General features: G+C 41.4%; 2 protein-coding genes and 1 pseudogene across 2 annotated transcripts; all 3 read left to right on the top strand.

The window, feature by feature from the left end:
- Positions 1 to 1,511: 1,511 nt before the first annotated feature.
- On the top strand, positions 1,512 to 2,862 carry LOC112061857 (interleukin-1 receptor-associated kinase 1-like; annotated as a pseudogene).
- A 22,222-nt stretch (positions 2,863 to 25,084) lies between these two features.
- On the top strand, positions 25,085 to 28,328 carry LOC112061852 (zinc finger protein 791-like). The gene is given in 7 exon segments (XM_028495200.1): positions 25,085 to 25,102; positions 26,000 to 26,111; positions 26,313 to 26,391; positions 26,776 to 27,256; positions 27,258 to 28,084; positions 28,086 to 28,183; positions 28,186 to 28,328. Coding segments are annotated over 7 exon segments (1,758 nt in total).
- Positions 28,329 to 35,599: 7,271 nt separating this feature from the next.
- Positions 35,600 to 48,078, top strand: LOC102986363 (zinc finger protein 709-like). Its single transcript, XM_055091642.1, has 4 exons — positions 35,600 to 35,696; positions 45,065 to 45,191; positions 45,396 to 45,456; positions 46,090 to 48,078. Exons 1-4 carry the CDS (start codon positions 35,694 to 35,696, stop codon positions 48,062 to 48,064), a joined length of 2,166 nt encoding a protein of 721 aa, XP_054947617.1. The 5' UTR covers positions 35,600 to 35,693; the 3' UTR covers positions 48,065 to 48,078.
- Positions 48,079 to 68,634: the final 20,556 nt, after the last annotated feature.

Here is a 68,634-nt window from a genome sequence, read left to right as displayed (position 1 = left end):
TTTTTTTGCGGTACGTGGGCCTCTCACTGCTGTGGCCTCTCCCGTTGTGGAGCACAGGCTCTGGACGCACAGGCTCAGTGGCCATGGCTCACGGGCCCAGCCGCTCCGTGGCATGTGGGATCTTCCCGGACCGGGGCACGAACCCGTGTCCCCTGCATTGGCAGGCAGGCTCTCAACCACTGTGCCACCAGGGAAGCCACCCTGTAGTTCTTAATAGAACAAAAACTGATCTTCCCTGAACCAGAAGTATTCTGCCACTAGACTGCGTTTGGACTTCAGCTACAATTCTTCCCTTAGGTTTCCAACGTGCCCTTAGGTTTCCAACGTGCCCATTTAGATTGAAATTTTTTTTTTTTTAGCTGTACCACATGGCTTGTGGGACCTTAGTTCCCTGACCAGTGTTTGAATCTGGGCCCTCAACAGTGAAAGCACAGAGTCCTAATCACTGGACTTCCAGGGAATTCCCTAGATTGCATATTTTTTATTTAGCCAATCTTCCATAAGAACATGAGCCACTTTCTAAAAGAGGAAAAAGAAGGAAAAGGAAAATTAATATATGTGTATAAACACTTACATGCATCATGATGGTTCTGTTTCTGTGAAGGATCATGACTAACATTGTATGTTAATTTTTATCTATTAGAAATCAAATTGTGCCTTATAATTGAGGAGTCATTTTTTCTGTGTAATCTCCTAAACAGTAAATTTTGTGAAGTGTTCAGTATCGTTTTGGAAATCATAAAAAATAAAATTTTGATCTCAATAAAATCTCAATTTTGATCACATATAAAATGACAAGTGATTTTAGATCTATCACTTTCCTTCTCTATTGACTGGAATGGGCTTCATACTAAATGTATTAGGATGTCCTTACAGTGTGAGGAGGTCTTCTGACTCACTCCCCAATAAAACTGCTGAAAATTATTTTAATAAACATTTCAAGCTGCCGGAAATAGTCTTAAAGGCAAACAGAATATGAAGAACATTTGTTCAAGGAAATCTAGGAAGAGTCATTAACCATGTAGTATCTTTGTAAGGTGGCATATTGTAACTAGATTTATCACAGTGATCATTTTGAAATGTATAGAAATATTGAGTCACTGTGCTGTGTAAGAGGAACTAACAGGGCTTCCCTGGTGGCGCAGTGGTTGAGGGTCCACCCGCCGATGCGGGGGACGCGGGTTCGTGCCCGGTCCGGGAGGATCCCACATGGCGCAGAGCGGCTGGGCCCGTGAGCCACGGCCTCTGAGCCTGCGCGTCTGGAGCCAGTGCTCCGCAACGGGAGAGGCCACAACAATGAGAGGCCCGCGTACCGAAAAAAAAAAAAAAAAAAAAAAAAAAGGAACTAACATAGTGTTGTAGGTCAATTATACTTCAAAAGCAAACAAAATCATAGGAATAGAGAGCAGATTTGTGGTTACCAGGGTGGGGGAGGAGAATTTGATAAATGCAGTCAAAAGGTCAAAACTTCAGTTCAAAGATAAATAAGTACTAGGGGTGTAATGTACAACATGGTAAATATAATTCACACTGCTGTATGTGGTATATGAAAGTAGCTGAGAGAGTAAATTCTAAGAGTTCTCACCACAAGAAAAAACTTTATTTTCTATTTCTTATTTTTGTATCTATAGGAGATGATGGATGCTCTTTAAACTTAGTGTGATAGTCATTGCATTGATGTATGTGCGTCAGATTATTACGTGGTACACCTTAAATGTATACAGTGATGTATGCAATTATATCTCAATAAAACTTGAAGAAGAGAAAAACTCATAAAGATTTGTATGAAATATGAGTCTGTGTTATTTGAACCAAGAGCACTCCCTGTCAATGAAAAATTAATCAGTCAATCTAAGAAAGAATTGGAAAATTTTATTTGAGCCAAATTTGAGGATTGTAACTCAGGAAGAGCATCTCAGAAAGCTCTGAGAACTGTTTTGCCAGTTAGAAGTCACGGCACAGGCCGGAGGGCTGTGAGGATGCACGGTGCCCAGACCAAGTATCTGAAAGACCTAGTTGAAGAGGAAGCCGAGGAGGCTGGGGTGGCCCTGAAAAGCACCCAGACCACACTCCAAGCAGGTCTGGTTGCAGATGCCTGGGCGGCCCCGATCTCCACCGAGATCTACAAGAAGCACCTGGACCCCAGGCCCGGGCCATGCCCACCAGAGCTGGGCCTGGCCCTGGGCCATCTGGCTTGCTGCTGCCTGCACCACTGGGCTGCTGCCTGCACCCCACGAGCCAGGTGTACCAGAGGCTGGAGAAGCTGCAGGCGGCAGTGGCAGGGCCGTCTCTGTAGCCAGAGGCCGCCAGCCGCCGCCCCCCTTCCCCGCAACTCCTACGTGTCCATCACCAGCATTGCCCTGAGCGGCGCCAGCCCCTGGCAGCGCCCTCGGGAGCCCTGGCCCAGGCTACAGAGCGGCTGCAGAAAGGTGCCAGCCAGCCCGTGGAGAGAGACAAGAGCATGTCCGGCCTATCTGCTGCTCTGCATTGCTGACCCCAAGCTGCCCCCTGGGCCCAGCCCAGCCAGGCAGCCCTGGCCTAGGGGCTGCCGTGTGTGCACCAGCACCCCTCAGGCAGGCTGGCTGTACTCAAGGGGGTGCCACCCGAGAGTCGAGCTTGGGGAGCGGCCCAGGGCTCCAGCCCACAGCTATGGAAGGACCACTCCTGGGCAGCTCGATGTCGTCACAGCCCCCGCAGATCGTCATCACGCCGGCGCAACAGAAGATGCTGCAGAAGCTGGTCTTGCACGAGGATGGGGTCCTAGACAGCCTGCAGCTGCTGACGTCCAGCTCCCTCCCAGGCTTGGGCCTGGAACACCAGAACAGGCAGGGGCCCGAAAAGAGTGATGAGTTTCAGAGCTGAACTGTCCACCTGGTCAATCCCTAAACCCGGAAGTCAAAATTCTCATGGTTGGAAGTTCTCACAGCTCGCGAACCCTCTGCAGTCTGTGGGCAGGGGGGTGACGGAGGAGGGCAGGTGGTGGCCCTGCTGCTCTTGGGGTGTGGGCACAGGCAGGGCTCAGAGCCCCCCGGGCTGGCTGCTGCTGGCTGTCAGTAGGGCAGGACTTCTCAACAGCCTGCCTTCAGGCCAGCATTCGCAGGAGAGGAAAGCCGATGTCGTTGGAGGGGCCAGTGGCGGGGAGGAGGGCAGGTCTGAAGGCCGCTGGCTACACAGGCCAAGGAGGAGAGGTGAGTGGTCCAGTGGGACTAGCGGGGTGCCAGCTCCCCTGAGAGTTGGGCAGGGTTTGTGCAGCCCAGGCCTACAGCAGCAGCCCTTAGCCCTTCTTTTTGGACTTTGCTGAAGCCCTGGGGAAAAGCAGCCACTCTGATGACAGAGCTGATGAGGCCAGGGGCCCTCCCAGCTGCTTGTAATTGGGAAAAGGAAAAGTGAGGTGTGGCTGTCCCGTGGCTCGGTCCACTAACTAGAAGTGGGGGTTCTGAGAGGCCCTAGGGAGTGCAGTAGCGCCTCCCATCAGGCCAGTGTCCGCAGGCTTCCGCAGGCTTCCCCAGGGAGCCGGGAGCTAGCCTAACAGGCCATGCCTTGGTGCTGCACACGGGCACCAAGCCAGGTTGGGCTCCAGAGGCCACAGGCTCAGCCTCAGGCCCGGGCACTGCTTGTGACAGAGGGGTCTCACTACCCCAGGTTTGGCTAGGCCCAAGCCTTGTTACCCAGACAGTGAGAAGTCCCAAGAAGGCAGGAAGTAGCGAGCAAGGCAGAGAGGAAGGAAAATGAAAATGGGACTCACATTTTTAGAAGCAAGTCACGGTTCGTGTAACTGAATGTCTTCAAAAGTAGCCCCGAGCTGTAGCACAGGCTTCAAATGATTTTGTGTCTGCAATCATGAGTCACACTACGTGCCCCACGAAGGTAGGCATTGGTGAAGTCCAAGTTGTGCTGGAGTAGTAAAAGCTTACACTTTGAAAAAAAAAAAAAAAGAAATCAAGGCGCACAGTTATATAAGTTTTTTGAGGTAGAGGGCTGTACATCAAATGACATATTATTGACAGTTTACATAATCCAGATCTAAGCAGGATCATGGTGGGTCATGTGATTAAAACCTTACACTTTGAAAAAAAAAAAAAAAAAAAAAAAAAAAGAAATCAAGGCGCACAGTTATATAAGTTTTTTGAGGTAGAGGGCTGTACATCAAATGACATATTATTGACAGTTTACATAATCCAGATCTAAGCAGGATCATGGTGGGTCATGTGATCCCTTACAAGATCAAGAAGAAATGTTATCTTTTAAGGAGTTGTCTTGTTGATGCTAGAAAAATGTTACTCTTTATGGTTGAGCAGACATTCCTGCTGATGGGGGAGGTCTAGTTGATGCATAATGCAGATACACAATGCACAGTGGGAGGAGAGAGGAAGCCAAAGGGCAGAGAAGAATTTATGTTTAAATTTTTCTTGACTTGCCATAAAATATGCATTTTATTTCACTCCCTCTCTAGCTCCTCTCAGCTTAGGTTGCTGAAGATTCCACTTTAGACTACTGTGACTGAGAAAACATGGCACACTGTTACCCCAGCTCCCACTCAAGAGGACTGTTTTCCTAAAAGAACAGACTTCAACTTTTCAAACCGGCCCCCACTGCCTGTTGCTGGGGGTTAATACTTGCTGGATGACTCTTCTTACAAACTTGGGACACGATTCTTCTATTCCCTACACATGGAACAGAGGTGATGCCTTTGTGTACACTGACAATACAGGGTGTTGACTGCCCTTTTTCCAGCAGGTGAGGTGGCTGTATCATAAGTCATTCCTGAGGTGCCTGAAGATACAATTAAGAGGACCACTGGCTGCTGTCTCCCCTCCATTGAGCACTCAGCTCTTAGGATGGGGTTGTCATTCAGAGAGGCTTCCTATTACCCCCAAACAGCTCCAGGATTGGCACAGAGGTTTTTTCCTGAGTACGGGGTGGTGGGGTGTAGGTGGGTGGGTGGGAAGCGAGCTCTGACTACCTTTCCAAAGCATTAAAGTGCCTGGCAAAAGATTTTGAAAAGTGGAAGTCAAAGGACCCTAGCAAAAAAGTGTAAAATGAGGTGAAAATCAGTTAGGAGTAGATTCTGTATTTAATGAAAGTAGCCTAACCTGTACACTGCCTAGTTTCTGGGTAGAATTGGGAACTTAGAATGCTGAGAGGAGGATTCCAAGGGTTAAACAAATATCACATACTGATTTTGGGAAATATTTCTACAAAGGAACCAGAATTGCATTGAATAAATTGGAGAGTAAATTATGCCCTTTCCTGCTCTCTTCCCCCTCCCTGCCCCGTGTCGGTGAAAACAGTCAAGCCATCAGCCACAGATTGATTTAATTTCACCACTGGGTGAGGTCCGTGAAAGAGCAAGAGAGCCTCACCAATGGTCCTGTCATCCCAGGATACGGCGGGTTTACCCAAAGCTGAGCCCAACCTGAGGACCTGTGTTAGAGGTTTCACTCTGCCTGGGGTGTGGCGAGAAAAACCACTTTTCGAAAAACTGCTTTTGTCTTTCCTAGTCACTGCCTAGGCATTTTACAGTATGATAACCCTGCTCACACCCAGAATCTGGACATTTAGATAAAGACTTGGGTTTAGGATTCCACTCTTAGTTCCTGCTAAGGTTTTCTCAGGACATTTATTAAAATAACCACTTAGAGGGACTTCCCTGGCGGTCCAGTGGCTGAGACTCCGCGCTTCCAATGCAGGGGGCGCAGGTTCCATCCCTGGTTGTGAAACTAAGATCCCACATGCTGCCAGGTGTGGCCAAAAACAAACAAACAACAACAAAAACAAACAAACAATAAAACCACTTAGAGTTATGCTTGTGAAAAGTTAGTGACCTCTGCACTGTGGATGAAGACTGTTAGCTGCTATATCAGTAAACAAAGGATGTTGGGGCCATCTAGCCAGCAAGCGCTGCTGCCACCCGCAGGGGTGCTCCCTGAGGGGATTCAGGATGGAGAAGAGCAGGATACTGGTCCTAGATAGTAGGGACCATCAAGGATAGTAAGTTAAGATACATATCAAAGGAACGATTTCAATGAGCCCAGACTATTGCATCTTCCTGTACTTGGAAAAGTGCTAAATTCATTAACCTGAGATATCTGGTTTTCTTTAATTAACCAGACTACCTGATTTTCATGTTCCAACTACCTGGTTTTTATTGTAAAAATTCCTATGTATTCTGTCTCCTCCCTAACCTCTTCAGAGCAGTCCCTCAGAGTTATCTGAGAGGCTGTCTCCAGGGCTTGAGTCCTCAGAAGTTCTGCCAAATAAAACATATTTCTCCAGCTTCCCTGGTGGCGCAGTGGTTAAAAGTCCGCCTGCCAATTCAGGGGACACAGGTTCGAGCCCTGGTCTGGGAAGATCCCACATGCCACGGAGTAACTAAGCCCGTTCGCCACAACTACCGAGCCTGCGCTCTAGAGCCCACAAGCCACAACTACTGATGCCTGCGTGCCTAGAGCCCATGCTCCACAACAAGAGAAGCCACCGCAATGAGAAGCCCACGCACTGCAACGAAGAGTAGCCCCCACTCGCCACAACTAGAGAAAGCCCGTGTGCAGCAACGAAGACCCAACGCAGCCAGAAATAAAATTAATTAATTAAAAAAACCATATTTGTCAGCTTTTAGGTTGTGCACTTTTTTTTTTACTTTTCAGCACCATCCGTCTTATAATTGATAGGTGCCTACCCTCTCTCCTGCTTGCTCCTGACCTGGGACTGAGGACTGCCCTTTTCCCAGGGTCATTGTAACCACCCCCCCACTCAGCCCCCAACTTCTGGGATGTGTAAGTAATAGATCTTCTGGCTGTACTTGCTTTCTCTGGGTTTATTGAAACTGCATCTTCAATCAAAACAACCCCATGGGTTTCACTTACCCAAAGTGGGAACTCATTTGCTGAGGGAGATACCTGCCCACCCCATGTGGATGGTTATGAGAATTTATAAAAGGGAACCTCACTAAAATGGAGTTGGGAGCCTATGATGGGGACCTGTAGCCCAGTACCTCTCCACATCAGTTGTAGGAGGAATTGTCATTTGCACACCTCAACAGTAGAATCTTCATCAGGAAAGAATCATCCTTTATAGGTCACAAAGAGAAGAATGTACATTGCATTTCCTACAAAAAAATTGAGTTGCCCAGCAGCTCAGCCAATGAGAAACTGTCATCACCCTGAACTCTCGCTTTTCTCCAGTGGACTTTCCATCAAAGCAACTTCTCCCGACTTCCCTGATGGTCCAGTGGTTAAGACTCTGTGCTTCCAATGCAGGGGGTGCAGGTTTGATCCCTGGTCAGGGAACTGGGATCCCACATGCTGTGCGGCACAGCCAAAAAAAAAAAAACAAAAGCTCCTCCCAACTTCCTCCTTTATCTCAATAAAACATTCCTCTCCTTTCTTTGTTGGTCTTGACTATGGCTTTTGTTATAGCTTGCTTGTCCAGAGTCGCAATCCTTTGCTGCTTCTGCATAAACTCATTTTTCCTGGTAAAATAACTTTTATTTTTAAGGTCAAGAACAGGCTGTGCCCGTTATTCAGCAGGTCATAATCTGCATATTCTTAATTCAATACATCAGCTCTGACTTCTCAGTACAGTGGGAACGGGCTTCATTAAAATAATCCAGGCAGTCACTGAACAAATAAATAAGCACATAACCTTAATAATCCCCAGAAGGAATGGGTCCAGAACCCAGAGTTGCTGCAATATATTACCTGAAATGTCTGGTTTACAACAAAATATGAGACATGCAAAGAAATAGGAAGGTAGGAACCAGGTGGTGGGAATAAAGAGCAATTGAAAAATGACCCAACTCTTACAAGGAGACCCCAGTAAAACCAGGTGATGTCTCAGCAAAAAACAGGGAGGCCAGAAGGCAGAGGGAAACATTCAAAGCGCACTAGGAAAAAAACCTGTCAACCAACAATCCTATATTCACCAAAACTGCCTTCTGAAAAAAATGAAGGCCGCCCTTCATTTTTCAGATCAACAGAAGCTAAAAGAATATATTGACAGTCAATTGCCCCACAGGAATTACTGGAGGAGTTCTTCAGGCTGTAAGCAAGGGACTCCAGAAGGTAATTCATATCAACATAAAGAAACAAAAACACTCATACAAGTAATTCTGTAAGTAGAAAAGGCAGAATCAATACATATTTTCTCTTTTCTTCTTTTAACTGATGTCAAAGGAACTGTATAAATCCTATGTATGTAATGTGTTACTAGACTGTGTGTAATAACACACAGTCTAGTAACTGTAACAGTAACAGTCTAATGCGTAACATAGAGCAAATATCTGTGTAGTGCATTTGCCATTAAAGAGCACAAAGGTGGGAATAAAGCTGTACTGGGCTAAGGAGATGACTATAGATGGTAGATAAGTGTAAGAAAATACTTTGGGGGTTATTTCATAAGTTGAAGTAATCTGTATAACAATAAAAACACAAAAATGGCAAAAGGGAATAGAGCTTTATATGAGTAACGTTTCCATGTATCACTGGAATTAAGCTAGTATAAATCTGAGTCTCATTTTAGTAATTTAATACATCTATGTTAAAAGGGCAACCTCTGAAATTTTTTAAAATATATAATGAAGAAGTCATTTGAAAATGAAAGTGTTACACTTGAAAATATTCACTTAATGCAAAAGACAATTGTAAAGGAGGACTAAGAACTAAAAACAACATAAGAATTGTAGAAAACAAAAAGTAAAATGGCAGGTATAATTGCAACTACGTCAAAAATACTAAATGTGAATGGATTACATGATCCAAACAGGAGGAAGAGATTGTCACCCCAGATTAAACAAACTATGATCTAAATTTATATTCTATGTAGAGGTGATCTCAGAGAGACAACAGCAAGTGGTCTTGAAGCTGGGTTTTAGTTCCCTGCCCAGGAATTGAACCTGGGTAGCCTGGATGAAAAACCAGGAATCCTAGCTGCTAGACCACCAGGCTAGAAGCAAAGTTCCCCTGGCTCTTGCCCCATTTGAAAAATGGATTTCTTAAAGAGGCAAAAACTGTAAAAACAGGTACAGAGTTTATTATCAGAGACACAGCATAACATGTGGGAGAGCACACAGAGAAACAGTTTGTTTAAGACAGAAGCAAGGCAGAAATATACACCCAGAGAGAAGGGGTGTGGGGTCCTCCCTAATGAGGAGCACAGTAAAGAGGTGGTTAAATCATTTATATAGGGCAGTTCTTCTGGATCTTTGTTTACGTTTGGCCAGTTATCTCATTTGTTTTCCACACTTGACCTGTCCTAGAGCTCTCCCCAATATGGGTGCGCAACTTTTTGCCAAAATGGATTCCAACACAGAGGACTTCAGGAGTATGTCTACACTTTTTATGGGGTGGTACCCCCTCCCTTTTGACCTCCAAGGAGCCTTCCTGCACATGTGCAGATAGGGAGGTTTCCTTGACCTCAGGATTGATAGATGTGGTCCTCTTATCTCATTACTCCAGCAGAGCTCAGCTCCTGCCATTAACTTTGTCCTTGGTGTGTCTAAGGAAAACAAAGCTCCAATCTACTCTGCTTGACACACTCCCAGCTACTCAGCCCAGGGACCCATCTACCTTCTACCTGAGAGGAAGCACACGTTAGATGCAAAGATACCAACAGATTGAAAGTAAAAGCGTATGATAGGGCTTCCCTGGTGGCGCAGTGGTTGAGAGTCCGCCTGCCGATGCAGGGGACACGGGTTCGTGCCCCGGTCCGGGAAGATCCCACACGCCGCGGAGCGGCTGGGCCCGTGAGCCATGGCCGCTGAGCCTGCGCGTCCGGAGCCTGTGCTCCGCAACGGGAGAGGCCACAACAGTGAGAGGCCCGCGTACCACAAAAAAAAAAAAAAGCGTATGATAGGTACATCTGTGAACAGCACCAACATGAAAACTGGAGAGATTATATAAATACCAGGCAAAATAGACTAGAAAACAAAGCATATTAGTAGAGAATTAGCAGATGCAAACTATTATATATAGAATGGATAAACAATAAGGTCCTAATGTATAGCACAGGGAACTAGATTCAATATCGTGTGATAAATCATAAAGGAAAGGAATATCAAAAAGAATGTATATGTATAACTGAATCACTTTGCTGTACAGCAGAAACTAACACAACAGTGTAAATCAGCTATATTTCAATAATAAGTTTAAAAAGTACATATTAGTAAAAAGAAAAAAATAATGGAAAAAGAAAAAAACCCAGAAAATCAGAATAGAACTATAAAAAGTGAAGTGGTTGAGTTAGTAAACAAAATCCACCCATAAAATAAACCTAGACTCTACCTTTGCACAGATGGCTTCTACACAAAGTTCTCCAAAATTTTTAAAGAAGATTTGTTACTGAATTAGACTGGAGACTCCCCTCCCGGGCCCCTAGCTGAACCAAAGACCCCCCTGGCTGGGTCAGGGAGTTATTTCCCACTCAGGTTTGAGCTGCCAATAAGGAAACTGAGTTTGGTGCAAGGACGACAGGCTTTTCTTCAGTGGCCAGAGAAAAGAAGGGGAGCTAATGCTCTAAAGACACCTCTCTGATTACAAGCAGGGATAAGCTTTTTATAGAAAATGGTGAAGGAGGTTACAGGGGACGAGTGTCTTTTGTCATCCTGACTCATGGAAATGGATGGAGGTTTCCTGGAATGCAATTCAGTTCTCTTTTCTGCTGCTGTGTGGTGGCCCTTCTGGGTCTGGGTCAGAAGCAGGTAGAACCAATATGGCAGGGGGGTGAGGGGTGGAGATTTTATTATTACGATGAGATGGTAATCAGCTGTAGGGTGACCTTTGTCCCAATTTTGAAGTTCAGTCAGATTATCCTGGATTCTTATGGTTAAGCCCTCTTTTTGCTGCCATGTAAACACAACTAGTAGATAGTTAGTTCTGGTTTTCTGCAAGTTTGCCGGGAGGGAGGTTTTTATTAGAATGGGGGGCGGGGCGGTTGGCTCCCTTGCCTCCTTGCCTAAGACAGGTGTACTTGTTTACAGAGACAATTTAGGCATGGTGTGCTAGGGACCGTTCGGTTGCTCCCCTGGGTGACAGGTTTATTACTGATTTTCACAAAGTCTTGTAAATAATAGAATGAAGACAATACTTCACACTCATTTTGTGAGGCCAGAACTACTCTAATACCAAAGCCAACACATGAAGTACCAAAAAGAGAAGACACACCTATTTCTTTTGTGAATATGGATGCAAAAAAACCCAACAAATACTAGCAAACCCAATACAGCCACAGATTAAAAGAATTATACATCATGACCAAGTGGGATTTGTTCCTGGGATGAAAGTTTAGATTAACATCTCAAAATCATTAATGTAATGAAGGAGGTCAATAGAGTAAAAAGCAAAAATGCAAGGTCTTCTAAATAGACTCAAAGAAATAATTGACAAAAGAAATAATACCCCTTCATGATTAAAACACTCACCAAAAATAGGAGGGCTTCCCTGGTGGCTCAGTGGTTAAGAGTCTGCCTGCCAATGCAGGGGACACAGGTTCGAGCCCTGGTCCGGGAAGATCCCACATGCCGTGGAGCAACTAAGCCCGTGCACCACAACTACTGAGCCTGTGCTCTACAGCCTGCGAGCCACAACTACTGAGCCCACATACCACAACTACTGAAGCCCGGGTGCCTAGAGCCTGTGCTCCACAACAAGAGAAGCCGCGGCAATGAGAAGCCTGTACACCGCAACGAAGAGTAGCCCCTGCTCACGGCAACTAGAGAAAGCCCTTGCGCAGCAATGAAGACCCAACGCGGCCAAAAATAAAAAAATAAAATAAAATAGAAGGAAATGTCCTAAGCTCATATTGAGCATCTATGGAAAACCCACAGCTAATATTATATTTAATGGTGAAAGAGTGAATGCTTACCCCCAGCCATAACTAACAAAAGATGTCTACTCTTGTCACTTCTGTTTGACAGTTTATTGGAGATTTTAGCCAAGTACCCATTAGGCAAGAAAAGGATTAAAATGCGTGCATATTGGTTAGGAAGATGTAAAACTTTCTCTACTTCCAGTCAGGTATCTTATATATAATAAACTCTAGGGTCTGCTAAAAAAAACTATAGGAACTAGTAATTGAATTTAACAAGGTTGTATGATACAAGATCAAAATAAAAACAACTGTATTTTTATACACTTGCAGTGAACATTCTGATAATGAAATTCAGAAAAGAAATGTATTTACAATAGAAGCAAAGGCAATAAAACAGGAATAAATATAACAAAAGAAGTATAAAACAAATACTCTGGGGTTTCCCTGGTGGCGCAGTGGTTGCGCGTCCTCCTGCCAATGCAGGGTATTTACAATAGAAGCAAAGGCAATAAAACAGGAATAAATATAACAAAAGAAGTATAAAACAAATACTCTGGGGTTTCCCTGGTGGCGCAGTGGTTGCGCGTCCGCCTGCCAATGCAGGGGAACCGAGTTCGCGCCCCAGTCCGGGAGGATCCCACATGCCGCGGAGCGGCTGGGCCCGTGAGCCATGGCCGCTGGGCCTGCGCGTCCGGAGCCTGTGCTCCGCAACGGGAGAGGCCACAACAGAGGAAGGCCCGCATACCACAAAAAAAAAAAAAAAACAAATACTCTGAAAACTACAAACACGTTTGAAAGAAATTAATTAATGTATAAACAAATGGGAAAACATCCCAGTTTCATGGATTGGAAGACTTAACGTTGTTGAAATGGCACTGCTCTGCAAAATGATCTAAGATTCAATAATCATAATCCGAACAGTAATTTGATTGGCAATCTGTTTCATAAATTTATAGGGAATTGTAAGGAAACCAGAATAGCCACACCATTCTTGAAAAAGAAAAAAAAATTGTAGGATTAACATTTCTTGATTTCAAAACTTTGTACTAAACAAAGGTAATCAAGATATTGTGGTAGTAAAAGAAGGATAGACAATTTTGTTAGTCAATGATACCTCAAGAAAGCTGTGGGGGAAGAGTTTCCAGATGAATCCCAAGTTTACAGGATGATTTATTGTTTTTCTTGTAACAGAGATAATAGGAATCAATTGCCTTAGGGATGTCATAGTCGTTTACATTTCAAAGTTCGCTAGGGTTTGAAACAAAAACTGATGTAAATTTCCTGTCAGTGTAAATGTAGACCTGAGAACTTAATGAACACATCTCACACCCTATGGTTAGACTGAGCAGAGTCCTTGCGCCCAGCTAGGACTGTGGGCTTCAAATTTCTCACCAGGGCCAAGTGTTCTGGGATTCTTTACCTTAAATACCAAAAGAGTGGGGGTGGGAAAGGGATGAGGGAAATCTCAGTGCTCGCTAAGATCAAAGACTAAAATAGACCAGCCTCTGTTACAGACGGTGAGGTCACACTTAAGTGTGTTTCTTGTGAAAAGAACTGTGTCAGGAATGAGTGAGATGTGACCAAAGGACCCCCATCTTTGCTTCCCGCGTTGGAATTTTGCTGAGCTCTCTAAATAAAATGGCTGAATAGTTGCTGAGTTGCCAAATAATGATGATGATGATGATAACTGGACTTATTCTGGACTAAAGAAAACATACCTTTCTCTAGTAACGGATGAGATGTGTTCCGTAACCCAATGGTATGTATAGACGAATTTTATCCTCCAATCCAAATTCTTGGTAAAGAAGTTTTGTAAGCCTGAATGAACAACCCCCCTTTTCCTAGAAAAACTTTTACCCATTTTCCTCGGGTGGGACACCATTCTGGGTCTCTCCAGAATCTGTGACCCCTGAATTGCAATTCTAAGATCCCTCAATAGACTGCCATTTTGCCTCTTTATAATTGGTGGTCCTTATGGTTGACATTCTAAACAAGGGTCATAGTTCCATGAGTGGTTCGCCGTAGCCTTACGCCAAGCTCTTGACCTGCAGAGGACAGATGGCCCATTTGTTACAAGCAGACCTGGCCTGGGCCATCCTCTTGCTCTGTATTTCTCCAACCCGAGACTGAATCGGGAATTCCCGGCGCACATCTGAGCCCACACTTTCACAAAAAGCTGGGTGAAAACATCATAGGCAGCCTCAGGCCAGAAAAACTTTCTGTTTAAATGCATATGGAGCTGGCTGGTCAGGTTACCACCTAGAGGCGAAGATGTTTGGGCGGAGCCCAGCCCTCCTGCTCTGCAGTCACTCAGGCACGAAGTGGCGGGACTTGCGAAATGTCCAATCAGGGGCGCCGCTGGTGGAGGTGGGCGGGGCGACGCACAGCACCCGCAAGAAAGTCGCCACGGACTCCGACGTCCCACGGAGGGTATCAGGCGTTCCCCCCCTTAATCGTCCCAGTCGTTTCTGCACTGGTCGTGGGAGGCGTAGGAGGGACTCGGGGAGACCCAGAAAAGCTGGATATGGTGAGTGTGCCTCCCCGGCGTGTGGAGACAGCGGAGAAATTGGTAGGAACCGGCGGGAACAGGCCGAGGCGGGACCCGGGCCTCCCCGCGTTCAACTCCGGAGTCTGCGGACCCGTGTCCACTTGGACAGCCACTGGGACCTCATTCCCTCCGGCTCGCAGCCTGGGGGCGGGGCCTGCAGTCGGGACCCCGGGCGCCCTGTCCCGTCACTGCGCGCCACGACTTCGGCCCCGGCCCCTCTGGGCAGCTCTGCGCCCGCAGCCCCTCATCTCCCCCAGCATGTGCGGTGACCACGAGGAGGGTCATCAGGGAACAATACTGACTCGGTCCCCGGGGTACCTGTGTATGAGGAGCTGTGTGGGGTCCCCAGTCCGTCCTTTCTCCCCAGGGCGGGACCCGTTTTCTCCGAGTTTTCCAAATGGTTGGGGAGCAGGGTCTCAAATCCACGACCCTGTCCCTCTAGCCTAGCTCTTCCTAGAGTGGCAATAAATGCCTCAATTTCCAGATTCCTTCCCGAATTCTAAAACTCCAGCTTCTCCTCTTCGATTCACAGCATCATTATCAACTATTTGTCTTCCGTGGTGCATTTCAAAAAGACCCAATTTTTTTTGTTTTAATTTTTTTTCCCCACAGAGTCATGGGTGACTCCTTTTTATAGATTTATATTCGTTGTGGATATTTGACATGAGAGGACAGCCATGAATAACTACGTGGAACTACCGTTTGAATCCTCATGCCTCTCCCTCAGGATCTTTTCAGGGCACAGACATCCTATCCGAAATCCTGCCAGGGGTGGTCCTCTTTGGAAGCTTTCCTGGTTGATCTGTCAGCCTTGCCCCTCTCTGGCTTTGTCATAGGACATTTTTCTTCATCCTTTTAACATTCATCTGTCTGTGTCTTTAGGTTTAAAGTGGATTTCTTGTGGACAACATACGATTAAGTGTGATTTTAAAAATCTGTCATTACTGTATTTGTCTTTCAGTTGTATTGGGACCATGATTAAAGTAATGGCTAATACAGTTGGATTAATACCTACCACACCTTTTATTGTTTTTATTTCTTACCCTTGTACTTTGTTTCATTTTGTCTTCCCACTTTTTCTGCCGTCTCTGGCTTTAGTTGAGCATTTTACCTGATTGTTTTTCTTAATCCTCTGTTAGTATGTGAATTACACATATTTTTTCACTTTTTTAGTGCTTGCCCTTGAGTTTTCAGTATACATTTACAGCTAAGCCACATCATTTGTCAAGTGCCACTGTACCACTTCATTGGGCATGCAGGTACCTCATAGGAAGTTATTCCTACTTCCCCCATCTCTGGTCCCTTGTCACATAGCTCTCATTTATTTCACTTATCCATAAGTTTATAATTGCCAAACACATTCTTGTTCATATTTGAAACAAAGTGGTTATCTGCCATATTAATTATAAGAATTACAGTAGATATTTTATCTTCATATATTGTTTTTCTAATCCTACATCTTCATTATTTACATTCTTTCTGATCAGTTTCTGAACGTTTCTTTCAAAGTAGGTCTATTAAGACAAAGTCTCAATTTTTTTCTGAGAAAGTCTTTATTCCTTTATTCTTGGAAGATAATTTCGCTTGACACAAAATTCTAGGAGAGTTGTTTTTTGTTTCAAAACGTGAAATATTTCACTCCACTCTTTTATTTTCTTGCGTGGTTTCTGAAAAGAAGTCTGATTTAATTATAATCTTTGTTTCTGTATAACTAAGGTGTTTTCCCCTCTGGCTTCTTTCCATATATATTCACGTTGTCTTTGGTTTTTGTCTAGTTTGAATACGAGCTACTAGGTTGTGCATTTTTATTGTTTATGTGTTTAGTGTCCTCTAAACTTCCTACAGTGTGTCGTGTATCATTAATTTTAGGAAAATCTCAATGATTGTTACTACACTAATTTCTTCTGTTCTTTTCTGTCTTTTCCTTTCGTAATCCCATGATGGTTATAAATCTTCTTTTTAAGACAGTTTATGTTAGGGTTCATGGATATTGTTCTGTCTTTTTTGTGTTTCCATTAAACTCTGATGAAATAGAATTTTTTGACAGGCCATGGTAAGAACAGAATATTTGGGGAATATTAATAATGTTGTATTTATTTTCTCTTTCCCAATTTTAAAGATCGTGGGTTGCCCCGTGACCTAAATGCTGCAAAGAATCTAAGAAGAGAAGTTTATTTCAAGTTATTTTGCTTTTTTCTTGGGAGGTTGGGAATGATAGCTTCTAAGTTATTAAATGCCAGAGCCGGAAGTAGAAGCTTCTGACTCCAATTTTTTGACAGTTGACTGTAGACAGCTTTAGAGCCTCATCCCTCCTTCTTCCCCTTGTGACCCACATGTATCCAAGGCAGTGAGAAAAGCTTTGCTCCTACCTTTGGCGCAGGAAAAGATTGAATCCACGCATGCTCTGCCCTTGTGTGTAAACTCTCACTGTATCCCACCACAAAACCAAAATTAAAAAGTCCACACACGTTTCCTTGCTCTCTCAAGCTATTTCACACCTGCTTGAGAGGCCTGCCTTACACTCGCCAGAAACCTCAATTATGGAGGAATATACCCTTTTATAGCCTACTGGCAGTGTGTGCTGTCTTCAGCTAAGGGATTCTTATGCTTAGGGGTTGAACTGCATGTTCTTTTTCTCCCTAGAGAACCTTGACAATGGCAGAGGAAGGAAGGACACCTCGACAGTGGCTGGTCACAGAGGACTTCCTTCTGATTAGAGGATGGTGATTTTATGTTCTTTGGGAGGAAAACACTGTGGACAGGTTTATTTATTTTATAATCATGGGAATATTCACCATGAAAACATCATGGACTTCAGTGAGCTCCCTTACAATCTGCAGCTCTTAAATTTTTTTTTTCAATTTATAAATTCCTTATACTATATGCAAATCCTTGTTGTTTATGTATTTAATATGTAGTAAACTGCATGTGTTAATCCCATACTCCCCATTTATCCCTTTCCCCCCTTCCCTTTTGGTAACCATAAGTTTGTTTTATATGTCTGTGAGCCTGTCTGTTTTGTAAATAAGTTCATTTGTACTCTTTTTTAGATTCCACATATAAGAGATATCATATATTTGTCTTTCAATGTCTGATTTACTTAGTCTAATAATCTCTAGGTCCATCCATGTTGCTGCAAATAGCATTATTTCCTTCTTTTTTATGGCCGAGTAATAATACATTGCATCTGTAAACCACATCTTTGGAATCCGTTCATTTGTTGATGGACACATAGGTTGTTTCTATGTCTTGGCTATTGTAAATTGTGCCGCTGTGTACATTGGGATGCATGTGTCTTTTCGAATTGGAGCTTTCCTCTTTTCCTGATACAAGCCCAGGAGTGGGATTGCTGGGTCATATGGTAACGCTTTTTAGTTTTTTAAGGAACCTGCATACTGCAGCAATTTACATTCCTACCAACAGTGTAGGAGGCTTCCCTTTTCTCCACATCTTCTCCAGCATTTATTATTTGTAGACTGATGATGCCCATTCTGACTGGTGTGAGGTGTTACCTCAATGTAGTTTTGATTTGTATTACACTAATAATTTGTGATGTTGAGCATCTTTTCTTGTGCCTATTGGTCATCTGTATGTCTTCTTTGGAGAAATGTCTATTAAGGTCCCTTTTTAAAAATTAATTAATTAATTAATTAATTTATGGCTGCGTTGGGTCTTTGTTGCTGTGCGTGGGCTTTTTTCTAGTTGCGGTGAGCGGGGGCTACTCTTCATTGCAGTGCATGGGCTTCTTATTGCGGTGGCTTCTCTTTGTTGCAGAGCACGGGCTCTACGTGCACGGGCTTCAGTAGTTGTGGCACATGGACTCAGTAATTGTGGCTCACCGGCTCTAGAGCTCAGGCTCAGTAGTTGTGGCCCATGGGCTTAATTGCTCCACGGCATGTGGGATCTTCCTGGACCAGGGCTCGAACCTGTGTCCCCTGCATTGTCAGGCGGATTCTTAACCACTGCACCACCAGGGAAGCCCTGTTTGTATATTTTAGAAATTAAGCCCTTGTCACTCACATCCTTTGCAAATATTTTCTCCTAGTCCATAGGTTGTCTTCTTGTTTTGTGTGTGGTTTCCTTTGCTGTGCAAAAGCTCATAAGTTTGATTAGGTCCCATTTGTTTATTTTTGCTTTTATTTCTGTTGCCTCAGTAGGTTGACCTGAGAAAACACTGCTACAATTTATGCAAAAGAATGTTTTGCCTATATTTTCTTCTAGGGGTTTTATGGTATTAGGTGTTATATTTAAATCTTTAAGCCATTTTGAGTTTATTTTTGTGTATGGTATGTGGGAATGTTCTAACTTCATTTATTTACATGCGGCTGTCCTGTTTTCCCAACACCACTTGCTGAGGAGAATATCTTTTCTCCATTGTTTATTCTTGCCTCCTTTGTCAAAGATTAATTGATCATAGGTGTGTGGGTTTATTTCTGGACTCTCTATTCTGTTGCATTGATCTCTATGTCTGTTTTTGTTCAGTACCACACTGTTTTAATTACTGTAGCTTTGTAGTATTGTCTGAAGGCTGGGAGGGTTATTCCTCCAACTTTGTTCTTTTTCCTCAGAATTGCTTTGACAATTCTGAGTCTTTTACGGTTCCATATAAATTTTAGGATTATTTGTTCTAGTTCCTTGAAAAATGTCATGAGTAATTTGATGGGGATTGCATTAAATCTGTAGATTGCTTTGGGTAGTGTGGCCATTTTAACAATATAATTCTTTCAATCCTAGAACATAGGATATCTTTCCATTTCCTTGAATCATCTTTGGTTTCCTTTATCAGTATTTTATAGTTTTCAGCATATAAGTCTTTCACCTCTTTGGTTAGGCATATTCCTAGGTATTTCATTTTTTTTTGATGTAATTTTATTTTATTTATTTATTTTTTAAATTTATTTATTTTTGGCTGCATTGGGTCTTTGTTGCTGTGCATGGGCTTTCTCTAGTTCCGGTGAGCGGGGGCTACTCTTTGTTATGGTGCGTGGGCTTCTCATTGCGGTGGCTTCTCATTGTGGAGCACAGGCTCTAGGCGAGTGGGCTTCAGTAGTTGTGGCATGCGGGCTCAGTAGTTGTGGCTCGCAGGCTCTAGAGTGCAGGCTTAGTAGTTGTGGCGCATGGGCTTAGTTGCTCTGTGGCATGTGAGGTCTTCCCGGGCCAGGGATCGAACCCATGTCCCCTGCGTTGGCAGGTGGATTCTTAACCACTGCACCACCAAGGAAGTCCTGATGTAATTTTTTAAAAAATAAATTTATTTATTTATTATTTATTTATTTTTGGCTGCGTTGGGTCTTCATTGCTGCGCAGGCTTTCTCTAGTTGTGGCAAGTGGGGGCTACTCTTCGTTGCAGTGGCTTCTCTTGTTGTGGAGCCCAGGCTCTAGGCACGTGGGCTTCAGTAGTTGTGGCATGTGGGCTCAGTAGTTGTGGCTTGCAGGCTCTAGAGTGCAGGCTCAGTAGTTGTGGCCCACAGGCTTAGTTGCCTTGCAGCATGTGGGATCTTCCCGGACCAGAGTTTGAACATGTGTGCCCTGCATTGGCAGATGGATTCTTAACCACTGCACCACCAGGGAAGTCCCTGATGTGATTTTAAATGGGATTTTTTTTTACTTTCTCTTTTTTATATTTCTTTTTTGGTGTAAAGAAATGCAACAGATTTCTGTATATTTATCTCATATTCTGCTGCCTTGCTGAATTCATTTGTCAGTTCTAGTAGTTTTTGTGTGGAGTCTTTAGGGTTTTTATATAGAATATCGATGTCATCTTCATATAATGACAATTTTACCTTTTCCCTTCTAATTTGGATTTCATTTCTTTTTCTTCTGTGATTGCTGTGTCTAGGACTTCCAATACTCTGTTGAGTAGAAGTGGTGGAAGTGGGCATCCTTGTCTCATTCCAGAATTTACTGGGAATGCTTTCAGCTTTTCACCATTGAGTGTTATGTTGGCTGTGGGTTTGCCAAAAATGGCTTTTATTATGTTGAGATATGTTCTTTCTATAACCACTTTGGTGAGAGTTTTTATCATGAATGCATGTTAAATTTTATCAGATACTTTGTCTTCACCTGTTGAGATGATCATGTGGTTTTTGTCTTTTCTTTTGTTGATGTCATGTATCACATTGATTGATTTGTGTGTGTTGAACCATCCTTGTGAGCCTGGGATGAATCCAACTTGATCATGTTGTATGATCCTTTTTGTGTATAGTTGGATTTGATTTGATCACATTTTGTTGAGGATATTTGCATCTGTATTCATCAAAGATATTGGCCAGTAATTTTCTTTTTTGTGTAGTGTCTTTGGTTTTGGCATCAGGGTGATGGTTGCTTCATAGAATGACTTTGGGAGTGTACCCGCCTCTTCAGTCTTTTGGAATAGTTTGATAAGGATCAGTATAAGTTCTTCTTTGTATGTTTGGTAGAATTCCCCAGGGAAGCTCTCTGGTACTGGACTTTTGTTTGCAGGGAGTTTTTTGTTTTTGTTTTTATATTGCAGCTTCAATTTTTTAAAATTAAATTAAATTTATTTATTTATTTTTGGCCTCACCACATGGCTTGCGGGATCTTAGTTCCCTGACCAGAGGTTGAACCCAGGCCACAGCAGTGAAAGTGTTGAGTCCTAACCACTGGACCACCAAGGGATTCCCACAGTTTCCATTTAACTTTTAGTACTTGGTCTGTTCAAATTATCTCTTTCTTCTTGACTCAATTTGGGTAGGCTGAATATTTCTAGCAACTTGTACATTTCTTCTAGGTTGTCCATTTTGTGGGCATATACTTGTTTATAGTATTCTCTTATGATTTTTTTGTATTGCTGTGGTATTGGTTGTTGTTTTTCCCCTTTCATTTCTCATTTTGTTTCTTTGGGTCCTCTCTCTTTTCTTTTTGGTGAGCTTGGCTAGAGGTTTGTTGATTTTTTTTTAATCTTTTCAAAAAACCAGGTCTCAGTTTTATTGGTCTTTTCTAATTTTTTTTTAATCTCTATTTACTTCCTCTCTGATCTTTATTATTTTCCTCTTTCTGTGACTTTAGGTTTTGTTTGTTCTTTTTCTAATCCTTTTAGTGGTAGGTTAGGTTATTCATTTGGGATTTGTTGTTTTTGTTTAAAGAAGCCCTGTATCACTATGAAATTCCCTCATAGAACTGCTTTTGCTGCATCTCATAGATTATGTATGGTTGTGTTTTCATTTTCATTTTTCTTGAGGTATTTTTTAATTTCCTCTTGGATTTCATTGTTGACCCATTGGTTTTTTTAGGGACATGTTGTTTTTAGTCTCCATGGAATCATTTTTTTCTCGTTTTTCTTTCTGTGGTTGATTTCTGGTTTCATGCTGTTGTGGTCAGAAAAGATGCTTGAAATAATTTGTTCTCTTAAATTTGTTGAGCCTTGTTTTTTGTTCTACTATGTGGTTTATCCTAGAGAATGTTCCATGTGCGCTTGAGAAGAATGTGTATTCTGGTTTCTTTGGATGTAGTGTCCTGTAAATAGCTATTAAGTCTAACTGTTCTATTGTGTCATTCAGAATCTCTGTTGCCTTACTGATTTTCTGTCTGGAAGATCTGTCCATTGATGCCACTGGGGTGTTAAACTCTCCTACTATTACTGTATTCCCAACAATTTCTCCTTTTATGTCTGCTCATATTTGTTTTATGTATTTAGATGCTCCTACATTGGGTGCATATATGTTAATGAGTGCAATATCCTCTTCTTGTGTTGATCCTTTTATTATTATCTAGTGTCCTTCTTTGTCTTTCTTTATTGCCTTTTTTTAAAGTCTATTTTGTCTGATATGAGTATTGCTACCCCTGCTTTCTTGTAATTTCCATTTGTATGAAATATATTTTTCCATTCCCTTACTTCCAATGTTTATGTTTCTTTTGCTGTAAATCAGGTCTCTTGTAGGCAGCATATTGAAAGTTCTTGTTTTATTATCCAATTTACCACTCTGTCTTTTGATCGGAGCATTTATTCCATTGACACATAAAGTAGTTATTAATAAGTATGTATTTATTGACATTTAAAACCTTGTTTTCCAGTTGATTTTATATTTCTTATTTGTTCCTTTCTTCTTCTTTTTGTTTTTCCCTTTGTAGTTTGACGGTTTTCTTGTATTATGCTTGAGTTTCTTTCATTTTGGGTTTTATGAACCTATTGTATGTTTTTGGTTTGTGGTTAGCCTGGTTTTCAAGTTTGTTAACCCGTAAATGTATGTACTTGCTTTAGACTGGTGGTTATATAAGCTCAAACACATTGTAAAAGATCTACATTCTTACTCCCCTCCCACACATTTTGTGATTTTGATGTCTTATTTTACATCTTCATGTTTATTACCCTTTTGCTGTTCTTTATAGTTATATTTGTTTTCACAGTATTCTTTTGATTCTTTTTTAATCTATGTACTGGTTTATTTAAGTGATCATCAGTCCTCTTATATATTTACCTTTACTATTTTGATTTTCCCATTCATACAGATTCTTGCTTTTTTTTTAGAGAGGACCTTTCTATATTTCTTGTTAGATAGGCTTAGTACTGCTGTATTCTTTTAGTCTTTGCTTTTCTGAGAAATTCTATATCTCTCCTTCTATTTTAAATGATAATCTTGCTGGGTGGAGTATCCTAGGTTGCAGGTTTTTCTCTTTCAGGACTTTCATTGTATCTTGCCACTCCTTCTGCCCTGCAAAGCTTCTGTAGAGAAATCAGCTGATAGCCTTATGTGGATTCCCTTGTGATTGACTCTTTGGTTTTCTCTTGTTGCCTTTAGAATCCTCTCTTTATCTTTACTTCTTACCGTTTTAATTATGATATAATTAAAGGTCTGTTTGGGTTCATCTTGTTTGGGACCCTCTGTGCTTCCTGTACCTGGATATCTGTTTCTTTCTTTAGGTTTGGAACGTTTTCAGCCATAATTTATTCAATACTTTTTCAACCCCCTTTTCTCTTTCTTCTCCTTCTTGGATTCTATTATGTGTAAATTGGCATGCTTTATATTGTTCCATACATCTCATATGTTGCTTTCATATTTTTCATTTGTTTTTCTGTCTGCTGTTCTGTTTGGGTGATTTCCATTATTCTTTCTTCCAGGTCACTTGTTCATTGTTCTGCATTATTAAGTTTGCTATTTATTGTGTTTAACTCAGTATTCATATTGGCAATGGAGTTGTCTAATGTTGATTGGCTCATCTTTATAGTTTCTAGTTCCTTGTTTCAGTGATCCACATTTTTATTGGTAGCCTTTCTTAATACCTTCAGCATTTTTATTACCTCCTTTTTGAACTTGGGGTCTGGTAGACTGGAGATGTCTGTTTCATTGTTTATTCTTTAAGGGGATTTTTCTTGTTCTTTTAATTGGGAGTAGTTCCTCTGCTTTTTCATTTTTCTTATATTTCTCTGACTGTCAGTTTAGGAGAAACACTTATCTACTGTGGTCTTACAGGGCTGATGTTTTGTGGGAGTGTCCCTGTGTAGACTCCTTGAGTCCAGTATTCATGGTGCAAGGGCTGTTTTTAGTACGTATACTTGCCATGTGTCTCATCAGGTTCTGCTGGCCCTTGTTGGTGTGTTTGGCTTTGTGGTGACCAGAGACTGCACTGGATGTTTGGTGGGGCCTCCTCTTTGCTCTGTGGTTGTCACAGGTCTGTTGGGGGCAGGGTCTGCTCTCTAGTTGTTGGAATAGAAGCTCCTAGATCCGGTTCTAAGATGTGGTGTGAGGTAGGTGACACTGGAGGCCTGCCAGTGGGAAAGGAGCTGCTTCATCTTCATCCCCAGGAGATGTCTGTGGTATGTGTGATTCTGTGATGCTACTTGCCACCTGGTGTGCGTACCCACAAAGATCACTGCTGCTGGCACTGCCCTTGATGGCCGCCTTCACTTGGGGGCTCTGGTAATCAGGTTAGAGATTCCTTAGGCATGTATGCACGTCCACAGGGCCACCAGTGTTTAAACACACAGAGTCATGTCCCCTGAGCAAGCAGATAATCGGCTCAGGTGGCTCTCAGGTAAGCACAAGCAGTCCCGGTCCCCAAATCTGCTGGAACGAGAACCTGCTGGAGCTGCATCCCAGCACCCGCAGTAGGACTGCCTGCAATTGGCTCAGATTTCAGCCCTGCCTCTGTGCAGGCCCACAAAGTTCAAAGAACCCACTGCAGCTAGATCCCTGCTATGAGCATGCTGACAGTGAGGCTACTATGGCAGACCTGTTCCCCTCCTGCCCGTGTTAACAATGGGGCTCCTATGGCAGACCCACTCTCCGTCCTGCTCATGCCCCCAGTTGCAACCCAGGCCACAGTCCAGACCCTGTGGGCTGTCTCTGTGCAGCCAAACTGAGTCCTTTCCCCGGATCTGTCCGTTGAAGCCACGTTTCTGCACCTAGTCATTGCACACACCAGCAGGCACATGTCTTGGGCTGAGAAGTGCGGACACGTTACCAGGACCGTCAGTTCTGATCTCTCTCTACCCTGCCAGGCTGCAGGCCAGCTGCCACACTCTCCTTTCCAGCCTTTGAAGCTCCCTATCTATCCTGGTGGACCTCCCAGCTGGTGAAGGAGGTTCCCTGGCTTAGGGGACCTTTCCTCTTTCACAGCTCCCTCCCAGGAGCACAGGTCCCATCTCAGTTCCTCTTCTCTCTTCTCCCTTCATCCTACCCAGTTGTGTGGGGATCTTTCTTGCAGCTTTGGTTATGTGAGATCTTCTGCAAGCTTTAAATAGGTATTCTAAAAAAATTGTTCCGCATGTAGATGTACTGGCAGGAGGAGGTGAGTTCCATGTCCCTCCACTCCACCATCTTGTTCTCCTCTCCTTAAATTGTTTTTTAATGTCAGCAGGGACAAGGATCGACTGTCATGATGTGCCACATGGGCTCTTCTGACATTATTATCTCAGTGTGTATGCCTGTGTGTTCCCAGAATGGCAGGAAGCTACCCTGAGGCACAGGAGTGTAGGGACTTTGTGGTCTAAGTTATCATGCCTTCTTTGTCATGTCTGAACTCTGTTCCAAATAACTTTCTAGTCCATTAAATTGGACAGAGAGACAAAGGAGGTACTGAGTCTGTAATACATATGACACAGGGCAAAAGCAGTGCTTCTCCCCAAGAATATTTTCATTCAGCCAGTTGCATCTTGTCACTTTTAATGTCCTGGAGGACTGTAGGATCTGTGACTAAGTGGACCTTGTTAAATGTTACATGCCAGAGGCCTCCTGGACTCTCATGCCTGGTAATGGGAAGAGAAGAAAAACCTTGTAGTTATTCACAGTGGTTTATGCATTGAAACCTCACACAGATTTGACCCCTTGTCTCTTGGAGTGCTGGAATTGGTGGGTAATAAGGAAGGAAAAGAAAGAATTTTTCTCATAAGGAATTGATGGTCTTAAAATGATAATATTGGTTTCATTTGTATAGCATTTCTGTCATTTCCCAGTATTCTCTGGGCCCTGCCATTAGAGAGAAATAAAATATAATGTGATCACAGTAAAAATGCGTAAATAATTTTCATGTCTTTATGGTACTGATAAATTAATGAGGAAGAAAGTGCGGACAGAGGGTGAGTAAATGTTTGGAAAGGACAGAATCATACATAACCTTCCCATAAATGGAATATAGGTGTCCAGTGCTGTCACTCATCCTACTGTACACATACTTGGGATGTTTTAGGACTCAGTGACCTGTGAGGATGTGGCTGTGAACTTCACCCTGGAGGATTGGGCTCTACTGAATCCTACACAGAAGAAACTCTACAGAGATATGATGCAGGAAACCTTTAGGACCCTGGCCTCAGTAGATAAGGATGGGGACTTTCCGTCAGTTACTCAGGTAGAGATCAAATGCTTCTTGCTCATTGTTGTTGTTCTAAGTTGTGTAATGTGAGAAGGGAGGATGTTGGTATATAAACCAGGCATGATCACAGCTAACAATGTACATAGAGTCAAATAATATTTCTTTAATTTCCAATCTTTGGAATCATTTTACTGGGTCTGCATTTTAGGAACAAAATGGGATGATGATGACATTGAAGAGCAGTACAAAAACCAGGGGGGAAAACCAAGGTAAGTCACACTGACAATAGAAAGCATTGACTCACGTGACAATCCTGGTATATTATGAAATTTTAAAAACATGCAAACAAAACAAATAGCCCTTTCTTCTAATTTAGTTATTCTTAGAAAGTTTCTTTCAAAAATATTTTCTTAAATGTTATGTAAATGTCCAGTATTTGCAAAATAATTCACTTGCAAGCAGTATTAATAAACCCTGTATTTGAATATCCCTTTTCAATAGAAAGGGTGCAGTCCATTGCAGAGCATTCAGTATATTCAATTCCTAACAATTCACACAAATTAGAAAACCACACTATTCCTATCAATTGTAATAAATGCAATACATATAAAATGATTAATAAATCATTAATAATGTGCTTCTCACATTTTCAGAAATCATATGGTAGTGAGATTCTCTGAGCGTAAAGACCATAGTCCATGTGGAGGAAACTTCAGCCTTATTCCACCTCTCAATCAGAACAAGAAAACTCCTGGATTAAAACCATGTGAATGCAGTGTATGTGGAAAAGTCTTCATGCATCATTCATCTCTTAATAGGCACATGAAATGTCACATTGAACACAGACCTCAAGATTTTAAAAAATATGATCAGGGACTGTATAATACATATAAATGTAAGGAATGTGGGAAAGTTTACAAATATTACAGTTCCTTTCAGAGGCACAAAAGAACTCACACTGGAGAGAAACTGTATGAATTCCAGCAATGTGGAAAAAGTTTCAGTAATCATCAAGGTTTCCAAACACATGAAAGAATTCACTCTGGAGAGAAGCCCTATGAATGTAAGCAATGGGGTAAAGGTTTACGTTCTCAAAAAGGTTTCCAAAAACATGAAAGAGATCACACTGGAGAAAAAAACCTGTGAATGTAAGGAATGTGAGGAAGCATTCATTAACCCCAGTTCTCTTCAAATACATGAAAGGAGTCACAGTGGAGAGAAACCACATGTGTGTAAAACATGTTGTAAATCATTTAGTATTCCCAGATCCCTTCGAGAACATGAAAGAACCCATACTGGAGAAAAACCCTATGAATGTAAAGTATGTGGGAAATCCTTCGCTTCCACTTATGTTCAAGTGCATGAAAGAGCTCACACTGGACAGAAACCCTATCAATGTCAGGAGTGTGGGAAAGCCTTCGTTTGTCCCTCAGGCATTCGAAGGCACATGAGACTGCACACTGGAGAGAAACCATATAAATGTGAAGAATGTGGGAAAGCATTCAATAATCCCAGTTCTCTTCACATACACAAAAGGACTCACACTAGAGAGAAACCGTATATGTGTAAAACATGTTCTAAAGCATTTAGTATTCCCAGATATCTTCGAAAACATGAGAAAACCCATACTGGAGAAAAACCCTATGAATGTAAAATATGTGGGAAAACCTTCAGTTCCACCTATGTTCAAGTGCATGAAAGAATTCACACTGGGGAGAGACCCTATAAATGTAAGGAATGTGGGAAAGCCTACATTTCTCTCTCAGGCATTCAAAGACACATGAGCCTGCACACTGGAGAGAAACCGTATAAATGTGTAGAATGTGGGAAAGCATTTATTATTCCCAGTTTTCTTCAAACACATGAAAGGACTCACACTGGCGAGAAACCGTGTGTGTGTAAAATATGTTCTAAAGCATTTCGTTTTTCCAGTTCTCTTCAAAAACATGAAAGAACTCATACTAGAAAAACCCTATGACTGTAAAATATGTGGGAAAACTTTTGCTTCCACTTATGTTCAAGTGCATGAAAGAACTCACCCTGGAGAGAAGCCTTATGAACTTAGGAATGTGGGAAAGCCTACATTTCTGTCTTAGGCATTCAGAGACACATGCATACTGCAGAGAAACCATGTAAATATGAAGAATGTGGGAAAACCTTTTCTGATCTCTCTACTTTGCAAAGCATGAAAGGGTTCACTAGATAATAAATATAATTCTTAAAGAGCCTAGGAAAGACTTCAGTGGGCCCACATACTTATATGTGAAAACTCCCATGAGAAACAAATATAAATGTCAGTAACATGAGGTAACTTGTTGGAAAGTAATCCAAGAATAATGTTTCAGAAAATCTTCAATATAAAAGACTTGTTATAAAAATTTATAAATATATGTGTTTACTAAGGATCTTTATGAAAGTGCCTTTCTTGACGTTGGATTGGTACTAGTTACCCTCAGAAATGAATATTTAGGTGAGGTAATTCTGGAAGTCATCTTTTAACAATAGTTCATAAGGTTACAAGGTAGTGATTGTTCCTTTAATCAGGTAATGATATTTTCTTTTTCCATTTTTAAGTCTGTTGGACCTATGGGTGATTAAAGTGTAGTTCTTTTTTTTTTTTAACATCTTTATTGGAGTATAATTGCTTTACAATGGTGTGTTAGTTTCTGCTTTATAACAAAGTGAATCAACTATACATATACATATACCCCAAAAAGTGTAGTTCTAATATGCAATTAGGCTTGGTATTCGTTGGGATTTTCCTACTGGCCTTGGGTGGCAGTTCTCGGATATCCTTAATCTATTATATATACTGTACCTTTATTACAGAAAGATCTTTTCTGGGTGGTGGTGAGTATAGGAGCCTTTTTCCATTTTCCATACTGTTAAACACTTGGAATAATTTTTGCTGTATGGCAAGGTTGTCAAAGGGTGTACATTCACGTAAATTATGTTTTTCCATTTGCTTCTTCATTCCTTCTGACTGGTATTTGGTGAATAGACTTTGAAGAAGAGAGACTTGTGATAGGACAAAAAATCTAGAGTTGGAGATATCCTGCCTGTGAGTAATATTAGGACCTAGATTTTTCACAATCTATCCCCTTTGTGGTTCAATGTTAGAATTCACCAATAGAGTCGCCTGTGTGCAATTTAAAGGCAGATGAGAAGAAGGCATACTTCAGATTTTGGAGCCACCATGCTGGGAGAGAGACAAATACCTAGGAGGTTTGAGGACACCACCTTTCATCCTATTTTCCAGATTCTGTGCCTTTGTATTCAAGAGTATCCTCAAAACCACCAACAACTGTTTGATTTCTATTATCAGAAGTGTAGTTTTCCTCTGATGTCTTCACAATTCTACGTCAAAATCTGTTAGAGTTTGAATTTTTCTGTGAAGCCTCCTGTGTCCACTTGGAAAATAATGCAGAATTTCGTGGTTGGGAGTATTGTTTGATTACCCTCTTCTGTAGATTATAGTTTCATCATGTCTAACTTGTGTAGGAAACACCTTATGCTGTTAACATTGCTAGTGAGTATGTTTTCCTGATTCACCATGACATTCACAATGGTGCAGCGATAAACAGTGACATGGGAGTTTGCTGCATTGTGCAGTGGCTGCCTTGACCCACTCCTTCTATGCGAGAATAAGCCCCTTCCTCATATCAAGAAAAGTATGGGTGCTTTCTGTTACTTGTAGCTGAATATAATCCCTCTTTGTTTTCAGTTATGTTTGATTGTACATGATTAAAAGTATGTTCATTTTTTGGTGAAAGAAATGATTCTGTAGTTGTTTCGGAGAGAGATTTTATCAACTCTTTCCTAAGCTTTCGTATGCTAACAAATACTGTGGTTTTTCTTTCCTCAGAATATATATTAAAATACCTATTATTATTATGGATATTCAGATAAATTTGCAGTTTTCTTCATTTAATCATTATATTTTTGCATTAGTATTATCATGTTCAAGTATTTTTTTCTCAGAGAAATTATACTTTTTTTATAGTTAAAATTTTTGATTTGAAATTCATTTCTCATTCACTCTTAATACCAAAAATGTAAAAATTTTTCAGTGCCCTCTGCCACTGACCCATAGCATCACACCTGTAGTCAAAGAGGGGAGTATAATGAATTTTAATAAGAATGAACACAGACCGCAAAGGACTGAAGTATAATAGCAACAGGATGCTGAAATGGACTTCTTATAGGATTTTGACTCTTGTTAGAGGATATGATTGCTATTTAAGCAAGCAAGATGTTTTTCTGTATTGAATGCTGTGAGGAGGTAAACTTTTCTCTCATTGGTGATCATAATTGTTGTTTTCTAGAAAGTAAAAATGAGAATTAGAGCCAAAGTTTTTTCATAAGACATTCCAGTCAGTCATATTAGTAAGAAAAGGAAAGTGCTGGTCATTTTTATGATTTGGAACTTTTATCTTTTACCATTTTTAGAGATAGTGTTACAAAATATCCATATAAATGTCTTGGTCCTTCATGGCCACTGAGTGCCTTGATGAAAGAGGTGTGTGACATTTTTCTTTTCAACAGGAAAAGTCTTGGCCTTACAAAGAATACAGGCCAGCTCCTGGTCCTTTGGAACAGCTTTTGCCTTTCCTACTTGTTATCTAAACACTGATGTATTTCCTGAGGTACCATGCAGTACCTCAGTTATAATATATAAATTTACTGTTTAGTATACTATGTAATATTTTTAATATCTCCTTTATGACTCAAGTGAGGTCTATAAGTTTAGGTAATTTGTGTCATTTCATGTAATATCATAATTGAGTATAAAAGGAGATATGGGAAATTTTTAATGTTTTTTCCTTTAAGCAGGATGCCTCTCGTTTTGATGATCCACAAAGCCCACAGCACATTTTGCTGTTCACAGGTTTCATTTCCATATGCTTAGACGTCCAGCACATTTTCTGGAAACCTGGAAAATAAAAGTAACAACTTCAATTTTTATTAAAAGCAGAAGAAATTAAATATTTTCCATGGTGTTTAGTGTTAAGTAAAAACCAGGGGAGAAATATACAAGGGCAGTTGTATGCAGTATAAGGAGTAGTAAAAGGGAAGGTTGTAGTGATATACACCTATGATATACACCATGATTAAAACACAGAATAACAGGAATAGAAAGAAATTTCTTAACCTCATAATGAACATCTGTGGAAAACCCAAAGCTAGTATTTTTTTTTTTTTTTTTTTTTTTTTTGTGGTATGCGGGCCTCCCTTTGCTGTGGCCTCTCCCGTTGCGGAGCACAGGCTCCGGACGCGCAAGCTCAGCAGCCATGGCTCACGGGCCCAGCCGCTCCGCGGCACGTGGGATCCTCCCAGACCGGGGCGCGAACCCGGTTCCCCCGCAGCGGCAGGCGGACGCGCAACCACTGCGCCACCAGGGAAGCCCTCAAAGCTAGTATTTTTAATGATGAAAGATTGGATGCTTTCATCTGAAGATATGGAACAAAACAAGGATATCTGGTCTTGCCACTTCTATTTGAGAATGTACTAGAGATTTTAGCCAAAACTATTATACAAGAAAAGGCAATAAAATGCTTAAAGATTGGTTAGGAAGATGAAAAACTATTTCCATTTCCAGATGAGATATCTTCTATTCAGAAAAAACTAAAGAATTTTTTAAAATATTAGAACTCATTATTGAGTTCAGCAGAGTGATAATATACAAGATCAAAATATAATAATTAGGGCTTCCCTGGTGGCGCAGTGGTTGAGAGTCCGCCTGCCGATGCAGGGGACACGGGTTCGTGCCCCGGTCCGGGAAGATCCCACGTGCTGCAGAGCGGCTGGGCCCGTGAGCCATGGCCGCTGAGCCTGCACGTCCTGAGCCTATGCTCCGCAACGGGAGAGGCCACAACAGTGAGAGGCCCGCGTACCACAAAAAAAATTATTATTATTATTATTTTTTTTAGTGTATTTCTATACACTTGCAATGATATAATGAAACTAAGACATGCACTTCTAATAAGATGAAAAGGAATAAAATAATTAGGAATAAATTTAGCAAGAGGAATACAAAATGAATACTCAGAAAACTACAAAGCATGGTCAACATAAATAAATGAATGTAAGATAAATGTGAAAACATCCTAATTTCTTGGATCAGAATATTTAACACTGTTGAAATGGCACTGTATGGTTTCATTGGTATGAGGTACCTAGAGTTGTTGAACTCCTAGAGACAAAAAGTAGAATAGTTTTTGCCAGGGGCTGGGCAATGGGAGAATGAGGACTTGTCTTACGGATGTAAAAAATTAATAAACAGAAACCTAAATTAAATAGGAGACCAGAAGGGAATCTGTCACACCCTATGAGGATAGCTGAGCCCAACAGAAAGGAGGACTTCGTCCTCTTGCCTCAAGATCTTGGCCAGTGAAACTGTCATAACTCAGCCAATGAAAAGCCACTGTACTTTTTTTTTTTTTTTGTGGTATGCTGGCCTCCCTCTGCTGTGGCCTCTCCCGTTGCGGAGGACAGGCTCCGGACGCGCAGGCTCAGCGGCCATGGCTCACGGGCCCAGCCGCTCCGCGGCATGTGGGATCCTCCCAGACCGGGGCGCGAACCCGGTCCCCCTGCATCGGCAGGCGGATGCGCAACCGCTGCGCCACCAGGGAAGCCCTGAAGACATTTTTAAAGAGATAATGAATGTCTTCTGTTATCCCATTTCATCAGTGTTCTTGATTAAGAAATCAAGATGCTATGGTAGGCTAAATAATGCCCCCCAAAAAGATACCCATGAATGTTATCTTTTTTTTCACAAAAAAAGGACTTTGCAGGGCTTCCCTGGTGGTGCAGTGGTTGAGAATCTGCCTGCTAATGCAGGGGACACAGGTTCGAGCCCTGGTCTGGGAAGATCCCACATGCCGCAGAGCAACTAGGCCTATGAGCCACAACTACTGAGCCTGCGCGTCTGGAGCCTGTGCTCCGCAACAAGAGAGCTCCGTACGCGCAGGCTCAGCGGCCATGGCTCGCGGGCCCAGCCGCTCCGCGGCACGTGGGATCCTCCCAGACCGGGGCGCGAACTCGGTTCCCCTGCATCAGCAGGCGGACGCGCAACCGCCGCGCCACCAGGGAAGCCCAGCCACTGTACTTTGAACCCTCAGTTGCTCAGATCATTCTTTGTTTACTATAGCCCTCCCAACATCCTTTTCCCTTCTTTAAAAGAGTCCTCTCCTTGCTCCAGGGATCTTGCATGACAAGGTTGCAGATCCCAAATTACAGTTCTTTGCTCGTCCTGGATAAACCCATACGTTGCTGGAGAAATAACTGGCAGTCTATTTGTTTATCTCAACATGTTTGTGGAAGATGAAAATTGTCTGGAGATCGGTTTCACAATGGCAATGTATTACATAGTACTGAACTATACACTTAAAAGTGAACATGTACATTTTATGGTATGTGTATATTACTACAATTATAAGTAAAATTTTTAGGGCAAGAGTGAAAACACAACCCACAGAAAGGAAGAAAATTTTGCCAATCTTATATCTGAAAAGGAACTTGTAATGAAAATATCTAGACATAACATAATTTATAAAAATCAAATAATTCAATTTAAATATGACAAAGGATCTGAATATACATTTTTCCAATTAAAATACACAAATGTTCAAGGGCATATGAAAAGATTCTGGATATCATTAGTCATCGAGGACATGCAAATCAAAACCACAGTGAGATTCCATTTGACAACAATTAGGATGGCTAAAATTAAAAAGTGAGGCAATAAGTTTTATGGATGATACATGGAGAAATTTGAACTCTCATATGGGGTGGAATGAAGATAAAATGGCGAAGCTGCTCTGGATAAAGGTCTGGGAGATCCTCAAATATTAAACCTAGAATTATCATATGACCCATCAATCCCACCTAGGTACATGCTCAGAAAATGAAAACACATGTTTGATCAAAGCTTATATATGAATTTTATAGTAATGATTCATAGTAAGCAAAAGGGAGAAACATCCAAATGTCTATTAACAGGTGAATAGATAAACACAATATGTTTTATCCAATCAGTAGAATATTATTCTTACACAAAACAAAGGAAATATTCAGGCATAGTTGTCTCTTGGAGAAATTATGCTGAGTGAATGAAGTCCTTCAAAAGGCCATATATAATTCTTTTAAAATGAAAGAGCAGAATATGGAAATAGAAAGTAGAGTAGTGGATTTTTAGGCTGGGGGATTGGAGGAGGAGGATAAGATTAGCAGTGATAGCCAAAGGGCGGAGGAGTTTCTTTTTCAAGTAACAAAAATCCTTAAAAATTGTGATAATTGTGTGTATCTGCAAATATACTGAAACCATTAAAATGTACACTTAATAGATGCCTTCTAAAGTATGTGCATTATATCTCCATAAAGCTGTTCAAATAATTCAATGCCTGAAGTATTTTGCAATGTAAAAGAGTTTTGCAGTTCAGTCTCTTGGGAATATAAGACTTTCCAGGTTAAACACATCCATCACCTCACTTAGTCACCTTTATTTTTGATTTCATGGTGAGTATGCTTAAGATCCACTCTCAGCAAATATCAATTATACAATACAGTGTAAGTATCAGAATCATCATGTTTTAATCTATAGATGCAAATTTATTATATTTCAATAAAGATGGGCAGGAAGAGTTTCTAGGTGCATTCCAATTTTAAGTACAATTTATAGTTTTTCTTCTGTCAGTGGAAATAGGAATACAGTTGCCTTATACATATATTATAGCTGTTGACATTTCAAGGTTTTCTAGGCACACAGGGAACACTGGTCTAAAATAAATTTCCTTCCACTGTAAAATGTACACCTGAGAAGTTAATGCACACACCTCACAGCCTGTGGTTTGACTGAGATTTGTCCTGATTCAGACCTCCTACCAGAGCCAAGTGCGCTGGGATTAGGTACCTTAAGTACTTAATGAGTGGGGATGGGGCAGGGATGGGTGGAAGGTTCAGCGCTGTCAAAGACCAAAGATGAAAAATGGAGCCGGCCCTTTACTACAGACGGTGAATTCACATTTAAGTGTCTGTGTTTCTTAACAAGCTCCCCTCCAAGAATGGCCATACACCCTTACACCAAGCCCTTGAGCCCTGGAGGACATAAAACCTTGTTCCAGGCAGGGCAGGCCTGAGCCATCCTCTTATCTGTACTTGCTCCGTCTTGAAACTGAATCAGGAATCCCAGTGCATGAGGAGCTGCGGAAGACAGCAGAGGAAATCCCGGGGCGGGAAAATTTTCTGTCACAAACCAAAAGCGCCAGGCGGGGACAGGTCCCATCCCAACCGCGGAAAGTGGTTCCGCAGACTCAGGCTTTCTCCCCCAGGCTGTCACTCAGGCATGAGGGGGTGGGGCACTGGGACCTGTCCAATCAGGAGGCCGGTGAGGCAGGTGGGCAGGGCGACGCGGCGCACCGGCGTGGGCGTCGGTTCTTCCCACCGCTTAGGGCTGGCGGCTTACCTACCCTTCAGGGCCCTTGGTAGCGCTTCCGTCTCTTCTGTTCTGCTTTGACCTGCTCTGGTCGTTGGAGTCGAGGGAAGGACGCAGGAAGACCTAGGAAACCTAGCAATGGTGAGTGTGCTGCCCCGGGGAGCGGAGACGGGGCGGAGGGACTGGTCGGAAAAGCCCGGAACCGGCCTCTTCGCGGTTAACTCCGGAGTCTGCGGACCCGAATCCACCGGCAGCGCCGCGCGGACCTCAGTCCCCTCCGATTTGCAGCATGGGGGCTGAGCCGGCAGCCGGGACCAGGTCCATGCGGGTGGCGTCTTCAGCCCGAACCCGGAGCCTCTCTGGGCAACTCTCCACCCGCAGCCCCGTGTCTCTTCCAGATTGTGCGTTGACCACGGGGAGGGTCGTTAAGGGACCATTCTGTTTACTATAGTAGAGGGACCAACTATAATGTCCCTTGTCCTTTTAATTTGAAAGGTTTTCATTTTTTATGGATTACAAGTTTATATCCATTACTGTTTAAAGGATCAGATCTTGCAGTAGTTTCCTTTGTAGAAAAGTGTAAACTCCTAAGGGAGGAAAGTATCTCAGGACTCCCTGACCGCATATCCTCCTCCACTCTTCCGCTGTTAACTCCAGCCACCCTCAGATAACTAGTTTTGATTACTACTTCATCATCCTTTTACTGTTTCTTTATACACAAACAATCCAGTGCGAATGCCTGCTTCTCTTACAGTTTTTGTTCTTGGAATGATTACTTGGGATCCGCATATTTGATGTTTGACTACTGAAAGTTAAGCCTCACCCCTCCCTTTTCCCCTAGTGCTTCTTACCTGGACGGGCTGATAAGAAAGCTGGAGGCTCCTGCCCTGTGAGCTGCTGTTTGCTGGGGTCTCCTCCTGTGCGCTGTGCTGCCCTGTATTGCATTGTTGACCCCACCAAGCCTGGGTTCGACCCCACCAAGCCTGGGTTGTATACACGGAGAACTCCGAGTTGGCAGTTTCTGTTAATCCCTTGTACTTTGGGAGCAAGAATATGAGAATGGGGCCCTCCTTCCAGTGGTCCTGGGTTGATGTCTGAGCTGGAACCTATCTGTGTTTAGAGTGAAGGTGTGACTGAAGCTGGGTTTGCCCAGACGTTAGTGTTGAGGGGAGGACTGGGGGAGTAGGAGGAGGATTATACCCTGTGAATGAGGTCAGCCCAAAAGATAGTCACTACTTAGAGAGCAGTTATTTCAGAGAAAGTGAAAGAGAAGAGACAGCGAAAGGCAGCCAGTAGGTGGTGAGATTCCAGAAGGCTCACCAAAACTTTTAAAATAAGTTTTAAGAGGCTGTTGCCCCTTCATCTATTACAACAAGGCTCCTTACCCTCTGGGTTATGATGGACAACACCCACTGTCTGAGTTCGGCACAGCAAAGAGATTAGTTCAGACCCAACATAAGTGAGTTCCTTAAATTCTATAAAGCAATCAGTGTCATGAGGAGGCCTCTAACCCTGCTGGCAGTGATGGGAGGCTCTCTGGAGGGGGCCTTAAGTTGTCCATAGGCTTCTGATGCAAGGCACTGCCCAGGTCCCATCTTAATATGCCATTAAAGCTGTAATTGTCTCCATGTACTGGGATCTCTTAAAAATAGAGGGCTCCACTGAGGTGCCTGTTATGGCTTTGGTACTGGAAAGAGCACCCCAGTCAGCTCAGACTGACTACTCACACCTACTTGTTATATGATGGAGCTAAACCTTGGCCCTCTGGCTTACGCCTCCCAGTGGAGAGATGACATATCTTTCTACAGTCCTTTGAAACATGCTGTGGTGGTGGAGGAGCCATTGTCTCCAACACCTTGTTTCCCTGGGTAGTTGCTTGGGATTAACTGAATGCACAGGTCTGGGGAAGTGCATAGACTAAGGATGACAATATACCCTGAGGTATTGTCAGGGTGTATTGGAACTCAGTGCAGAGTTGCTGCCCTTCATCCCTCAATCGGGACCGCCTTGGTAGATAAGCACACCCATGGTTCACCACACCTAAGGAAAAGTCAGGAAGTCCTCAGGGGTGAGCTGTACAGATCTGTCGTTGTCTTCTTCTTTTGGTGTAGACTTCAGCATTTTTAGATCAGTTTTAGGTTTAGAGAAGAATTGAACAGAAATTATAGAGAGTTCTCACATAACCCTTCTCCATCCATACAGTATTCACTGTTTTTTAAATCTTGTAGGGCTGCTACATTTGTTAGAATTGCTGAACCAATACTGATGCATTAAAAGTGCACAGGTTGTATTAGTGTGGACCTTTTGTATTGTGTTATGTAATGTATGGATTTGACAAATATACAATATGTGTCCATCATTTATGCACATGTAGTGTAATTTTACTTATGTAAAAATACTCTGTGCTCAACCTGTTGATTCATCTCTTTCTCTAACCCTCAAATCCTTTAAAACAAAAGCCAAAAATCTTCACAGCCAAAGATCTTTTTACGGTCTTATGCTTTTGTTTTTTCCAGAACCTCATATACTTGGCACCATACAGTATATAACCTTGTTAGATTGGCTTCTTTCACTTAGCAATATACTTTTAAGCTTCCTCCATGTATTTTCAAGGCCTGATACCTCATTTCTTTTTATCACCAAAGAGTATTTCATTGCACTGATCATTTATTTGTTAGATTCTTGAAGTATATCTTGCTTAACTCTAACTCTTGCCAGTTATGAACAAAGCCTCTACAGATTTTTGTGTACAGGTTTTCTGTGAACATAAGATTTCAATTCATTTGGACAAATAGCAAGGAGTGTAATTGCTGAATGTTACTATACATAATGAGTATATTTTTTGAAAGAAAGCTCCTGTCTTTCATTGTTAGGGTACCAATTTCCTTTCACCTCAGCAATGAATGAGGATTATCTTCCCACCTTCACCAATATTTGGCATTCTGAGTATTTTGAATTATAGCCATTTATAAGTGTGTTGTGATACCTCGTTGTTGTTTACTCAATTTCCCATTGACATTTGATGTGGAGTATGTTTTCATGTAGCATATTTCTTTTCAGTGTATCTTCTTTGGGGAGCTGTTTGTTCAGATCTTTTGCCCATTTTTAATTAGGTTGTTTTTCTTCTTACTGTTGAGCTTTAAGAGTTCTTTGCATCTGTTGGATACCAGTCATTTTTCAGTTAAATGTTTTGCAAAGATTTTCTCCTACTCTCTGACTTGTCTTTTCATTTTCTTAACACTTTTCTTTCTCAGAGCAGGAATGTTTTCATTTCAGTGAAGTGAAATTATACTTTTTTCTTTTATAGACCTTGCATTTGGTGTTATATTTCAAAATTCATCACTAAGCCCTGAGTCACCTACATATCCTTCTGTATTATTTTCTAGGAGTTTATTACTTTTGCATTTCACATTGAGATCTATGATGTGTTTTGAGTTATTTTTTGTGAAATGTGTAAGGCCTGTGTCTCCATTTATTGTTGTGTGTCTGTGTGTGTGCATGTGTTTTATGTGGATATCCGTTATTTCCAGTGCTATTTGTTTAAAAGGTTCCCTTTTCATTTGAATTTCCTTGCCATCTTTCTCCAAGTTCAGTTGAATACATTTGTGTGCGTCTATAGGAAAGCAACTGATTAACCTTCAATCTCAGTCTCTTATTGATTTCAGGAGCTATCTCTTTCATTGTGGATTCTTTCAGATGTTTCACAGGGATAATCATGTTATACAAACAAATGTTATAGATTTAGCTACAGGATTCATGAAGATGTTCATTCTCAGGAAGTGAAAGTTCCCTCTGTTAGTAGTTTGTTTTCATAAATGGATGTTGGATTTTATCGAATTCTTTTTCATTTTCATTTCGCCCTCTGTTCCTTTCTGATATTTGTACTTTTTGTCTTCCCTCTTTTCTTAGTTATCTTGACTAGATATTTATTAATGTTATTAATCTTGGTAAAGAACTAGAGTTAGGGACTTCCCTGGTGGTCCAGTGGTTAAGGCTTCTCACTCCCAATGCAGGGGGCCTGGGTTCCATCCCTGGTCAGGGAACTAGATCCCACATACATGCTGCAGCTAAGAGTCCGCATGCTGCAATGAAGATCCCATGAACCACAACTAAGACCTGGTGCAGCCAAATAAGTAAATAAATATTTTTTAAAAAAAGAACAAGAGGGGCTTCCCTGGTGGGGCAGTGGTTGAGAGTCCGCCTGCCGATGTGGGGGACATGGGTTCGTGCCCTGGTCCGGGAAGATCCCACATGCCGCGGAGCGGCTGGGCCCGTGAGCCATGGCCACTGAGCCTGCGCGTCCGGAGCCTGTGCTCCTCAACGGGAGAGGCCACAACAGTGAGAGGCCCGCGTACCGCAAAAAAAAAAAAAAAAAAAGAACAAGAGTTAAAAATTTATTTTCTCCATCTATATCCCACAGTTACCTTACTTTTTTTCTAATTTTTATTATTTCTTTTATTCTGTTTACTTTGCGTTTCATATGCTCTTCTTTTTATCGTTTCCTAAGGTACATGCTTTTACGTTATTGTTTACACATCTTGGTGTTTTTCCAGTGTATTTGTTTTATGGCATAAATTTCCCTCTAGGCACTGCTTCTGCTGCATCCCACATCCTTTGACACATTATGTTTTCATTTCATTTAGTTCAAAATAAATTTTATATTTCTTGAGACTTCTTTGATCTTCTGTATTATTTCAAAGGGTGTTGTTGAATCTCCAGGTATTGAGAGGTTTTCCAACTCTTGCTGTTATTGATATCTAGATTAATTGCCTTTGAGGTCTAAGAGCATAGTTTGTATGATTTTTCTTCTTTCAGATTTGTTAAGGTATGTTACATATCCCCGAATGTGTTCTGTCTTAGTGAATGTTCCATGTAAAGTTGAAAAGAATGTGTATTCTGCCCTTGTTGCATAAAGCATTCCATAGGTTACAGTTAAGTTGAGTTGTTTCATAGTGCTTGTTCAGTTCAACTCTGTCCTTCCTGATTTTCTGCCTGCTGTGAAGTGTGTAAGGCCTGTGTCTACATTTGTTGTGTTTCTATGTGCGTGCATGTGTTTTATGTGAATATCCATTATTTCCAGTGCTATTTGTTTAAAGGATTTCCTTTTCATTTGAATTGCCTTTCCATCTTTGTTCAAGTTTAGTTGAGTACATTTGTGTGGGTCTGTAGGAAAGCAATTGATTAACCCTCAATCTCAGTCTCTTATTAATTCCAGGAGCTATCTCTGTCGTTGTGGATCCTTTGAGATGTTTCACAGGGATAATCATGTTATACAAACAAATGTTATAGATTTAGCTACAGGATTCATGAAGATGTTCATTCTCAGGAAGTGAAAGTTCCCTCTGTTAGTAGTTTGTTTTCATAAATGGATGTTGGATTTTATCGAATTCTTTTTCATTTTCATTTCGCCCTCTGTTCCTTTCTGATATTTGTACTTTTTGTCTTCCCTCTTTTCTTAGTTATCTTGACTAGATATTTATTAATGTTATTAATCTTGGTAAAGAACTAGAGTTAGGGACTTCCCTGGTTGTCCAGTGGTTAAGGCTTCTCAATCCCAATGCAGGGGGCCTGGGTTCCATCCCTGGTCAGGGAACTAGATCCCACATACATGCTGCAGCTAAGAGTCCGCATGCTGCAATGAAGATCCCATGAACCACAACTAAGACCTGGTGCAGCCAAATAAGTAAATAAATATTTTTTAAAAAAAGAACAAGAGGGGCTTCCCTGGTGGGGCAGTGGTTGAGAGTCCGCCTGCCGATGTGGGGGACATGGGTTCGTGCCCTGGTCCGGGAAGATCCCACATGCCGCGGAGCGGCTGGGCCCGTGAGCCATGGCCACTGAGCCTGCGCGTCCGGAGCCTGTGCTCCTCAACGGGAGAGGCCACAACAGTGAGAGGCCCGCGTACCGCAAAAAAAAAAAAAAAAAAAGAACAAGAGTTAAAAATTTATTTTCTCCATCTATATCCCACAGTTACCTTACTTTTTTTCTAATTTTTATTATTTCTTTTATTCTGTTTACTTTGCGTTTCATATGCTCTTCTTTTTATCGTTTCCTAAGGTACATGCTTTTACGTTATTGTTTACACATCTTGGTGTTTTTCCAGTGTATTTGTTTTATGGCATAAATTTCCCTCTAGGCACTGCTTCTGCTGCATCCCACATCCTTTGACACATTATGTTTTCATTTCATTTAGTTCAAAATAAATTTTATATTTCTTGAGACTTCTTTGATCTTCTGTATTATTTCAAAGGGTGTTGTTGAATCTCCAGGTATTGAGAGGTTTTCCAACTCTTGCTGTTATTGATATCTAGATTAATTGCCTTTGAGGTCTAAGAGCATAGTTTGTATGATTTTTCTTCTTTCAGATTTGTTAAGGTATGTTACATATCCCCGAATGTGTTCTGTCTTAGTGAATGTTCCATGTAAAGTTGAAAAGAATGTGTATTCTGCCCTTGTTGCATAAAGCATTCCATAGGTTACAGTTAAGTTGAGTTGTTTCATAGTGCTTGTTCAGTTCAACTCTGTCCTTCCTGATTTTCTGCCTGCTGAAATTTATAGCTTGTGATAAGGGGGTGTTCATGTACAATTATAATAATGGATTCATGTATTCCTCCCTGCATTCTTCACATCTTTCCTTAAGTACTTTGCCCCTTTGTTGCTATGTATGTACACATGAAGGATTGTTATACCTTCTTGGAGAATGGACCTTTTTGTTGCTATGTAAAGCCCCTTTTTATCACTGAGTTTTCCTTGGGCTGAAATGTGCATTATCTGAAATTCATATACCAATGCCAGCTTTTTTTTTTATTAGTTTTGGCATAGTGCATTTTTCTCCATCCCTTTACCTTTCATCTACCTGTGTCTTCATATTTAAAATGGGTTTTTTGTAGACAATGTATAATTACAGTTTTTAAAATCTGATATTACTGTATTTGTCTTTCACTTGTATTGAGACCATTGATGATTGACATGGTGATTAATACAGTTGGATTAATATCTACCGCACATTCTCCTGTTCCTATTTGTTGCCCTTGTTCTTTCTTTCATTTGCCGTCCCCCTTTTTTCTACCTTCTCTGGCTTTTACTGAGCATTTTACCTGATTCTTCATTTTAATGAAGAATTTAATTCATTTAATCCTCTCTTAGCCTATCAGTTACACATTAAAAAAAAATTTTTTTTTGGTGGTTGCCCTTGAGTTTTCAGTATATATTTAGAATTAGCCTACGTCTTCTGTCAAGTAACACTATACCTCTTCATTGGTTGTACAGGTATCTCATACCACACTATTCTCAGTTCTCTCCTGTCTTACCTTACTTATCCACAAGGCTTTCATTACCAGTGTCATTGTTGTTAATATTATTTTACACAAAGTCTTATCTGTTATATATGATAATATTAAAGATGTCTATTTATTCCTCTCCTAATCCACCTTCATCATTTGTATTCTTATGAATTTTGAACATTTGTTTCAAAGTAGATGTAGTAATGACAAATTCTCTCAATTTTTCTCTCAGAAAGTCCTCAGTTCTTCCTTTTTTTTTTTAAGGATAATTGTCCTTGATGTAGTATTCTTAGAGTGGTTTTAATTTCAGAACTTTAAGCATTTCAATCCACTCTGTTCTTGCTTGTTTGTTTTCTGAAAAGATGTCCAATTTAATTCTAATTTCTCTATAGCTGAGGTCTGTTTCCCCCTCTGGCTTCTTAAAATATATTCTTTTTGCATTTGATTTTTCTCTAGTTAGAGTATGATATACTTTAGTCTTTATTTTAGGTGTTTTCATGTTTAGTGTTCACTGAGATTCATGGATCTACAGTTGTTGTCTATCATTAATTTTAGAAAAATCTCAGTGATTGTTACTTACATCTTCTGTTTCTTTCTGTCTCTCTTTTCCTTCAGTTATTTTCATTATGTGTGTTTCTAATCTTCTGTTAGAAAAAGTTATGCTAGGGTTTATGGGTAGTGTGTTCTATCTGTTTTGTTCCTTTTGTCTTTGCATTACACTCTGGTGAAACATTTTTTTTCAGTACAGGCCTTAACAGAATATTTGTGTCATATTTCAAAACGTCTTTATTTTCTCTCTCCTAGTTCCAGAGACACCAGTTTGTCTTTTGAAGTCATTGGTCTCATGGCTCTAGAAAGACTTTCAAATGTTTTCATTCTCTTCTAGTAAGATTGAAAATCACAACTTTTAAGTTCATAAATTCCAGAGCGTAAGTTGCCCAGGCAGCAGCTAGCGTGGCTGCTCAGGAAACATTAGGTCCTGCAATTGCAGAATGGAGACCTTATGTTGTTTTGGAGGAAACCACTGATGAAACCTTTACATATTTTATAATCATGGACAAATTCACCATCAACACATATGAACTTAAGTGAACTCACTCGCAATCTGTAGCTCTTAACCTGTTCCTCAAGGGAACAGGGTTGGATCAGAAAGAGCTATTCTGGGGCTTCCCTGGTGGCTCAGTGGTTGAGAATCCGCCTGCCGATGCAGGGGACACGGGTTCGTGCCCCGGTCCGGGAAGATCCCACGTGCCGCGGAGCGGCTGGGCCTGTGAGCCATGGCCGCTGAGCCTGCGCGTCCGGAGCCTGTGCTCTGCAACGGGAGAGGCCACAACAGTGAGAGGCCCGTGTACCACTAAAAAAAGTGTACCACTAAAAAAAAAAAAAAAAAAAAAAAAAAAAAAAAAAAAGAAAGAGCTATTCTGGCTTTTATCTCAGTATGTGTTCTACAATTTGGCTGGAACAATCCCTGAGGCACATGAGTGGAGGGATTTTGTGGTCTAACTAAGTTGTTATTCCTTTTTCCTCGGGTCTGAGCTCTAAGTTTAGAATAACTTTCTAGCTGCATGAAATTATACATAGAGAGAAGGGAAGAACACAGTCTGTGATCATTATTACACAACTTAAAAGCAGTGCTTCCCCACAAGAAGATTTACATTCAGTCAGGTGCATCTAATTACTTTTAAAGGCCTGGAGGACTTTGGAACAGTGGGGCCAGCTGGGCTTTGGTAAAAGTTTGATTTCTACAGGCCCCCTGGACTCTCATGTTTGGTGATAGGACTAGGAAGAAAGCTTCCAGTTCTCCTCAGGAGACTCATTCATTGAAAACTCATGCAGATTTGACCCTCTACTTCATGGAGTGCTATAAATGGTGCATAATAAGGGAGAAGATGAAAGAATTTTCTCACACGAAATCAATGTTTTTAAAATGATATTTGTTTCACTTGTATAGCATTTCTGTCGTTTCCCAGCAATCTCTGGGCTCTACCATTAATGAGGTATAAGTTATCATGTGATCACAGAAGTAATGTGTAAATAATTTCCGTGTGTTCATGATACCATTAAATTTACGAGGAAGCATGGAGAGAATAAGTTTCTCATGATCAAGTCATAGAATAACTCTTTGGAAACAACAGGTTCATAAGTAACCTTACTGTAAATGGGGTATAGATATCTAGTGCTGTCAGTCTCATGCATCTTACTGTACACATATTTTGGGTGTTTTAGGACTCATTGGCTATTGAGGATGTGGTTGTGAACTTCACCCTGGAGGAGTGGGCTTTGCTGGATCCTTCACAAAAGAAACTCTACAGAGATGTGATGCAGGAAATCTTCTGGAACCTGGCCTCAGTAGGTAAGGATGGTGACGTTCTTTCACCTAGTCAATTAGAGAACGAATGCTTTGTGCTACTTGACATTGTTCTAAGATGTGGAATTGGGGAAGGGAGGATGTTGGGATATCAACTGGGCTTGGTCACCCTAAACAATGGACGTAGAATCAAATAATTCTTATTAATTTCTAATATTTTGGAATAATTTTTCTGGGTCTGCATTTTAGGAAAGACATGGGAAGATCATGACATTGGAGATCAGTACAAAAACCAGGGGGGAAACCTAAGGTAAGTCACACTCACAATACAAAGCATTGTCTCAAGTGAGAATCCTGGTAAATTATGAAATTTTTAAAACAAGCGAACAAAACAAATAGCCCCTTCTTCAAATTTAGTTCTTCTTAGAAAATTTCTACCAAAAACATTTTCTTAAATGTGACATAAATGTTAGGTGTTTGCAAAGTAGTTCACTTGCAAATATTATTAATAAACCCTACATTTGAATATCACTTTTTTTTTTTTTTTTTTTTTTTTTGCGGTACACGGGCCTCTGACTGTTGTGGCCTCTCCCTGTTGTGGCCTCTCCCGTTGCGGAGCACAGACTCCGGACACGCAGGCTTAGCGGCCATGGCTCACGGGCCCAGCCGCTCCGCGGCATGTGGGATCCTCCCAGACCGGGGCACGAACCCATGTCCCCTGCATCGGCAGGCAGACTCTCAACCACTGCGCCACCAGGGAAGCCCTGAATATCACTTTTAATAGTAGGAAGGGTGAAGTCCCATTGCAGTACATTCAGTATATTCAATTTCTAACAATTCACACAAGGTGGAAAACCTATACTATTCCTATAAATCATAATAAATACAAGAAATATAAGATCAATAAAGAAATCATTAGAAATGTGCTTTTCATTTTTCACAGAAGTCCTATGGTAGAGAGACTCTCTGAACGTAAAGACAGTAGTTCCTGTGGAGAACACTTCAGCCTTATTCCATCTCTCAATCTGAAGAAGAAAACTACTGGACTAAAACCATGTGAATGCAGTGCATGTGGAAAAGTCTTCATGGATCATTCATCCCTTACTAGACACATGAAATGTCACATTGAACATGAACCAGGAAAGTTTCAAAAATATGGTGACAAGCTATATAAATGTAAGCACTGTGGTAAAGCCTTTAATCATTTCACTTCCTTCCTAATGCACAAAAGAAGTCACACTGGAGAGAAACTGTATGAATGTAAAATATGTTCTAAAGCATTGAGTACTCTCAGTTGTCTTCGAAAACATGAAAGAACTCATACTGGAGAAAAACCCTATAAGTGTAAGGCATGTGGGAAAGCCTTCACATGGCTCATAACCTTTCAAAAACACATGATAACACACAGTGGAGATGGACCTTATAAATGTAAAGAATGTGAGAAGGTATTCATTAATCCCAGTTCTCTTAAAATACATGAAAGGAGTCACACTGGAGAGAAACCCTATCAATGTAAACAATGTGGCAAAGCCTTCAGTTATTACTGTTCCTTACAAGTACATGGAAGAACTCACACTGGAGAGAAACCCTATGAATGTAAACAGTGTGGAAAAGCCTTTAGTTGTCATGAAAGCATTCAAACACATGAAAGAATTCACACAGGAGAGAAACCCTATCAATGTAAACACTGTGAGAAAGCCTACAGATACCACAGTTCTCTTCGAACCCATGAAAGGAGTCACACTGGAGAGAAACCTTACCAGTGTAAACAGTGTGGAAAAGCCTTTCGATGTAAACAAACCTTTCGAGCACATGAAAGGAGTCACAGAGGAGAGAAACCCTATGAATGTAAGCAGTGTGGTAAAGGCTTCAGCTATTTCAGTTCCTTCCGAATGCACAAATGGCATCACACTGGAGAGAAACCGTATGTGTGTAAAACATGTTCTAAAGCATTGAGTAGTGCCACATCTCTTCGAAATCATGAAAGAACCCACACTGGTGAAAAGCCCTATGAGTGTAAGGAATGTGGGAAAGCCTTCACCTGGCACAAAACCTTCCAATATCACATGATAACACATACTAGAGATGGACCTTATAAATGTGAAGAGTGTGAGAAAGTATTCCTTAATCCTAGTTCTCTAAAAATACATGAAAAGAGTCACACTGGGGAGAAACCCTATCAATGTAAACAATGTGGTAAAAGTTTTAGTTCTCAAAAAGGTTTCCAAATGCATGAAAGAATCCATACTGGAGAAAAACCCTATGAGTGTAAAATATGTGGGAAAACCTATACATGGTACAAAACCTTACAATATCACATGATAACACACACTAGAGATGGACCTTATAAATGTAAAGAATGTGAGAAAGAGTTCATTAATCCCAGTTCTCTTAAAATCCATGAATGGAGTCACACTGGAGAGAAACCCTATCAATGTAAACAATGTGGTTTAAGTTTTAGTTCTCAAAAAGGTTTACAAAATCATGAAAGAAATCACACTGGAGAAAAACACCATGAATGTAAGGAATATGGGAAAGCATTGTTTGTTACCAGTTCTTCTCAAAGACATGAAAGGACTCACACTAGAGAGAAACCGTATGTGTGTAAAACGTGTTCTAAAGCATTTAGTACTCACAGTTCTCTTCGAAATCATGAAAGAACCCACACTGGAGAAAACCCCTATGAATGTAAAATATGTGGGAAAACGTTCAGTTCCACCTATGTTCAAGTGCATGAAAGAACTCACACTGGAGAGAAACCCTATCAATGTCAGGAATGTGGGAAAGCCTACATTTCTCTGTCAAGCATTCGACGGCACATGAGACTGCACACTGGAGAGAAACCATATAAATGTGAAGAATGTGGGAAAGGCTTTTTTTATCACAGTAATTTACGAAGGCATGAAAAGGTTCACTAGATAAAACCTCTTGTTTGTAAACAGCTTGGGAAACACTTCAATTGGCCCACATCCTTAGATGTGAAAACTCCTATGAAGAAGTATAAATGTAACATGAGATAACTTGATGGAAGGTAACCCATGCCTAATGTTCCAGAAAACCTTCAGTATGAAAGAGTTGTTTTAAAAGTTTTAAAATATGCTGCGTTTAGCAAGGATCTTTCTTAAAGTGTATCCTTGGACATAGGATCTCTACTAATTTCAAAAATAAATATTAATGTGAGTTAGTTCTGTAAGTTGTCTTTCAACAATAGTACATAAGGTTTAAAGGTAGTGATTTTGAGTTTAATCAAATGATTTTTTTCTCTTTCTGTTTTGAAGTCTCTTGGATCCATGGGTGAATTAAAATGTATTTCTAATATGCAGGTAGGCTTAAATTTTTATAGTATTCTATTCATTCTCTCTTAAAGGGTCATTGAAAATGGCAGTTTGGTATTTGTTGGGATTTTTCTATTGGCCTTGGGTGGCAGTTCCCGTATACCCCTAATCTATTATATATATTGCACCTTTTTTACTGAGAAAGATCCTTTTTGGGGGGTGGTGGGTATAGGAGCCTTTTTCAGTTTTCCATTCTATTAAACACTTGGAATAAATTTTTATGTATGGAAAGGTTGTCAAAGGTATACTTTTATGTAAATTATGATTTTCCTCTTTGCTTTTTGTCTTTCCTTCTGACTGGTAGTTGGTGAATAGAACTTGAATTAAGAAGAGAGACTTATGGGACTTCCCTGGTGGTCCAGTGGTTAAGACTCCATGCTCCCAATGAAGAGGGCCTGGGTTCAATCCCTGGTCAGGGAACTAGGTCCCATGTGCCGCAACTAAGACCCGGCACAGCCAAATGAATAAATAAATACTGAAAAAAAAGGGGAGGGTGCTTCCCTGGTGGCACAGTGGTTGAGAATCTGCCTGCCAATGCAGGGGACACAGGTTCGATCCCTGGTCCGGGAAGATCCTACATGCCGTGTAGCAACTAAGCCTGTGCACCACAACTACTAAGCCTGCGCTCTAGAGCCCGTGAGCCACAACTACTGGGCCCGTGTGCTGCAACTACTGAAGCCCGCACACCTAGAGCCCATGCTCTGCAACAGGAGAAGCCACCACAATGAGAAGCCTGCACACTGCAACGAAGAGTAGCCCCCGCTCCCTGCAACTAGAGAAAGCCTGCACACAGCAACAAATACCCAACCCAGCCAAAAATAAACAAATAAAAATTAAATTAAATTTAAAAAAGAAGAGAGACTTGTGATAGGACAAAAAATCTATAGAGGTGGAGATACATTGCCTGTGATTAATGTTAGGAGCTAGATTTACCAGAATTCATCTCCTTTGTGACTCTGTGTTAGAAGTCATCAGTTGCATTACCTGAGTTGGATTGAAAGGCAGATGCAATGAGGGTATTCTTCAGATTTTGGAGCCACCACACTGGGAGAGAGACAGATGAATAGGACATTTGAGGACAATGTCTTGCAGCTTATTTCCCAGATTCTCTGCCCCTGTAGTTAAGAGTATCCCCAACACCACCAACAAATATTTGATTTCCATTTTCTTAGAAGTCTAGTTTTCCCCTGATGTCTTCACAAGTTCCACATCAAAATCCATCAGTTTGAATTTTTCTGTAAGGCCTCATATCCACTTGGAAAGTAATTCATGTTTCATCGTTGGGAGTATTGTCTGATTACCACCTTCTGTAGATTATATCTTTATAATGTCTAATTTGTATAGGAAACACCTTATGCCATTAATAGTGCTAATGAGTATGTTTTCCTGATTACCATGACATTCAGAATGGTGCAGCTAAAGAGGTCGACATGGGGGTTTGTTTCTCTGCTGCACTGGGTAGTGTCTGCCTTGACCCATTGTTTCCATGTGAGAATAAGCTCCTTCCTCATATCTGGAATACTGTGGTTCTGAAACCTAATGGTGTATCCCAAGTGGGATCTACCTGGGGACATCCTCGTTCGTGTAAATCACATCATTTCCTCCCATCACCATCTGTAGACTATTTCCAGCTCTCAAGCCTACTCTGTGACTGCTTATGTGGAAACATCTTTAGAAATCCATGCATATCCCATTCTGGAAAATTTCCTGAGGCAACACTAGTGACTGTGAGTTGAGAGGGCAATAGAAACAGTTGGCAGAACCTATGTTATGGGCATATTCCATCGGCCACAGTAATCCCGGCTGTCTTATATTTGTAAAATATGTTTGCTTCCTTGTTCACACAGTACTTCAATTTTTACTGAGTGTATGGGGAATCATACGCTCTGGAATTTGTCTGAGTAACAGTTACTCCATTGTCATCTCCCTCCCCACACCCGTAAACCATAAAGACTTTAGCAGCCTAGGCTTTAGCAGCCTCTGTTTATGCATCCAGGTGTCTCTAAACCACCCATGGTGGACACAAGTTATCCAAGGCATTCTTGTATCAGAAACTAGTCTCCTCAGCTGTTACTGCACACAATTAGAACAGCTCTGCTGGCAGCTGACAGTATTGTTCTGTAAATGGAGGCCCTCCCACGGCCAGAGTTGAGCCTCCACAGCCAATTTCCCATTTTGCCTTGGGTCATGAGTGTAGGACCCCTCAGTTTTGCTAACCAGAGTCTTCCTCGTTAAAAAGTCATTGGTACTTGCAGCATAAAGCAAAAATTGGCCCCTCTGTCACATCCCACTTGCTGAAGGAACTGTGTTCCCCCCCAGTTAAATGTCTTTTGTTCTGGAGTAGGTCACTTCTTTCTGGACACATGGCCACTTGAGGAGTCACTTGGGATCCCAGGAGAGACCAGGGAGTCCACATACTTTATATACAGTGTGCTGCCACCACATCTGATGGGGTCCACTGCAGAGATGCTGTGTTCTGTCCCTAAATCGAACAGGCCATCTGAGATGAGAGATTGGACCCAAGCATTAGATGGATTAGTCAAACTCCAGGCAATCGTGCTAGCAATAGAGAATTCCCCAGCCAAGAATGGAACTCATCTGTACATTGTTACAGATCCTTTGGCCACTGCCAATGATCTAGGTGCCTCATCCACCAATCACAGCTCCATATCCAAAGTTGCCCCCTTTGGCATTAAGAAGGCTGAGAATAACGCCTCACAATATCCAAGTCCAAATCAATGCCAGTCCTTACTCTGTGCATATATTAAACCTCAGTCTGCAGAGGCTCAGTGTTCAGAGCGATAAATTAACTTCTGGGCACACTCTCACCTGGGATCTGATGGTATTAACCTTGGTCCTGTGAGCCCCCGCAATCCGTAACCACTTAGAGGCCTCTAACCTCAATGTTAGGCAATATTCATGGGACATCCCTTCTCTGCCATGGCTGCCTTAGTGACTGACCAAGGCATCTGATGTGAACAAACATACCATTGGTAATAAACTCAATAGACATAGTTTCCTGAGCAAGGAAGGGGTCCCTACAGCTGATGGCAAACAGACTTTGTAGGGCCCTTCATCCCCTCTACTGGCTACTTGCTGTGCTCTAACCTTGGTAGATACTTATATACAAAAATTTCTTATCCTATCACACATAACCTTTCTGAAACCAAAATGCAATCACTCACCAACACACGGTAGAAATTATTGATATCCACTCAATTCTGAAAAACCAGGCTGTTGAAAAAGGCATTCAGTGGCAGTCTCAGGACCCCAGTCTACAACCCTCATAGGATGTCCTAAAGGCTTACTTAAAGCTTGATTTCTTCTATACATAGGGCTTCCTGCTGTTCAAGGCATTATTCAGATTTAATCCACATTCTTTGGGGCCAGTTACTTTGTTCTGGTCATCAGGCTTACTGTTATCTTATGAGTAGAGCCTTTCTATACTAGACATTCTGTCAGTGACATTTCTGGTCACTCCTACAGGTCTTTGGTTTATTGTCATAGTACATCCTGGCCACCACATATATATCCCACTCCCAGTTCTTCCTCCTAACATCATCCATAGACTGGGTAACCTACATGTCAGTATTTCATTTTGGGCACCCTCCTTCAAACCCCTCTGACCCATCCAACACAAATGTCCTCTCTTCTTACAGTTTACAATCACAGACTCATCGTCGTTGGAGCCCCTGGCACTGACCTGGGCACACATGATGTCATTCAACAAACATATCATTAATGCCAATCAAGAAATGTCAAAAACTTTCAGAATACATGTAGTAGTCAGCTAATGCCTCAGGTGTTTTCCATGAAGGACAACTCTCTAGCGGACATGGTAGCTGATGACCACTTGGCTTTGCACTATTTATGAGCCAGGGAGGGAGAGTTCTGTTCTCCTAGGAGGGCTGCTTGCTGCACGTGGGTGGAATACACTGGCAAGGTGCCACCAGTAACACAAATGAGACAGCAAATTAAAATAAACAACAACAACATTATTGAAATATTTGAACAGAATTCCAGAACCATACTGAAACACTTGCCTGGATCCCTCAAAATACCCGGGATGACAGGATTCCAATGTTGTTTCGAAGCTTCATCATCTTATTTATAATGTGTTGCTTGTGTCACGTGGCTTGTCAATTAATATTCAAATTCATTTAAATGAGATGTGGCATCATTACGTCTATAAACCTCAGGAGTGAACTTCAATAAAGAACTGAACTCATTTTTGATATTTCACTCTTAAGGCTTTGGGTACCTGCTCACCTGTCTGTCCTACAACAGATAACTAAGTTAGGAAGGGTGACAACGCTTCTTTTCTTTTTGTGTCAGCAGGTAGGAGGGTCAAACCTTGAAAACCTGCAGCCTCCACTTGTACACACATTAAAGTGCCAAGCCATTCTTTGCACAAGCCTTCTGAACCAGCTACCTTTGCCCTCCTCTTGTTAGAAAGTACCTTTGAGTGATAAATATCTTTCTACTGATGCACATGACAACATTAGTGTTGACATCTGATCCTGTTTTAGGTATGGGGTTGATCCTGCCCTCAAAAGGGCAATGATAAAATGGAAGGTAACTCATGGAAATTGTCTTCAGGGTGACAAAGATTCAGGATAGGGAATTTTCAGAACTGAGGAAAGAAATTCAAATACAGAGATCCAAGCAAGATCACAGAATAAAAACTTTGAAACCACCGACATGGTCCCCAGCAGAGGAATGAATAAGTGAATTGGTGTACAGTCTTATAAGGGAAACATACAGAGCAACACAACTGAATGGATGGCTCTGCTCTGATATGTAGAGCTCTGAGTGATCATTATGTTTACAACAAGAGAAGAAGCTGAACAACCTGAAAAGCAACACCTGTTCTTAGAGTCATGAGAGAGTTGAGGTTACATGGCAAACAATTCTCCCCATATCAGAGACAGACAAATAGAATTGTCACCCGGAGGTGAAGCAACTGGAGCCAGCAACCTCTAGGAACACTTAAACTGGTAACTTGGATTTGCTGGAGACACAGATTGGACTAGCTTGAGATTTAAAACCTCTAGGGAGTCCAGTCTCAGGAAACTCCCCCAGATTTATCAATTTTTCTGCAAGAGCCCAACCAGGTTCTCATCATGAATGATGGAAAAACACTGCCTCATGCTTCATGCAGGAATCTGGGGAAACCATTCTAATATGTACACAAATCATTCTGTTCCCTGTAACTCAGGCTCTCTCTTAAAGAAAACTAATTTGTCAAAACCTTATCTGAAATGGGACAGAGCACGCAGACAACTCCCTGACCCTTCAGGTTTTCTCTGTGACAAAAGAGAAGGAATGAATACTAAGAACCTGTTCTGAGGTTCATAGTCCAGGGATTCTGTCCTGCCAAAACATTACAGGCTTAAATACAAGAGAACATTCTTCCACACCAGTACCTTCCTACCATACCAACAGGGCTCAGTATAAAAAGAGTGGACTAGAACAAAGAGCTGGAAGACACAGACTACTTAAGATTGAGTTTCTAGGGATACCCAAACACAGCAGGAGAGACATACGCAAGGACAGTTGTATATAGCATAAGAAATAGTAAAAGTGAACCTTATAATCACCTATATTAAGAAAAACAGATACCAAATTAACGATCTAAATTTATACCTCAAAGAACAAGAAAAAGAACAAGCTAAACCCAAAATATAAAGTGAGTACTCTTGGGCTTCCTTGGTGGTGCAGTGGTTGAGAATCCACCTGCCAATGCAGGGGACACAGGTTCAAGCCCTGGTCCAGGAAGATCCCACATGCCACAGAGCAACTAAGCCCGTGTGCCACAACTGCTGAGCCTGTGCTCTAGACCTTGCGAGCCGCAACTACTGAGCCCACATGTCCCAACTACTGGAGCCCACGCGACTAGAGCCCGTGCTCCGCAACAAGAGAAGCCACCACAATGAGAAGCCCGTGCACTGCAACAAAGAGTAGCCCCTGTTCACCACAACTAGAGAAAAGCCCGTGCACAGCAACGAAGACCCAATGCAGCCAAACAGATACCAAATTAACGATCTAAATTTATACCTCAAAGAACAAGAAAAAGAACAAGCTAAACCCAAAATATAAAGTGAGTACTCTTGGGCTTCCTTGGTGGTGCAGTGGTTGAGAATCCACCTGCCAATGCAGGGGACACAGGTTCAAGCCCTGGTCCAGGAAGATCCCACATGCCACAGAGCAACTAAGCCCGTGTGCCACAACTGCTGAGCCTGTGCTCTAGACCTTGCGAGCCGCAACTACTGAGCCCACATGTCCCAACTACTGGAGCCCACGCGACTAGAGCCCGTGCTCCGCAACAAGAGAAGCCACCACAATGAGAAGCCCGTGCACTGCAACAAAGAGTAGCCCCTGTTCACCACAACTAGAGAAAAGCCCGTGCACAGCAACGAAGACCCAACGCAGCCAAAAGTAAATAAATAATTTTAAAAAATAAAGTGAGTACTCTTAAAACTATAAAACATGGTGAAAAGTAGTGAAGACACGTGTAAATAAATGGGAAAAAATCCCAATTTCATGGTTCAGAAGTGTTAACATCATTGAACTGGCACTACTCCACAAAATGATCTGAAGATTCAATGTAATAACTATTGTAATGCCAGCTATAATCTTTGTAAGAAATTGGCAAGTTGTTTATATATGGAATTGCAAGGGACCAGAATAGCCAAGCCACTCTTGAAAATGAAAAACAAAGTAGTAGGACTAACAAATCTTGATTTCAAAAACTTTAAGCAAATGCACTCAAGGTAGTGTGGGGCTGACACAAGGGTAGATATAGAGATGTATGTATAGATTGAGATTTGATAAATAAAACCCTACAGGGACTTCCCTGGTGGTGCAGTGGTTAAGAATCCGCCTGCCAATGCAGGGGACATGGGTTCAAGCCCTGGTCCAGGATGATCCCACATGCTGTGGAGCAGCTAGGCCCGTGCACCACAACTACTGAGCCTGCGCTCTAAAGCCCAGGAGCACAACTACTGAGCCCGTGAACCACAACTACTGAAGCCCGCACGCCTAGAGCCCATGCTCCGCCACAAGAGAAGCCACCTCAATGAGAAGCCCGGACACCGCAATGAAGAGCAGCCCCCGCTCGCTGCAACTAGAGAAAGCCCACACACAGCACCAAAGACCCAATGCAGCCAAGAATAAATAAATAAATTTTAAAAACTCTAAAAAGAAATAAACTCCTACATTTAAGTTCAGCTAATCTTTGACAAAGTTTTCAAAAATGGTAAAAGAATATTTCTTTTCATAAATTGGTGCTGGGCCAACTGGATGGCCATATGCAAAAGAAAGAGGTTGTACCCTTGTCACACCACATACAGTAATTATCAATAAGGATCAAGGATGTTAACATAAGAGGAAACCTGTAAGAAACTTAGATAAAACATAGGAAAAATTTCCTGAACTTGGATTTGGCAAAAAATGTTGCCTATGACATCGAGGGCATTACATGAAAAAAGAAAATTGGTAATTTGAACTTCATCAAATTAATGAGTTTTGCGCTTCAAAGGACACCGTCCAGAAAGTGAAAACACCCTTTGAAATCCTTGTGTACTATTGCTGGGAATATAAATTGTACTTCTGTTATGGAAAACAACATGGCAGTTCCTCAAAAAATTAGGTACTGAGTTACCATCTGATCTTGCCATTCTACTTATGGGTAAGTACTGTAAAAGTAATATAAAATCCCCTAAGGAAAAGTAAAAATAAGAGAAATTCCCTAAGCAAAGAAAATAGTGGACCAGTGTTGCTAACGGGGACCCAGAATAAAGTGAAGCTAGGTAGTTATGACAGACCTGGGGTTCAGTCAAGTATTCTGTGTTCTTAGAAAAATCACAAACAAAAACTATAAGGACCTTGATTCTGCTAAGGATCCTACCTGGAAGAGCCCCTAAGGAGAACCTCGGATGACAACCAATTATCGAAAACTTTTTGTCAGGCTGCAAGGACCATCCAGTCCCCTTACAAGTCTCTCAATTTTGGTTTCTGAGGTTTTTGTTTTTATTTTTACTTTTAATTAAATTAATTAATTAATTAGTGAAAATTTTACTTACTAGATCACTGATTTATTATAAAAAGATGTAAGTAACTCAGGAACAACCAGATGGAAGAGATACATAGGGCAAGGTATGGGGAAAGGACCAGGAGCTCTCTCCAGGTGCCCCAGTCTCCCCAAATCTCCATGTGTTCACCAGCAAGGAAGCTCCTGAGCCTTCTTTTTTTAAATCTCTTACCCTATCCCCCCCTTCCCCAATGTACTTTCCCTTAGAGACACAGACTCTGTGTATCCTGGTTTGCAAATGTTGGGAATAATAATGCTGTCCTTTTGCTTCAAGATAATCCTGATTCTTTTCTGGAAATTATTTCTAGTTTAGGACAACAATACACAAAAGAATTGAAAACAGGAACTCAAATAGAGGTATTAGCATTATTTACTATAGCCAAAAGGTGGAAGTAACCCAAGTGTCCATCAGTAGATAAATGGATCAAAAATATGTGGCACATATATATAATGGAGTATAAATCAGCTTTAAGAATAAAGCAAATTCTGACAAATGCTGCATCATGATTGAATCTCAATGACATAGTTGTAAGTGAAAGTAGCCTGTCAAAAATAGTCAAACACAGTATGATTCCATTTGTTTGAGGACATAGAGTAGTCAAATTCATAGAAAAAGTGGTTGTTGCCTGGGGCTGGGGGAAGTGGCTAATGAGGAATTTTCTAATGGATATAGAGTTTCAGTTTTGCAAGATGAAAATAGTTGGAGATTGGTTTCACAATGTCAATGTATTTCATACTGCTGGTTGCCCAGGGCTGAGGAAGATGGTGTTAAATAACAAAAATTCACCTAAGTAAATTTTCAAGATCTGATTGGCCTTATTCAACAATTTATGAATCAGGCAGCATCCTATCTAGCAAATAGAAAGGAGCTCCCAAGAGCTATAAAAAAATGAAAGGTTTTTAAAGGCAGAGAGGACGTGGACAAGGAAGTCATTAAAAAAAAAAAAGGATTATTTCAAGCACAGTCATGTTCCTTTAGGGCACAAAAGGAGTCTATTAGGCCAATTACTTCACTAGTGTTGACCAGAAAATTCCAGATTGACCAGTTAGGATTACATTCCTGGAGGAGGTTGAAACTGCAATTTGGTTAGGTATTAGTTTTGATTTGGTTACTGGGGCTTAGCACAAGTGACTCCATTTTGGGCCTGTTGTTTCTTTTTAACAGTGGGAAGATTGGGAGTGATAGCTAAAGGGGAGAGGGATTTCTTTGTGAGGTGACGAAAATGTTCAAAAATTGTGGTGACTATAGGCATATCTGCAAATATACAAAAAACCAGTGAATTGTACACATTCACGAATTGCAGTGTATAGTATGTGCATTACCTCTCAATAAAGCTGTTGGAATAAATAAATAAATGCATAAAGAGCTTTGCAGTGTAAAGGAGTTGCAGTTTAGTCTCTTAGGCATATTAGAGTTTTCAGGTTAATTAACACAACGATTTCCTCCCATAGTTACCTTTTTGGTGTCTGCTGAGAATGCTTATTCCACTCTCAGCAAATTTCAAGCATACGATATAGTATCAATATATGTATATCAATTGTCACATTGTTATCCTTAAATATAGACAATTTTATTAGTTATACTTCAATAATGCTGGAAAGGAAGAGTTTCCAGGTGCATCCCATATTTACATAATGATTTGTTTTTTTTTATTGGTGAAAATAGGAATCAATCGCCTTAGAGATATTCTAGTCCTTTGCATTTCAAAGTTCTCTAAGGACATAGGCAAAACTGATCTAAAATAAATTTCCGGGCTTCCCTGGTGGTTGAGAATCTGCCTGCCAATGCAGGGGACACGGGTTCGAGCCCTGGTCTGGGAAGAGCCCACATGCCGCGGAGCGGCTGGGCCCGTGAGCCACAACCACTGAGCCTGTGCGCCTGGAGCCTGTGCTCCGCAACAAGAGAGGCCGCGATAGTGAGAGGCCCGCGCACTGCGATGAAGAGTGGCCCCCGCTTGCCACAACTAGAGAAAAAGCCCTCGCACAGAAACAAAGACCCAACACAGCCAAAAAAAAAAATATATATATATATATATATACATAAATTAAAATAAATTTCCTCCTGTGTAAAATGTACACATGAGAATTTAATGAACACATCTCATGCACTGTGATTGACTGAAAAGAGTCCTTGGGCCCGGGTAGGGCTAGGGCTGCAGGGTTCAAACCTCCCAGCAGAGACAAACATCTGGGATTCTTTCTCTTAAGTACCAAATGAGTGGGGAAGGGGCAGGGATGGATGGAAGGCTCAACGCTGTCAAGGATCAAAGATTAAAATGGAGCCAGACTCTATAACAGTTAGTGAGGTCTCATTAAGTGTGTCTCTCTTTTTTTTTTTTTTTTGGCTGTGTTGGGTCTTCGTTGCTGTGCGTGGGCTTTCTCTAGTTGCGGCTAGCGGGGACTACTCTTTGTTGCAGTGTGCAGGCTCCTCTCATTGCCGTGGCTTCTCTTGAGGAGCATGGCTCTAGGCGTGTGGGCTTCAGTAGCTGTGGCACACGGGCTCAGTAGTCGTGGCTCATGGGCTTAGTTGCTCTGCGGCATGTGGGATCTTCCTGGACCAGGGATCGAACCTGTGTCCCCTGCACTGGCAGGTGGATTCTTAACCACTGCGCCACCAGGGAAGTCCAGCAATAAAGTATCTTTAAATTTAGGTATGTACATTGTTTTTTTTTAAACATAATGCTATTGCACACTTAATAGACTACAGTATAGTATAAACATAACTTTTATCTGCACTGAGAAACAAAAAAAATATGTGTGACTTGCTTTATTATGATAAGCACTTTATTGCTGGGCTCTGGAACGGAACCCATAGTATCTCCAAGATATGCCTATATTTTCAGATCCACTTGGTCATTTACTCCATTTAATCTATACATTCTGAATCTATATTAGCAAGTCACACAAATTCAGGAAATTATACTAGGGCAAATTAATTTTTTTATTTATGTAGTTTAAATTTTTGTCATAAAAGTAACTTCTCATTCACTCATAATACCAAAACCTTAAATCATGTTTGTCTCAATGCCCTCTTGCCAAAGACCACAAGGCATACCTGTAGTTGTAGAGAGTGGTGTATTGACTTGAAGTAATAACCATGACTGTAAGGGATAAATGACTATGGGTGTATTAGTATAAAGGTGCTCAAAAGTACTCGTTATAGAATTTGGACTGGTGTTAGGTGATTTTGTTGATATTTGATGAAGCAAGATGTTGCTCTCTTTTGGGTGTTGTGAGGGGGTAAATATAATTCTGTGATTAGTAACCATAATCTTTTGGAATGTTTGGTCATTTTTATGTTTTGGACTCTGAGGGCTTTTACCATTTTTAGAGACATGATTACAGAGTTTCCTTGATCTTGTTGTGATCCATCATGGTCACCAGATAGCATTGTCTGATGGTGGAGGTATGTGACATTTGTCTCTTCAACAGAATAAGACTTGGCCTACTGGTGAGTGGGACACAGCTTCCAGTTATCCAGTGCTGTTTTCCCTTTCTCACTTATTACCTAAACATTTAAACATTTCTTAGTGTGTACTGTGTAGTATATCTGACATATCTACAGAATATTCCACCCAACAACAACAGTATATATATTCTTCACAAATGGACCTGGAACTTTCTTTAGGGTAGAACAAATGCTAAGACATAAAACAAACTTCATTAAATTTAAAACACTCGGAAATAAACAATCTATGGTCTGTGATAACAATGGAATGAAATTAGAAATCAAACTTAGGAAAAACTGGGGAAACTCACAATTATGAGGAAATTAAACAACACACTCCTAATGTGTCAAAGAAGAAATCAATAGAGAAATGAGGAAAATAGTTTGTGTTAGAGGAATTGAGGACACAATATACAAACGTTTCTGGCTGCATCAGAAATAGTACTTAGAGGAACACTTATAGGTATAACTGCCTATACTAATAAAGAAGATCTTAAATCAATAACCTCACTTTCCATCTTACACACATGACAAGGAGCAACCAAACCCAAAACAATAAGATGAAGGAAATAATTACGTTTAGAGGAGAAATTAATGAGGGAATAAAAACATCATACTGAAAATCAGTAAAGTCAAAAGAGGACTCTATGAAAAGATTGATAAAATTGACAAATCTTTAGCTAGATTAATGTAGGGAAAAAGAGGGAAGACTCAAATTCCTAAGATCAGACGGAAAGTGTGACTATTACTCATGACTTTACAGCAGTGAAAAGGATTATAAAGGAATACAATGCACAACTGTATAATAAAAAATTAGATAACTGAGATGAAATGGAAAAATCCCCCAAAATACACAAACTACTGAAATTAACTCAATAAAAAATAGAAAATCTGACTAGAACTATAATGTGACATGACTGAATACCTAATCAAAATAACTACCCAGACCCAGACTGCTTCATCACAGAATTCCCCAAAACATTCAGAGGTTTAATATGAGTCTTCAGAAACTCTCCCCCAAAATAGAATGTGTACAACACTTCAAACTAATTCTTTGGGACCAGTATTACTCTGATTCCAAAACCAGAAAAAGTATCACAAAAAAAATCAAGAGACTAATTTCACTTGTGAAAATGGATGCCCCCACCCTTAAAAAATCACCAATACTAGAAAACCGAATCCAGCAACATCTCAAAACAAGGATACACTGTGACTAAATTGCAAGGATGCTAGGTTGGGTTAATATCTCAAAATCAATTAATGCAATACAAAGTATTAATAGAGTAATAAGCAAAAATGGCAAGGTCATCTCAGTAGACTCATAAAAAGTATTCGATAAAATCCAACACCCTCTCATGGTAAAAACCTTCAGCAAACCAGGTAAGGATGAAAGTTTCCTTCATTAGAAAATGAGCATCTATGAAAAAAAAATCACAGCTGAGATTATATTTAATGTTGGAAGACTGGGTACTTTCCTCTTAATATCAGGAAGAAAACAAGGATTTCTACTTGATAATGTCCTGGAGATTTTACCCAGAACAATTATGCGATTAAAACAATAATAAAATTAATCCAAATTGGATAGGAAAAAGTAAAACTATATCTACTTGCAGATGACATATCTTGTGCATAGAAAGTTCTAAGAAATCCACTAAAAAAAAGAAAAATTAGAATTGATCATCAAGTTCGGCAAGGTTGTAGAATACAAGATCAATACAGAAAAATCAATTGTATCTCTACATACTTGTAACAAACAATCTAAAAATAAAATTAAGAAAACAAATGAATTTACGAAAGCATCAAAGGGAGTAAAATAGTTAGGAGTAAATTTAGTAAAAGAGAAACCAAAGCAAAAGCTCTGAAATCTATAGAACATTGTTGAGTGAAATTAATAAAGATCTAAAAAGATGGCATAACCTCCCGTGTACATACACTGAAAGACTTAACATTTTTGAGATGGAAATACTCTTGAAAATGATCTACAGGTTCAATGCCATTTCTGTCAGAATCTCAGGTGACTTCTTTATAGAAACTGGCAAGCTGTTTCAAAAATTCATATGGGATTGCACAGCACCCAAAATAGCCAAAACAATCTTGAAATCTACAGAGCCAGAAAGATTAGAAGTGGCCTAGGATGCTTGTTTGGAGTAGGGGGATGGGAAGACAGGGAAGTGATATCTAAAGGGTACAGGGGCTTTTTTTTTTTTTAATACTTTTTTGGTCTCACCACACGGCATGTGGGATCTTAGTTCCCCAACCAGGGATCAAACCTGTGCCCCTTGCATTGGGAGCACAGATTCTTAACCACTGGACTGCCAGGGAATTCCCTACAAGGGCTCTTTTTGAGACAACAAAAATGTTCAAAAATTGTGGTGCTGATTGCACACATCTGTGAATATATGGAAAACTATTGAACACAGTAAAGGAATGCAGTATATGATATGTATATTTTATCTCAATAAAACTATTCAAATAAATAAATGCATTGAGTTTTGAACCAATGTGTTAAATATATTAAGGGTTTTCAGATACATCCCACATTTCCATAACTTTTTGTTTTTTTCTTATATTGGTGAAATAGGAACTCACTTGCCTTAGTGATATTATAGCTGTTTAAATCTCAAAATCTCCAAGGACACACTCAAAAACTATCTAAAATAAATTTCCCTTTAGTGTAAAATGTACACCTGAGAGTTCTATTTAACACATCTCATAGTTTACGGTTGGTCAGAGACGAGTCCCTGCACCCAGGTGAGGGCTGCGGGGTTCAAACTTGCCGCTAGAGCCAAGTGCTTGGAAGGTTCTGCAATTCTTTAACTAAAGTACCACATGTATGGAGGTAGAAAAGGAAGCCTCAACGCTGTTAACAAAGATCAGAAGGGAGCCACATGGTGAGGTCATTTTCAAGTGGGTTTGTAAGCAAGGGTCACGGTACCATGAGTGGCCTCGCAGCCCATGCCAACCCCTGACCCGGCGAGGACCTCAGACCCTCTTGTCCCAGTTGGCCTGACTTGGGCACCGCTCTTGCTTTGGTCAACGGTGTCTATCTGGAAACTGACTCTGGAATTCCCTGCACACACAGGTGCCCCGCGCTAATAAGGAGCTTTAGGAGGACACCGCTGTCCCTCTAGGGCCAAGAACAAGTTTTGTTTAAAAGCAAATGTCCCTGGCGAGGACTGGTTCCCGCCCACCGCCAAAAGCTGGTTCTGCTCAGTCATGTGACCTCCTGCCCTGTTGCACTCTGGGAAAGGGGGCGGGGTTTTGCGCCCAATCAGGCGCGTCAGGGGCAGGTGTGTGGGGCGACGCGCCGGAACCACGTGGACTCTTCTTTCCGCGCTTGCTATTATCAAGGCTCACCCACACTTAACGGACTCAAGTGTATCTGCTGGACCCTCAGTTGCGCTATGACCTGCACCGCTGCCCGGGTCATAGAGAAACGGTGAGTGTGCACGGCCGGGTGTTCCCAGACAGACACAGAGCAGTGGTGGAACCCGGGCCTCCCGGTGGTCAACTCCCGAGTCTGCGGACCCGAGTCGGTCCAGAGCGCAGCAGTACCCTCCGGCTCGCAGCGCGGGGTCTGGGCCTGCAGCGGGCATCCCGAGCGTCCTGTCCGCTCACTGCTGCGGGTGCGTCTGCTCCAGATTGTGCGGTGACCACGGGGAGGGTCTTCAAGGATTAATCCTGACTGGGTGTCCTGGGTTCGTGCGTTGGAGGAGCTGTGGTCTGTGAGGTCCCCAGTCCCTCCTTTCTCCCCAGGGGGGCGCCGTTTTCTCTTGAGTTTTCCAAATGTTTGTGGAACAGTGTCTCAAATCCCCACCCCTGTCCTTGAAGCCTAGCTCTTCCTAGGGCTGGGAATAAATGTCCAAATTTCCAGATCTTTTCCGCATTCCTAGACGCCAGCATCCCCTCTCCGATTCACAGCATCTATCAACTATTCATTCTCCGTGATGCATTTCAAACGGATCAGTATATTGTTTACAATTTTTACACGGAGTCATAGATGGCTCTTTTTTACAAGACATTTTTTGTGTTTGGATATCTTATCTGAGAGGGAAAGCAGAAAATAACCACGTGGAACTACGTGTGTGAAATCCTGGTGCCTCTCCCCCCGGATCTTTTCTGGGCACAGACGTCCTTTGGGTGGAGATACCTGCCAGCACTGCCCTTCCTTGGGTTTGTTACTTTGAAAAGTTTTACTTACTTATTTGAGCCTCAATTTTTCAAAAATTTAAAATTTATGTAATCAGTAGAGCTTGAAAGACAGTATAAAATATTTCCAAAGAAGCAAGAAATAGGTGAATATCAGGAAAAGAAAATATTCTAGTATTATACTGAATGTTTGAAAAATTCTTGTTTCCTTTTTCCCCTGAGCATGTGTAGTAATATTCTGAGGTTGTTCTTTTTGGGCGGTTGGGGGGGTGTGGTTTACATAGAATTCCAAATCTTAAACTTGAATACCAGAAGTGTTCAAGTATGATTAATGGTTCATAAAACATGCCATGGAAATAATAATAATTAATATCATTATTTTCTGAAAATAATAGATTCTTACAGTTTTTCTTGTTGAACTAAAAAAATGCCTTAACAGTGTTCTTCCCTCCCTTTACACATAAACACTGAGACTGAATGATTTTGCTGGATTCTTCAAAATTGGGTTTGTGTCATTTAAAATATCAGTGGTGGTCAGTAGCAGTGTGATTGGGAGCAGAGGCCTGAGGTCAGTGTCTCCAAGCACTGTGTCCTGGGTTAGAGCTTAGGCACTTGGGAGCTTATTTTAGTCACAGCCTTAAACTGAGTCCTGCTGAGTTTTCTCACTGTGGGAATGGAAACCTGAGAAAGGGAGTGGTTCCATTATTCCCCAGAGAGAGGAGGGAGAGAGTTTATTCCTGTGGCTGCTCAGGTGGCCCCTACCCTCCTCCACCAGGAACTGACCTGGTCCAGCGGTTCTGTCTCAACCAGGAGAGTCTAGCTTGTGTTAAACTTTCTGAACGTGGCTCCTTTTGTCCTGTGGGATGCTGGCTACTTATCTGTACGGATTCCAATATTTGTGTTTCCTTCTTTGGATTCTTTTATCCATTGAATAGTGCAGCCATTTGGCTCTAGTTTCCCTTAGTACTATATAATTAATTCCCAGTGTGAGAAATAACATTTTTGGTTTTGGGGGGCTTAAAAATCTAGGTTGATTGAGAGAAATGATGTCAGCAAGGCAAGAAAATTGTGGAACTAAATAGAATTTTTGTTCCTTTTAGGCAAGAGAACCTCAGGATGTGAGATGAATGTTTAAGTTTTCAGGTACATATTTGATTTCAGATCAGTGTTTGTATATGCATGTCCCTAGAGAACATTGAAATTTAAAAAGCTAAAGCAATTGATTTCCTTTTTTAATTGATGTGGGGAAAACTATTCAAAGCTTATGTAAATCTTTGAAAATCCTGCTACATTTAAGGAGCTAAACCCAAGCCTCTACTGCATTATAATATCCTACTTATTCCTGAAAATAACCCCCATGAAAGATAGAGTGGAAGGATAAACCAGGATGTACCTTGTCGTTTTAGTTAGCAGAGATTTGAAATTTTTCCTTTCATGAAAAATGTATGGTTTATACTTTTGTAATTGTGTTTAAAGGAATTAAATCTTAGAATGGTTTTTTATATACAAAGGGTGAGAAATATTAGTAAATAGTAAATCATTGTATATAAAAATTTTTCTGTTTATTTCAAAGTAACTCTGTAAGATAGGAAATTCTATTTCTAAATTGTAACTCACCACCAACATACCCTGGTTTCCTTCAGCACTGTTACTCCAGCCACACCCAACATACACTTTTGATTATTTATTGAGCCTCCTGTGTTTTTTTTATATAAGAACAGGCAATTGGGAATGCATATATTTGTTGCCCACCTTTGTCTCTGTAATGAGTAGTTGGAATCTGTAGAGTTGATGTTTGCTGACAGCTTACCCGCGCCCCCACCACCATCAAAGTTTTTTTCCTTGCTCAAACTATTAAAGTTTGAGCCTGATTAACAGGCTCCTGAACCTCCTAGGCCTATTTGTGTAGTTCTTTGTAAATCCATTTTTAGTAAGAACCCTGCTTTGTCAGTTGAACCAGAATCCCCCTACCCCCCATATCTGATCGCGTTCCCCCACTTCCACCACCCCTCAAGTGATGTGTGATCACCCTGGCCTGTCTTCAGTACAATCCTGTTAGGTCCGTTTAGTCAGAACCCCCTAACCCCTGACTATTTCTTTTAATTTTCCATCCCCACCTTGATCTCTGGCCATGAATTCCCACTCGTCCATACTGTATTCAGTGTTGAGCCCAAACTCATTTTTCACCCCCTGTGAAATCCCATTGCAGTGGTCTCTATACCTGTCCCAGTGGTTCTGGGTAAAATTTACCCTCTTTGACAAGTGTCATTGAATATTTTTTCTTTAACACCCCCTAGCCATGATAAAAACCCAGGCCAGGATCGTTTCCTTGCTTGCTGAAGCCATTTCAGAGCTGCTTGAGAGGCGGTTCCTGCTCTCTTCTGAGACTCCAGTTGTGTCATAAGCGTCATCCTACCCTCTGTGTATGATATACCAGCATCAGTCTCAACGTGGGAACCACACCTCTGCAGATAACCATAACAGTTGGTGCCGTAAGCAGCATGTTCAGACATGACCGCCACCTGTGGGTCTGTCTTCTCTTGCTCTGACTCGCTCACCTACTCTGCTGTCTGATGGCAGCCGGCGCTGTGGGCTGCTGCGTGCTGGGGAGTTCGAGCTGTGAGCTGTGCTGCCCTGTTCCATTGTTAACCCCACCAGGACTCAGTTCTATGATCAGCTGACCAGTGTTGAAAGTTTCAAGAATTCCTAAGCCTTTGGGAGCAGGAATATGGGGTTGGGGCTCTTGAAGGAATCCTGGGTTGATGGTCTGTGCCAGTGTATATCTGTGTGTTAGAGAGAAACTGTGACAGAGGCTGGGTTGGTCCCAGCGTACCCTGGAGGTGGTGGGAGAGAGGGACTATACCCTGTGCAAGAGGTGGGCCCATCAGGTCCTTGTTCCTGAAACAGCTGTCACTTAAAATGAGAAAGAGGGGCTTCCCTGGTGGTGCAGTGGTTAAGAATCCGCCTGCCAATGCAGGGGACACGGGTTCGAGCTCTGGTCCGGGAAGATCCCACATGCCGCGGAGCAACTAAGCCCGTGTGCCACAACTACTGAGCCTGCGCTCTAGAACCTGCGAGCCACAACTACTGAGCCCACGTGCCTAGAGCCCGTGCTCCGCAGCAAGAGAAGCCACTGCAGAGAGAAGCCTGCGCACTGCAACAAAGAGTAGCCCCCACTCGCCACAACTAGAGAAAGCCCGCACGCAGCAACGAAGACCCAACACAGCCAAAAATAAATAAAATAAATAAATTTTTTTTAAAAAAATGAGAAAGAGAAGGGAGGGGAACGGCAGCCATTAGATGGCAGGTTGAGTCCATACTCCTTATAACAGACTCACCAGGACCCTTAAGTACCTCTGCTGCTACTGCCCCTGCCTCTCCTGCAGCTAAGATCCTGACAGTCCAAGTTATATTGGGGACAACACTCATGGCACCCCTGTGGAACAGCAAAGGGGTTAGTTCAAACCTGACTTAAGCCTGGGGTCCTTCAATTCTATAAAGCAACCAGTTGTCATGGGGAAAGCTTCTAATCCAGGTGGTGTTGATTTGAGGCCCTCTAGAGGAGAAAAATATATAAATACCAGGGTAGAGAGGACACCCCTCCCCCGAGGTATATCCAGTGACACAAAAAAAACAGACAAGAGAGAGGGAATTAAAAAAAAAAAAAAAGGAAAGGCCTGCAATTTGACCCATTGGAAATCCAAAATATACTAAAAGAATTTATACAACAAAAAAGATAAAGGGGTACTGTTTGGTTTCTGGGGCCTCTACAACATAGGTTCTGAATTAATTTTGCCATCTGCTGTAATGCACTAATTCACAAACCTTCATGCAACTAATCAGTACCAGTTCTCAAATTACAGTCATATTGGGATCCTACTAGATTTCAGGTAAATTTCAGTAATTCTTAGGGGAATTACTGAATATAAGATAGGAAACAAATAGGCATGTCTCACCTTAACTATCAGCCAGCTCTTCTCTTGCCTAAATTCCTCATGGTCATAGCAAGCATTGTCCTAAAGTATAGGAAAACTCTGAACCAATGATTCAAAAATTAAAATTAAATTAAGTCTTTGCCACTTCCAAATTGGCTTGACAGAATGGGACCCCACAGACCTTATCCTCCAAGTAAATTATGTAACATGGCCCAAGGTTAAACAGAGCCTTGAAGGATTGGAAAACATTATACAAATGTTATTTAGTGAAGAGGTGATTATCCCCTCTTAAAAGGAGAAGTAAAAGTACTTCTCCTTTTAACAGCCAATTTCACCTGTTCTTAAACCTGGAAAGAATGAATGACACCTCACAATGTATTACTGCAAACTTGAGGCTGTGGTTACATCAAATACGCGCCTTTTTTTTTTTTTTGTGGTACGCGGCCTCTCACTGTTGTGGCCTGTCCCGTTGCGGAGCACAGGCTCCGGACGCACAGGCTCAGTGGCCATGGCTCACGGGCCCAGCCAC

The sequence above is a fragment of the Physeter macrocephalus genome, chromosome 2, assembly GCF_002837175.3.
Source record: "Physeter macrocephalus isolate SW-GA chromosome 2, ASM283717v5, whole genome shotgun sequence".
Classification (NCBI taxonomy): domain Eukaryota; kingdom Metazoa; phylum Chordata; class Mammalia; order Artiodactyla; family Physeteridae; genus Physeter; species Physeter macrocephalus.
The sequence above is the reverse complement of the archived record's forward strand: the minus strand, read 5'-3'. Positions and strand labels throughout refer to the sequence as shown.

Excerpts from the sequence above, each read along its gene's own strand:
- LOC102986363 (XM_055091642.1), top strand. Across the intron at positions 45,192-45,395 it reads CTGGAACCTGGCCTCAGTAG|GAAAGACATGGGAAGATCAT; the intron begins GTAAGGATGGTG and ends TCTGCATTTTAG. Across the intron at positions 45,457-46,089 it reads AACCAGGGGGGAAACCTAAG|AAGTCCTATGGTAGAGAGAC; the intron begins GTAAGTCACACT and ends CATTTTTCACAG.